At 32.4% G+C, this 72,089-nt stretch overlaps 4 protein-coding genes and 1 non-coding gene across 7 annotated transcripts; 4 read left to right on the plus strand and 1 right to left on the minus strand.

Moving 5' to 3' along the window:
* Nucleotides 1–32,293: 32,293 nt before the first annotated feature.
* LOC107427355 (rop guanine nucleotide exchange factor 1) lies at nucleotides 32,294–35,535 on the plus strand. The gene is made up of 5 exons (XM_016037738.4): nucleotides 32,294–32,808; nucleotides 33,185–33,301; nucleotides 33,402–33,931; nucleotides 34,384–34,737; nucleotides 34,876–35,535. Exons 1-5 carry the CDS (start codon nucleotides 32,535–32,537, stop codon nucleotides 35,305–35,307), a joined length of 1,707 nt encoding a protein of 568 aa, XP_015893224.1. The 5' UTR covers nucleotides 32,294–32,534; the 3' UTR covers nucleotides 35,308–35,535.
* Nucleotides 35,536–36,633: 1,098 nt separating this feature from the next.
* On the minus strand, nucleotides 36,634–40,099 carry LOC107427353 (F-box protein SKIP23). Its single transcript, XM_016037735.4, has 2 exons — nucleotides 38,856–40,099; nucleotides 36,634–37,059 (listed from the first exon to the last, which is right to left on the minus strand). Exons 1-2 carry the CDS (start codon nucleotides 40,026–40,028, stop codon nucleotides 37,027–37,029), a joined length of 1,206 nt encoding a protein of 401 aa, XP_015893221.3. The 5' UTR covers nucleotides 40,029–40,099; the 3' UTR covers nucleotides 36,634–37,026.
* A 166-nt stretch (nucleotides 40,100–40,265) lies between these two features.
* LOC107427350 (transcriptional elongation regulator MINIYO) lies at nucleotides 40,266–49,176 on the plus strand. 3 transcript variants are annotated; one of them, XM_048481622.2, is made up of 11 exons: nucleotides 40,266–40,558; nucleotides 40,739–41,669; nucleotides 42,329–42,423; nucleotides 42,607–42,794; nucleotides 43,523–43,628; nucleotides 43,749–44,006; nucleotides 44,466–44,654; nucleotides 44,773–47,061; nucleotides 47,611–47,820; nucleotides 47,948–48,023; nucleotides 48,756–48,876. In XM_048481622.2, exons 1-10 carry the CDS (start codon nucleotides 40,298–40,300, stop codon nucleotides 47,972–47,974), a joined length of 4,554 nt encoding a protein of 1,517 aa, XP_048337579.2. In that variant the 5' UTR covers nucleotides 40,266–40,297; the 3' UTR covers nucleotides 47,975–48,023; nucleotides 48,756–48,876. The 3 variants fall into 3 exon arrangements, with proteins under 3 accessions (XP_048337579.2, XP_048337578.2, XP_060667609.1); XM_048481621.2 differs by lacking the exon at nucleotides 47,948–48,023 and having other exon boundaries at nucleotides 48,756–49,176; XM_060811626.1 differs by lacking the exons at nucleotides 47,948–48,023; nucleotides 48,756–48,876 and adding an exon at nucleotides 48,353–48,487.
* Nucleotides 49,177–50,166: 990 nt separating this feature from the next.
* On the plus strand, nucleotides 50,167–50,303 carry LOC125418401 (U4 spliceosomal RNA). Its single transcript, XR_007237394.2, has one exon. It is a non-coding gene; the product is annotated as a U4 spliceosomal RNA (small nuclear RNA).
* Nucleotides 50,304–61,769: 11,466 nt separating this feature from the next.
* Nucleotides 61,770–63,421, plus strand: LOC107427352 (acetylserotonin O-methyltransferase). Its single transcript, XM_048481618.2, has 2 exons — nucleotides 61,770–62,585; nucleotides 62,940–63,421. Exons 1-2 carry the CDS (start codon nucleotides 61,806–61,808, stop codon nucleotides 63,240–63,242), a joined length of 1,083 nt encoding a protein of 360 aa, XP_048337575.2. The 5' UTR covers nucleotides 61,770–61,805; the 3' UTR covers nucleotides 63,243–63,421.
* The last annotated feature ends 8,668 nt before the right edge of the window (nucleotides 63,422–72,089 follow it).

Consider the following 72,089-nt stretch of genomic DNA (forward strand, 5'->3'; position numbering starts at 1 on the left):
TGTTCCTTTTTTGTAGCAGCAATACTTTCAATGGCCATATATAACTTTGTTCAACTAGCTATTCCTCACTTTGATGGTAAGTCTAAGGAGTATTGACAAGTCATTTCCGATGGAATTAAAGAACCTGTAGCCGGCACAGCAATGATAGATGTGCAAAAAAGGAGTTAGAAGGGTAGTGACTGAAAGATCTCAAGGTGAAAAATTATCTCTTCCAAGTCACTAACCGTTCAATATTGGAGACAATTCTTTGTAAAGATACATTTAGGACTCCATGAAAAAAAAGTATCAAGGATCAGTAAAAGCAAAGGGGCAACAGCTTCAAGCACTTAGTACAGAGCTCAAAATGCTACGAATGAAAGCAAGGGAATCTATCACAGATTTCTTTTCACTGATGATGGAAATCGTCAAGAAAATGCGGATCCATAGCGACAAGAAAGAGAATGTCACCATAATTGAGAAGATTCTTTAGTCAATGACACTAAAATTTAATTTTGTTATCTATACTATTGATGTAACACCCCGTCCCAAAATACAATGGAAATTTTCAACTTTGACCGAGAGTGACCGTTGACCGTTGACCGTTGACTTTGACTATTGATCGTTGACCGAAGGGGTCAAAAGTTGACTTTTTGACTTGGATGGAATTCTAGGTTGACTGAGGTACCGTTACAAAGTACACATTGGCACGAGTACGTAGACTAGTAGCACGTTGAAAACGGAGCTACGGTTTAAAAGATATAAGCAAAACAAGTTGAGGTCCAAACTGTCCAAGGGATGCCGGAGTTGACTTTTTTATTCATGCAAAGTTGAGCTTTGACTCATGTATGGTTGTGAAGTACTCGTCGATACAAGTCCGTAGACTAGTGGCACGTCCGATTTGGACATGTGGTTTGAAAGTTATGGACCTGTAGTGTTTTTCAAATACTGTATTATTTTAATATTATTTTAAAACATGTAACAATGTGCCACGTGTGACTTAATAAATGTGACCATGTGTCACCATGTCAGGACCCGTCTAAAATTCCTCACCAGAACCCTAGACAAGCCCTGATCCCAGGGAAATACCACCGAACCTTCCAATGGAAAATCCGATAGCACCTCCCCTAAGGGTAGGACTAACCAAAAATTTCATGCACTGAAAACATATTTCTATAATCGTCCCCTTATTTGTAACACCCCGACCCAAATCACATCAGAATCCGTGCACGATGACCGAGGTTGATCGTTGATCTAGTGGGTCAAAAGTTGACTTTTTGCTCTGATTGAAATTTCTAGTTGACCAGGGTACCATGGCGAAGTGCATGATGCCTCGAATTCGTAGACTAGTAGCACGTCAGAAACGGAGCTACGGTTTGAAAGTTATGGGCAAAACAAGTCGAGGTGCAAACTGTCCAAAAGGTGCCGAAAGTTGACTTTTTCTTGTTGTGTAATTTTGTTTTGACTCTTGTATGGTTGTAAAGTACTCGTTGATACGAGATCATAGACTAGCGGCACGCCTAAATTGGACATTTGGTTAAAAAGTTATGGACGTTTGAAGTTCATCGGATACCGTAATATTTTATTATATCTGGCTTAAGTGCACAGTAACGCCATGTGTCATCACCTGATTGGTCCATGTGGATGAACAGTGTCACCAACAGTGGCTTTTATTTGGCAAAAACGCCGGGGAAGAGAGAGAAAGAGAGAGAGGAGAGAGAGAGAGAGAGAGAGAGAAAACGACCGGCAGCCGGAATCGTCCAATTTTCCGGCCGACCCTTGCCACACGCGCCGGCAGACCGAAGCGCCTTCCCATTTCAGGCCGAACCCTAAAATTTCACGACCGTTGGTCGCCGGACGTGCCCGGATCGAGACGGCAAAGCTCGGCGGCGATTTTTCCCTCCACCGCCGTTTGCCCAGTTTTCGGCCATTTTCAGGCCACACGCACCAGCCACCCCTCACCACCTCCTCAATTCCGGCCTACCCACCAAATTTCACGGCCACCGAACCTCCGACGCGCCAGGATCGGAGCGTTTTCCGGTGAGGCACCAAAAATCTTCAAACCCCGATCTCAACCAACGGCCACCGCACGCGCCGCCACCGGCGACGGTTGCCGGTGACCGCGGCGGCTCGTCGGAAGTCACTGTTCTGGCGAGTACCCAGTTGCACCACCGGTCCCTGTCCACTGATTCCGACCCCCCTGAATCCAAATCCGGCATCCTGTTCCGCCAATTCGCGACGATTTGGGAGAATTGAGGAGTCGAATCCCGAAAGCTTTCCGGCGAGATTACGGCCACCTCGGGTCCGATCTCCGGGAAGTAAGACCAAATCCGTGATCCTCATCACTCAAGCTTCGATTCGGTATATTATTCGTAATTTTTTAGTTGTCGTTTTTGTTCGCTCCCCGGGTACCCATTTGGGAGTTACCCAATTAAAATATTAATATATTTGGTTGGTGTACTATGGATGTTTTAGGTGCGCGTTCAAGTAGTGGAGTTGATCCTGCGGAGGATCTTAGCTGATATACGCGCTTAAGGTGAGTGACCCACCTTTAAAAATATTTTGGGCAATTAATTATATTTAATTGGTGTTTAATTGGTATTTGAATTATGCTTATGTGGTGCGATTTAATTATGAATTTTATTGTGATTTAATTTTAATTATTATGCATGAGCAAGGTATTTTCAATATTAAATTGTGCGTGGTTTTAAGTATTATTTTTTGGCATAATTGGGTTAAATATTTTGTGAAAATATTTGTTAAATTGGTGGTTTAAATTTTATAATTATGCCCACGGTATTTTATTTGTTGAACCTCGTATTACGAGAAAAATTATTGTTTTATTGGTTATCGATGTTTTCGTACCGGGTTTGTTAAATGGAAATATGTGAGATGGTAAATGTGAAAATTGGTATATTTCCCACGGTAATTTTGGAAAGATCGGTACGGTTGATTTAATAATTATTTTAGACGCATTCATACAGTATTGGTGTTCTGGTGTATGTGTATATGGTTAGCGCACAAGTACTATGTCTCCCGTGATTGCCATTAGACCGTGGACAGGCAAGTTTGATATTGGCCACAGCCGTCCCCCTTCTTGGCTGGGATGACGGTTTCAGCAGCGGTACTGTCAGGACGCCGAAGTGCCGTTTGCAAGTTTCTCTCTTTAATTTCCCCACCAGTCGGTGCTCAGGACGCTAGGTATCGGAGGGCATCACCGGTATATGGTGTGGTACGTCAAGTGTAATTTTCAGATAAAGTTTCAAACCCCAAAAGTGTTCACAAATTATTTATTATGATTTATTACATTTTAATTATATTTGAGGTATTTATTTATTTATTGTTTATTAAGTGGTTTGATCCCTTAGTTTTCGGGAAATACGAATATCGGGTTTTGTGAAATTGTTTTAAAAAGGGAACATTTCCAACGGAGTGATTAGTGAGAGTTTTGAGAGAAATTATTATTTTCAACTGTTATTATTTGCCGGTATTACTTAATTTCCCTTATTTGTTATATTATTATTGTTAATATTAAAGGTGTTCAGTAGTTAGGGTCACTCATTGAGATGATTAGCATCTCACGTTTTTAAGTTTCGTTCCTTTAGGTGCAAGGGGTGGTAAACGTTCTTCCGGGGCGAACCAATTCTCCGCCGCTATCGTGTTTCGAGAAGTACTTTTGTACTCCTTCATTTCAGTTGTATTATTTCTTTCATCTCTGTTGTATTTTCTTTTGAATAGCACTTCATGAAACTCTGTATACTATTTGGATACCTATGTTTTATTTATGCACTGGGTTGCTATTATTGTTGTGAAGTGCTGTAAATTTGTGGAATCAAATTGTAGTTTTGTGGGAGGTATAAGGGGATGAATATAGAAGTGTGTTTTCAGTGTAGGTAATTTTTGGTAAGTCCTACCCTTAGGGGAGGTGCTGCCAGATTTTCCGTTGGAAGGTTCAGTGGTATTTCCTTGGGATCAAGGCTTGTCTAGGGTTCCGGGGAGGAATTCTAGACAGGTCCTGACATTATTCCTCCCACATTACTACAATTTGATTCCACAAATTTACAGCACTTCAAATAAATAACAGTAACTCAGTGCATAATGAATACATAAATGTCCGATACAGTATACAAATAAATGTGGAATTAATACATCGTCAGATAAAGAAGCAATACAAGATGGAGAGGAAAAAGGGAAGAAATGCTTCTTGAACTTTCGACAATGAACTGAGATGTCGGGCTCACCCCGGACGATCAACGTTTCCCAACCTGGACCTAGGGGAACGGAATTTAAAAATATAAGATGCTAATCATCTCAGTGAGTGACCCTATCTACTGCACAATTATAATACCATGATAATTAAATAGATAAATAATAATTAATTGGAAATAATATTTTCTCTCAAAACCCTTATGATTCTCTCGGTTGGAAAAGTTCCCCTTTTAAAACATTTTTACAAAACCCTTTATTTGTATTCCCCGAAAACCAAGGAATCAATTATTCAACTAAATATCAAATAAAATATAACAAATCAAGCATTCAAAATTTATAATGAAAATAAACCAATTTATTGAATAATTAAGTAAAGGAAAAAATATTAAATCAAATTTAAAACCTCCACTTGAAATAAACAATAAGGACAACATAAAATAAAATCTTAATTTAAATACAATTTCAAAATATTTATTTTGAAATCCAAGTTCTGAAAATCACTTGATGCACCCACTATATACCAGTGGCGCCAACAGTACCAAGCGTCCCGAGGTACCGCCAGACAAGAGGTTATAGAGAGAAACCGGCATACGGTCGCGTGGCGTCCCACCGCGCCGCTGCAAACAGGCATCCCGGCCATGGAGGGGCGGCCTACCCTCATCCGATGGCAAACATAGGACAATCCCATAAATCACCTGCGCGCTACTCACACCCATGTGCACACTAATCACATCCATATATCAGAACACCAGTACGTGTATGGTGCATCTAAAAAGCATAAATTAATACATCTCAAATTTTCCATAAACATACCGGATTTATTCCATCCAATTAAATCCGTAAATTTTTCACAATTTCTTTATAATCATCACCATAAATTCATCACATAAATACCATAATTTTTTTCAAATCCACCAGTTTTCAATTCCACCAATTTAAATATTCAAATTTTCCAATGGCATAAATATTTTTGAAATACAATAAATTAAATCACATAATGTTCCATGGGCATAATTATAAAAATTGAAACCACCAACTTAAGCAAATATTTTCCTTGAAATATTTAAAAATCAAATCATGCCCAAAAATAATATTAAAACCACAAGAATTTCATATATAATCGAATTCCACAATCCTCAATACCATAAGATAATTTCCACATTGCATAAATTTATATAATGCATATTTTCTTTAATCAAAATAAATCCACCAATAATTTCCACAATAAATCAATTAATATCAAAATCACAATGCCTTTATATATCAAATTTCCATAAAATCAAAATTTCCATAATTTGTCAAAAATCAAAATATGATTTAATTTATTCAAATATGGGCATCAAAATTTCCACATATATGTCAGGACCTGTCCAGAATTCCTTCCTGAAACCCTAGACAAGTCCTGATCCCAGGGAAACCCTACCAGACCCTCCAATGGAAAATCCGGCAGAGCCTCCCCTAAGGGATGGACTTACCACAAAAATACCTGCACTGAAAACACACTTCTATAATTGTCCCCTTATTCCTCCCACAGCTACAAATTGTTCCACAAATTTCAGCACTTCTCAAAAACAACAACAGTCCAGTGCATAAATAAAACATAAGTATCCCAATAGTATACAGAGCTTTAAGAAGTGCTAATCAACAGAAATACAACAAGGATGAAATAAATAATACACTAAAATGAAAGAGTACAGAAGTACTTCTCGAAACACAACAGCAGCGGAAAACTTGATTCGCTCCGGAAGAACGTCTATCACCACTTGCACCTAAGGGAACGGAATTTAAGAGTGTGAGATGCTAATCATCTCGGTGAGTGACCCTAACTACTGAACACCTTTAGTGATAATAAAATAATATTAATAGCAATTAAGGAATAGAACAAATACCAACAATTAATAAATAATAATAATAACTGTTGGAAAATAATAATTTCCCTCAAAACTCTCACCAATCGCTCCGTTTGAAATGTTCCCTTTTTAAAACCTTTTCGCAAAACCTAGTGTACATACCTCCCGAAAACCAAGGGATTAAACTATTTGATAAACAATAATTAAATAAATACATACCCCAATATATAATTAAAATGCAATAAATTATAGTAAATAACTTTGAACACCTTTGGGGTTTAAAACATTAATTGCAATTTACACCGACGCACCACACCATATACCGGTGATGCCCTCCGATTCCCAGCGTCCCGAGCACCGACTGGCAGGGGGGTTAAAGAGAGAAACCTGCAACGACACTTCGGCATCCCGACAGTACCGCTGCTAAAACCATCAACCCGGCCAAGGAGGGGGGCGGCTGTGCGCAAACAAACTTGCCTGCCCACAGTCCAATGGCAACTCACGGGTGAAGTAATAACCGCGCGCTAAACCACATAATACTTGCGCGCTACCACGTGTGTATACACCATACACCAGAATACCAATACTGTATGAGTGCATCTAAAAATAAACATCATTAACCAACCGTACCGTTTTCCAAAATTACCGTGGGAAATACATTAAATTCTCACACTTACCATCCCACATATTTTTATTTAATAAACCGGTACGAAACATTGATAACCAACAAACCACAATTTCCTCGAAGTACGAGATACAACCATAAAAATACCGCGGGCATAATTTATAAAATTTAAACAAATATTTTCGTAAAATATTTAACCCAATTATGCCCGAAAAGTTATTACTGAAAACCACATACAATTAATACTGAAACATACTTTGCTCATGCATAATAAATAAATTAAACCACAATAAAACCATAATTAAATCACACCACATGAGCATAATTTAAATACCAATTTAAATACCAATTAAACATAATTAATTGCCCAAAATAATTTTTGAAGGTGGGTCACTCACCTGGAGCGCGTAAATCAACTAAGATCCTCCTCGGGATCAACTCCACTACTCGTACGCGCATCTACACAACCACAGTGCACCAACCAAAAATATTAATATTTTATTCGGGTAATTCCCAAATGGGTACCCGGGGAGCGAACACCAAACGATATCTAAAGGTTACGAGTTATATACCGAATCGAAGCTCGAGTGATGAGGATCACAGATTCGGTCTTACTTTCCGGTGATCGGACCCGACGGGGTCGGAATCTCGCCGGAAAGCTTTTCGGGTTTCGACTCCGCAATTCTCCCAAACCGTCGCGAATTGGCAAAAACAGATGCCGGATTCGGGTTCAGAAGGTCGAACACAGTGAACTGGAGCCGACCGGAAGACTGGGTACTCGCCGGAACAGTAATTTCCGGCGAGCCGCCGCGGTCACCGGCAACCGTTGCCGGCGGCGGCGCGTGCGGTGGCCGTTGGCCGTGATTTTTTGCAGATTTGTAGATCATGGGGAGAGAAATCCAACGGGACCGGCGGTGAGGAAAAAGGAGGCCAGACGGCGGAGAAATCACGGTTTGAAGATTTCCGGCCCCTCGCCGGAAAACGCTCCGATCCCGGCGCGTCGGTGGTCCGATGGCCGTGAAACTTGGTGGGTCGGCCAGACATGAGGAGAGGATAAAGGGTGTCAGGCGTGTGTGGCCGGAAAATGGCCGGAAGTGGGTCGATCGGCGGTGGCCAGCGGTGGAGGGAAAAACTCGCCGCCGATCTTCGAACGTCCGATCCGGGAGCGTCCGGCGGCCGATCGCCGTGAAACTTTGAGGTTTTGCCGGAAATGGGGAGGGGAAACTTTCTGGCCGGTGCATGTACAATAATTCAGCTGGAAAATTTGAAAAATTCTGGCGCCGGTCGAACTCTCTCTCTTTCTTTCTCTCTCCTCCCTCTCTTTCTCTCTCTTCCCCGAGAAATTTATCCAATAAAAGCCACTGTGTGACACTGTTCATGCCACGTGGACCAATCAGAAGATGACACGTGGCATTTCACTGTTCATCGACTCAAAAACATTAAAATATTACGGTATCCGGCAAACTTCAAGCGTCCATAACTTTTTAACCGGATGTCCGTTTTAAGCGTGCCGCTAGTTTGTGAACTCGTATCGACGAGCATTTCACAACCACGCATGAGTCAAAGCTCATTTCCCCATAAATAAAAAGTCAACTCCGGCACCCCTTGGATAGTTTGGACCGCAACTTGTTTTGCTCATAACTTTCAAACCGTAGCTCCGTTTTCGACGTGCTACCAGTCTACGAACTCGGGGCATCGTGCACTTCGCCACGGTACCCTGGTCAACTCGAAATTCCAACTGGAGCAAAAAGTCAACTTTTGATCCGCTCGGTCAACGGTCAACCTCGGTCAACGTGCACGGATTCCGGTGCGATTTGAGACGGGGTGTTACATATAAATCCACTAAATATTTGACACATAGAATATAAATTTCAAATATTCAATTCATACAAAATATTCACAAATTTAATTCCCGAAATTAATTTGAAGGTGGGTCACTCACCTGTTGCATGCAATTAAACCAAGATCCTCCATGGGATCAATTCCACGACGCATCCGTGCTCCTAAAACAACAATATTTCACAACTCAAATAAATTAATATTTTATTTGGGTAAATAATACTCGATACCCGGGGGGTTAAACACAAACGTTAACCAAAATTGACGAGTAATATACCGAATCGAAGCTTGAGTGACGAGGATTACGAATCTGGTCTTACTTCTCGGATATTAGACCCGAGGTGGTCGGAATCTCGTCGGAAAGCTTTTGGGATTCAACTTTTCGATTCTCTCAAACCGTCGCGAATTGGAGGAAAAGGACCCCGGATTTGGATTCAGGGGGAATCAATGGGGAAGGATCGGCGGTGCAACTGGGTACTCACCGGAATAGTGATTTCTTCGACAAGCCGTCGCGGTCATCGGCAACCGTTGCTGACGGCGGCACGTCCAGTGGCCGATGGCCGAGATTTTTGGGAGTTTTGTAGATCAAGGGGAGAGGGTTCCAACGGGACCGGCGTGAGGCAAACGGAGGCCGAACGGCAAAGAAATTTGGTGGGCTGGCCGGAAATGAGGAGGTGGTGAGGGGTGGCTGGCGCGTGTGGCTTGAAAATGACCAGAAATGGGTCAAACGGCGGTGGCTGGTGGTGGAGGGGAAAAATCGCCGTCGCCGGAAAACGCTCCAATCCGGGCACGTCGCCGGTCGGTTGGCCATGAGATTTGGGTGGTCGGTTGGAAATGGAGAGGCGCTCCTGTCTGGTCGGCACGTGTAGCCCTCTGGTGGCCAACTGGCGGTGGCCGGTTGTTTCTCTTTCTAGCTCTCTCTCTCCTCTCTCTCCTTCTCCCCGTTTTGCCATAATAAAAACAACCGTGGGTGACACTGTTTACCCATGTGGACCTCTCAGACATCGACACGTGGCGTTTCACTGTTTACAGATTCAAAAATATTAAAATATTACAATAGTCGGAAAACTTCACACGCCCATAACTTTTTAACCGTATGTCCAAATTAAGCGTGCCACTAGTCTGTGGACTCGTATCGACGAGCACTTTACAACCATACAAAAGTCAAAGCAAAATTCTACAACCATAAAAAGTCAACTCCAGCACTTTTTGGACAGTTTGGACCTCAATCTTGTTTTGCCCATAACTTTCAAACCGTAGCTCCGTTTTCAACGTGCTACTAGTCTACGAACTTGTGCCAATGTGTACTTTGTAACGGTACCTCAGTCAACCTAGAATTCCATCTGAATCAAAAAGTCAACTTTTGACCCCTTCGATCAACGGTCAACGGTCAACCTCGGTCAAAGTTGGAAAATTTCCGTTATACTTTGGGACGAAATGTTGCACACCATGTTGAGATGCCACATGTCAACCATGCTTAATATCATATTATTTTATTATTGTTATTTTATATAATAATATTATTTTTAATATTATTTAATTATTTTATCTTATTTTCTTTTTATTTCTTTTTATTTCTTTTTCTTTCTTTTTCTTTTCTTTTTTTCTTTTTTTTCTTTTCCCCACGTGGTAAAAAAAGGGTCACGGGCCCCTTCTTCTTTCTTTTTCTTCTTCCTCCTTCCTCTTCCTTTCCCTTCCTTTCTCCCTCTCGGATTCTTGCCGTATTTTTTAATTCCGGCCACCACCTTGCTACACACGCCAGCCAGAGAGGAGCGGGGGACGGAGCGAGCTTGGCTGCAAAATTTCACGGCCACCAATCACCGGACGTGCCCAGATCGGGCCGAAGAAGCCGTCGGCTGGAAATTTTCTCTCTCCTCTTTTCTTGTGTTTTTCGGCCAACCCAGCTCGACCCATACCTCTATCCCACCGTTTTCGACCCCTCTGAGTCCATTTCTAGGGTTAGATTGCCCAAAATCCCCACCGTTTGAGAGATCCCTCAAGTTTAAACTCGGCCGAAGCTTTCCGACCAAATTCCGGCCACCGCCGGTTGAATTGAGCTCAATGGAGGTCAGTAATGTGATCCTCAGCTCACAAGCTTTCCATAGACATATAATTTGTTAATTTTGGTTAACGTTTGTGTTAGACCCCCCGGGTACCGAGTATTATTTACCCGAATAAAATATTAATTTATTTGAGATGTGTAATGTTGTTGTTCTAGAAGCACGGGTGAACCGTGGAATTGATCCCATGGAGGATCTTGGATTAATTGCGTGCTCCAGGTGAGTGATCCACCTTTAAAAAATATTTTGAGGTAATTAATTATATTTACTTGGTGTTAAATTGGTATCTGGAATTATGCTCATGTGGTGGAATTTAAATATAATCGGGAAAAAAATATTATTTTATATATATATATATATATATTTACCCATTGATGCTAAACGGAATTTTGGGTTACTGAGAATTTTTCGATTATTATTTTATTGTGATTTAATTGTATTTATTACGCATGAGCAAGGTATTTTCAGTAATAAATCGGGCATAATTGGTTTAAATATTTTAAGGAAATTATTTTTTTAAATTGGTGGTTTCAAATTTGATAATTATGCCCGTGGAATATTATTTGTTGAACCTCGCGTTACGAGAAAAATTATTTGTATATCGTTATCGATGGTTTCGTACCGGAAATGTTAAAGGAAAATGTGGGATGGTGAATTTGAAAATTGGTATATTTTCCACGGTGATTTTTGGAAAATCGGTACGGTAATAAGAAATTTAATAATTATTTTAGACGCATTCATACAGTATTGGCGTTATGGTTGTATATATGGTTAGCGCGCAAGTTATTATGTCTCCCGTGAGTTGCCATTGGACCGAGGGCAGGCAAGTTTTATATAATGCACATAGCCGCCCCCCTCTGTGGCCGGGATGACGGTTTCAGCAGCGGTACTGTCGGGACACCGAAATGCCGTATGCAAGTTTCTCTCTTTAATCTCCCCGCCAGCGGTGCTCGGGACGCTGGGTATCGGAGGGCATCACTGGTATATGGTGTGGTGTGTCAAGTATAAATTTTCGGATGGAAATTTCAAACCCCAAAGTGTTCAAAAATTATTTATTATATTTTATTACATTTTATTTATATTTGGGATATTTATCTATTGTTTAGTTGACTAATTGATCCCTTAGTTTTCGGAAAATACGAATAGCGGGTTTTGTGAAAATGTTTTAAAAAGGAAACATTTCCAATGGAGTGAATAGTGAGGGTTTTAAGTGAAATTATTACTTTCAATTGTTTATTATTTATTTATCTATTTAATTGTCGGTATTAATTAATTTCCTTCGTTTGTTATATTATTAATATTAAAGGTGTTCAGTAGATAGGGTCACTCACTGAGATTATTAGCATCTCACGTTTTTAAATTCCGTTCCCTTAGGTCCAGGTTGGGAGACATTGATCGTCCGGGGCGAGCCCGACGTCTCAGTTCATTGCTGAAAGTCCAGGAAGCATTTCTTCCCTTTTTCCTCTTCATCTTGTATTGCTTCCTTATTTGTCATTGTATTAATTCCATATATATTTGTATAATGCTCTGTATACTGTATTGGACATTTAGTTATTAATTACTCACTGATTTACTGTTATTTATTTTGAAGTGCTGTAATTTGTGGAATCAAATTGTAGTATTGTGGGAGGAATAAGGGGATAAATATAGAAGTGTGTTTTCAGTGCAGGAAAATTGTGGTAAGTCCAACCTTTAGGGGAGGTTCTGCCAGATTTTCCATTGGAGGGTCCAGTAGGGTTTCCCTGGGATCAGGGCCTGTCTGGAGTTCCGATGAGAAATTTTGGACGGGTCCTGACAATTGAGGAAGCCAATGATATTGAAAAACTTTCAATTGACGAATTGCAAAGCTCCTTGCTAATTCATGAATAGAAATTAGTCAGCAAGAGAAAAAGGAGCAAGCATTAAAGGCATTAATTAAAAATCATTCGATACCAAGAGAAGATAGAGGACGAAGCAGAGACAAAGGTAATAATGATTATGGGAACCAACAAATCCATCAACACCAAGAAAATTAGTTTCAAGGAAGAGGATGAGGAGGCCACCATTCAACAATTTATAGACTAAAGTTAGCAGACAAGTCTAATATTGAGTGCTAATGATGTCATAAGTATGGTCATTATAAGTCAGAATATCAAACTATTTTGAATGAACAAAATGTAGAAAGAACTAACTTTGTAGAAAAAGAAGAAGAGGTGTCTATTTTGTTGACATGTCACGTGAATGAAGAAACTCAACCAAACATGTGGTATTTAGATACTAGTTGCAACAACGACATGTATTGAGATAAGAAGGTGTTCTCTGACCTAGATGAATTTTTTCATACCATTGTCAAGTTTGGTGACAACTCCATTGTATTTGTTTTGGGAAGTGGAAAGGTTACTCTCTAAACCAAAGGAAATTCACCCATACTATCTCCAATGCTCTTTTTGTTCCAGATTTAAAGACCAACTTGCTTAATGTGGGTCAGTTGCAGGAGAAGGGATATGAGATTTTTATCAAAGATGGAGTATGTCTAATTCAAGATGCAAAGTTAGGCTTAGGGCCTGTTTGGCCAGCTGTTTTCAGAACAGTTTTCTGTTCTTGAAAACAGAAATTTGTTTCCAAAACAATTTTATACCTGTTTGGCCATTTGTTTCTAAAAACAAGTTCTAAAAACAAGTTAAAAAAAAAACAAAATTGGGAAAACATCAAAAAGATGTTTCCACCTGTTCTCTCACCTTAGCCTCTCTTGTCTCTCACCTTCGTTGCTCGACTACATATATAATATAACTTTTGTATTATTTTATTATATACTATCAACTTCGTTTTATTATATAATAATGGACAAAAAAATTCAATGGAAAAAAAAAGTTATATTAGATTTCAATATATATTTTATATTATATATGTATATAATTCATTAATATGGAAATGAATTAATATTATGTAAATATATATAAATATATTATAGCTACATGTATTATATATAAGGTTCTTTGTATGAAAGAAAAATAAATAAAAACTTTGTATGTAACCCAAAAAAAAATAAATAAATAAAAATAAAAACAAAAAACTGTTTAAAAACATGTAACCAAACATATTTTCTATTTTTTGGTATTGAAAACTGTTTTCAAAAATCAATGGCCAAACGCTCTTTGTTTTCATAAAACAAGAGAAAACAGTTTTCTGTTTTCATTTCTGAAAACAATGTTTCAAAAACAGAAAACAGAAAACATGGCCAAACAGACCCTTGCTCAAGTTAACATAATGGCAAATCGTATGTTCTCACTTTATCTCCACAACACCACTCATTCATGCTTCTCAGCAAAATTGAGGAAAGCGGCATGGCTATGGTATTTTTGCTATGGTCACCTAAAGTTTCGTGGATTGAAGACTCTACAGTAGAAAAAAGTGGTAAATGGTCTTCCTTAAATTACAGTTCCCTCTTAAGTTTGTGAAGAATGTGTTGTTAGCAAACAACACCGTAATTAGTTTCCACAAGGAAAATCATGGAGAGCGAAGAAGCAATTAGAGTTGGTTTATTCTAACCTTTGTGGACCTATAAATCCATCTTCCAATGGAGGTAAAATATACCCAATCACTTTCATTGATGATTTTAGCTGAAAAAGATGGTTGTATTTTTTACAGGAGAAATCTGAAGCTTTTGCATCATATGACTAGAGAGAAGAATATATAATAGAAGTTCAAAGAAATATTGGATATTTGAATATTATAAAACATAGCAATTAACATAACAATTAATATGGCGCTATGTTATTTTTATTTTTTTTATCAACTATATGTTTATCAATAATCAATATCTTGATTAGATAGTAAGATTTTTTTAAAATTAAAAAATAACTTTGTAATTATTTTTGAATATTATAATGTTAATGTTTATAATATAAAAATATTAAGAATATTATAATTATTATAATAAAGAATTAATATTATAAAAAAAAATTCCTTTTCAGTTCTTTTTTTTAGTTATTTATGCTTTCAAAAACTATAAGGTGCTAGTCAAGAAAGTAATTGGTAGCCCAGTTAAAATTCTTTGTGCAGATCATAGAGGAGACTGCATCTCATAAGAATTGGCAAAATTTTGTGAGAATCATGGAATTAGGAGGTAACTTACATGCCTCAACAAAATGGAGTTTGTGAGAGGAAAAAATTGCACCATTTTGAACATGGTGCAAAGTTTTTTGACGAGGAGTGGCATTCTCAAAATTTTTTTGCCTAAAGCAATCAATTGGAGCATTCATATTTTGAACAGAAGTCTCACTCTTGCTGCTCAAAATATGACACCAGAGGAAGCATAGAGTGGATGGAGACCGATTGTAGATTATTTCAGAATTTTTGGGTGTGTTGCCTATGCCTATATTCCAAATAAAAAGAGGACAAAACTAGATGACAAGGGAGAAAAATGTATATTTCTTGGTATTAGTGATCAATCAAAAGCTTATAAGCTTTACAATCTTATCACTTATCATTAGTCGCGATGTTATCTTTGACGAAGAAGGAATTTGGCGATGAGACGAGAGTAAACCTCGACAGCAAATTCCTACAGATTTTGATGGTGATGAAGATAACCAACAACCAACACCAACCACTTAAAATGTTCCTCAAAGTCCGGCTATAAATGAAGACACTGCACAACAAAGATCTCAGTGAAAAGTCTTACTTGGATGATAGATTTTGAGGTAATGGATTCTGATGATTCCTAAGAGGATCCACTCACTTATTTTGCTCTATTTCAAACTGTGATCTTGTAGCTTTCAAGAATGCTGTTAAAGAATCAAAATGGTGAAAGGCTGTGGATGCAAAAATGGCATTTATTGAAAAGAACAACACATGGAGTTGATAGAGCTACCAAAAGGGCAAAAGACCATATGAGTGAAATGGGTGTACAAGACAAAGCTAAAGGAGAATGGAGAAGTTGATAAATACAAGGTACGCTTAGTTGCGAAAGACTATAAGCAAGAGTTTGGAGTGGATTATAGAGAAGTCTATGCTCCTTCACAAGATACAATGCAATTAGATTGGTGAGCACAACATTCATGGCCTCTCTTCCAATTGGACATGAAATTGGCATTCTTGTATGGTGGCTTACAAGAACAGGTATTTGTCGCTCAACCTCCTAGTTATGTTAAGATTGGAGATGAGCATAAGGTGTACAAATTAAAAAAAGGCACTTTATGAACCAAAACAAGCTCCGAGAGCTTGGCATAGTTGTAGAGATGCTTATTTTTCTAATGAGGGTTTTGAAAAATGTCCATATGAGCATACACTTTTTATTGAGATGGGAGATGATGGTAAAATGCTAGTTGTCTACTTATATGCAAATGATTTTATTTATGCTAGAAATGCTTATTTTTCTAATGAGGGTTTTGAAAAATGTCCATATGAGAATACATTTTTTATAGAGATGGGAGATGATGGTAAAATGCTCATTGTCTACTTATATGTAAATGATCTTATTTATACTGGAAATTATAGTGCCTTATTTGACAAATTTAGAAAGTCTATGATGGTTGAATTTGATATGACTAATCTTGGTTGATGCATTATTTTCTTAGTATTGAAGTGACACAATCTGCTGATGGAATTTTTATATCCCAAAAGAAATATGTGGAAGAAATTTTAGACAGAGTTCAAGTGAAAAACTGTAATTTTGTCAGGCGCACCAATCGAAGTGAATTGAAAGCTCATTAAAGATCCTAAAGGAAAGAGGGTTGATAGTACCCTTTACAAGCAAATTGTCGGAAGCTTGATGTATTTAACTGCAACAAAGCCAGATACAATGTATGCTTCATCTTATTAGCAGCTACATGGAATGTCCAAGGGAAATGCATCTTTCAACTGCTAAGAGATTTTTCGATACTTATAAGGTACTATTGACTATGGGTTGTTCTACAAGAAGAGAGAAGAGTCAAATTTAACTTGCTTTATAGATAATAATTATGCTGGAGAAATAAAAGATAGGAAGAGTACGTCTGGATATGTCTTTAAGTTGGGGTCTAGAGTTGTTTCATGGTCATCAAAGAAAGCAAGTAATTGTCATTCTATCAACAATAGATGCAAAATTTGTAGCTACAACAACATGTGCATGCCAAGCTATTTTGTTGAAAAAAATACTTAAGGAGCTGCATTTTAAGCAAGAGGGAGCTACCACAATTTATCATGATAATAGTTTAACAATAAAACTTTCAAAAAATCTTATTTTACATGGTAGAAGCAAGCATATAGATGTGAAATTTCATTTTTTAAGGAACCTGACAAATGAAGGAGTCATTGATCTTATTTACTACAAGAGTGAAGACCATATTGATAATATCATGAACACGCCCTCAAGTTAGCATCATTTTTCAAGCCCAAGAAATTGCTTGAACTCTCCACTTTGGAAGGTCCGATTTGAAGAAGTCAAAATATCTATTAAACTAAAAGATTTTTCAATTTAAAGGAGGGATTGCTAAAATATTAATTAATTTCTTTTGAGTCAACATTTTTCCTAGTCAATTTTATTAAGTTTTGATGTCTAGTATCAGTATCTAGTCTTTAATTTGTACCTAGTTTTTAGTAGTTAATGGTTTGTAAAATATTCAAACGATGTTACAATTACAAACTTAATTTTAAACACATAATTTAATCCATTAAAACACAATAAAAACCCATTAATGTCTATTCATGGCAAATCATTCATATAAATTCAAATAAAAAAAACGTTACAGACAACACATTCTATGAATAAGACATCCTATGAATCTAAATTTGAGTAAGAAATTAAATTTAAAAGATACTTGCCTTCCTTAGTCTCTTTTAAACGAGGATGATAACATATACTTTCCTATAAAGACCACTATTGTAGCACAATTATACGAAAGACTACAGGAAAGACAATAATGGCCACCATTAAAACATAATAAAAATCCATTAATGCCTATTCATGGCAAATCATTCACATAAATTCAAATAAAAAAAGAATTACAGATAACACATCCTATGAATAAATCTAAATGTGAGCAAGAAATTAAATTCAGAAGATACGTGTACTCTCCTATATATACACCATGTATAGAGATAGAAAAACACATCTAAAACAATAATACATAGCAAAAACAAAATATTGGAGAACATGTCTGCAGGTAACTTGAAGGTGGTCGCTTGCCTGGTGGCCATGGTCTTCTTATCAGTTGTGGCCATTGAAGTTGGTAAGTTTTGTTTATATATATATATATATATCATATCATCATCATATTTTTATTATAAATTGAAAGATAGTTTTCAAAAAATATATATAGAGTTCTCACACACACACATATATATATATATATATATATGTATATATATTCAGGTCCAGGAGCAGAGGCTGGGATCGTCTCTTCAAAGGCGACCCTTGCAACTTCGTGCGCGACGAATTCGGACTGCATTGGTAAACTTCGGTGCATTGATCAAAAACTCCTTTGTGACCATGGAACATGCAGATGCATAAACGCAACTCTCTCTTCGCATTCGCAGTTTGGAGTTGAAAAACTTGGTGGTTGATTCATAAGTTTTTGTAACTTCAAATATTCTGTAACTTTGTTGACGGCATGGCATGTTGCAGTTAACAAATACCATCCACATATTTTACATTTGCTTGAGACGTAATAAAGATATGGGTTCAAAATATTCCGTATATATTTATATAACTAATGTATATATATATATATATTAATTTTCTCAAATAATATACTGTAACTATCAACAATCCCCTTTACACATCAAGCAAAAAACTAGGCTTTCGAATTAGTCAAGATTAATTAATTGAATAATCCTCCGGTATATACCATAGTAAGTTGTATATATATATATTGTAATTATATCATGGGATAATTATTCTTTTAATTTATAACTAAACAATTATTATTTCATTAATTAAGTAACCATGCACCCATATGGATGAGATTTTAAAATAAGATTATAAAACAAGAAACCTTGAGGAAGGGAGCCATGGATGAAGTAGACAATACTTTTAGGAAAAAAATAATTAATAACATTACATTAATTTTAAGGGATAATTACATTTCAACTCTCTTATCTATGTTTCCTTTATGATATAAAATAAATAATAATAAACAATGCTTTCTTAATTTTGCACTTTGTCTCACCACATTATAGGATCCATCGTACTGTCTTCTGAATTATTATTTTACTGTTATTTTAGTTCAATTATAAAAATTTTCAAAATAAATTTGACATTTGACAAAATTAATTATGTATATTGCCCAAAATTAAGCTAAAATAGAATAAATAGATAATTGCAGTTTGGATAGTCTCTAGTTTGAAAATTTTACACTTTTGCACTTTTGATCCTCAACTTTAAAGCTCACTATATTAACCTCTTCAAGTTTTGATTTATAGCAAATTGTGCCATGATTAACTTTTGACTAATAAAAAGTGAATGGTCATCCCATATGGTTTCACATGGACATCAAAATGCAATTTTTTCTTTAAAAAAAAAAAAAAAAGAGAGAGTATCAAAATATATAGTATGAGGTAATATTATATATATTATACATATATAATAAAATATAAGAATGGAATAAGCAGCTTCCTCCCGACATCTATGTGTGATTAAGTGATCATTGTATCAAAAGTTGTTACTATTGTAAGTTATTAACGAATTTACACTTGTTTTTAAACCTTTTAGGGGTTGTAGAGCTGCAAACATGATAATTTTTTATTTATTTATTTATTTATTTTTTGGTAATATGGTTGTGTTGCTTGTGCATGAGTTAGCTCAATGGATTTCGGTTTGTCCATTTTGATATTTTAATATATCTAGAGAGATTTTCAATCTGATTTTTTTATTAACCGTTCTTTTGTGACTTATTATATATTGATGTCCGTTTTTTTATTGTTTTTCATTTAAAAAAAAATGAATTGTAAAAATTAACATTAATATTAGCATATATATATTTTTATTAAATAAGATAATAGATTAGATGGTATCTGCCATATTATTTTTACAAATACACGTGGTAATCATAAAAAAAAATGCCACATGAGAATTGAATACATTGCTTATTTGTGTAAGGTTCCTGGGCATAACAATCACTAAAAAATTAAAAGCAAGTGTTATCAAATGTGTTGTGGCGGGGTCCACCAGGATCACTGAATCAGAAGGGTTGGACCTTGGATCACTTTTGACCTGTGGGTCCCACACTCAATCATCAGATCAACCACTTGATATATCATGATGCGTGTGATGCACTCACTCCACCTGAGTAATTGGCATTAGCTCACGGTTTTGGGAGGCGTTTTCCATTTGTTTTGATTGGTTTGGTAATAAAACAAGGATTCCAAAACCTGAAACCATTTGGTGGTGATTGCATTGGCAGCACAACATTCATGGCCTCTCTTCCAATTGGACATGAAATTAGTATTCTTGTATGGTGACTCACTAGAACAGGTATTTATCACTCAACCTCCTAGTTATGTTAAGATTGGAGATGAGCATAAGGTGTACAAATTAAAAAACGGCACTTTATGAACTAAAACAAGCTCTGAGAGCTTGGCATAGTTGTACAGATGCTTATTTTTCTAATGAGGGTTTTGAAAAATGTCCATATGAGCATACATTTTTTATTGAGATGGGAGATGATGGTAAAATGCTAATTGTCTACTTATATGTAAATGATCTTATTTATACTGTAAATGCTTATTTTTCTAATAGGGGTTTTGAAAAATATCCATATGAGAATATATTTTTTATAGAGATGGGAGATGATGGTAAAATGTTCATTGTCTACTTATATGTAAATAATCTTATTATACTGGAAATGATAGTGCTTTATTTGACAAATTTAGAAAGTCTATGATGGTTGAATTTGATATGATTGATCTTGGTTTATGCATTATTTTCTTGGTATTGAAGTAACATAATCTGCTGATGGAATTTTTATATCCCAAAAGAAATATGTGGAAGAAATTTTAGACAGAGTTCAAGTGAAAAACTATAATTTTGTCAGGCACACCAATCGAAGTGGGTTTGAAGCTCATCAAAGATCCTAAAGGAAAGAGGGTTGATAGTACCCTTTACAAGCAAATTATGGGAAGCTTGATGTATTTAACTGCAATAAAGCTAGATACAATGTGTTAGGACCCGTTCAAAATTTTTCACCGGAACCCTAGACAAGCCCTGATCCCAGGGAAACCCTACCGGATCTTCCAATGGAAAATCCGGTAGAACCTCCCCTAAGGGTTGGACTTATCACAATTTTCCTGCACTGAAAACACACTTCTAGAAACATCCCCTTATTCCTCCCATATTACTACAATTTAATCCACAACTTTCAGCACTCCGATAAAATAAACAAGAAATCCATGCAGGATTAATACAATAGGTCCAGTAAATATACAGAGCATCATAAGTTACAGATGAGTGTGAAAGTTATACAACATAAAATAGGAAACAATAATACAATAGAATACAAGGAAGCATAACTCTTTGAAACTCAACAGCAACATATGTCGAGCTTGATTCTGATGTCGTCTAACAGCCCGAACTTAAGGGAACGGAATTTAAAAACGTGAGATGCTAATCATCTCAGTGAGTGATCCTATTTACTGTACAATTATAATATTAATGAAAATTATAGCACATTTGAATAATTAATAATAAATGAGTAAATAAATAATAATTAATTGAAAATAATATTTTCTCTCAAAACCCTTACGGTTCACTTGGTTGGAAAAGTTCCCCTTTTAAAACATTTCACAAAACCCAGCAATTATATTTCCCCAAAATCAAGGTAGCCAATAAATAATTAATTAAATAATAAATAAATGGAATATCAACATTTAAAATACAAAATCATGCAAATAATAATTTAGAGCACCACAATTTATATGAAAATATTTAATCAATAATTACCAATAAAATGAAACAATTTTTGGAATCCAATGCACTCAGAAAAATAATCCAGAGTAAAGTAAATTTTTAATAACAATTAATAAATCATATAAAAAAAATGCCATAAAAATTATTTGTTTGAAATAAACGGTAAAATTTAAATAAATTAACCATTTTAATTGAATAGTATTTCCAAATAATAAGCTTAAAAATTCAAATCGAAAACAGCCTGACGCACCATACTATATACCAGTGATGCCCCACGGTACTCAGCGTCTTGAGCACCCTCAGGCGGGGGTTAAAGAGAGAACCGGCATACGGTCGCTTCGGCGTCCTGACAGCACCGTTGCTAAAACCTGTCATCCCTGTCTAGGAGGAGGGCGGTTATGTGCACTATACTAAACCGGCCTACCCGCAGATCCATAGGTAACTCACGGGAGACTAAAACCTGTGCACTAATCACAATCTCATGTACAGTACAGAACATCAATACTGCATAAGTGCATCTAAAATAATTAAAATAAAATAAATACCAATAACCCATTTTTATTATTACCAAAAATTTCCGAAATTTACCGTGTGAGTTATAAAAATCTCCAATCCCACATTCCTTGCATTTCTCACCATAATATCATCAATATAGAAAAGAAATATGGTTTACTCAACCATGAAATCAACCACATCGCATTATAAATGCATAATTACCTTTTTAAAATATATAGTACCATCATACCAATATTTTTCTTCAAATCCTTTAAATCAATTTTTTCCTCCAAAATAATATATAAGGCTCACAAAAATATTTAAAAATATTTTATCTTCATAAGCCCTTGATTATACATGAAAATTCTCAGTAACAATAATAATAATAACAATCCAGAATTTAAATTATAAATTCTTTGAATTTCTCCAATATTCAATCATGGCATCAAAATATATATATGTATGCATATAACCAATCATCCAAAATTTGACAGTATAATATAAATATCCAATTTTATAAAATTCCAACCACATACATATATTTTCCAAATATTCAAATATCACCGAATAAATATAAATCATCATCCGAAAATAGTTTTTAAGGTGGATCACTCACCTGGAGCACGCAATTAATCCAAGATCCTCCATGGGATCAATTTCACAATGTACACGTGCTCCTAGAACAACAATATTACACAAATCAAATAAATTAATATTTTATTTGGATAAATAATACCCGGTACTCGGGGGGACTAACACAAACGTTAACCAAAATTGACAAGTAATATACCGAATCGAAGCTTGAGTGATGAGGATTATGAATCTGGTCTTACTTCCCGGAGATCGGACCGGTGGTGGCTGGAATCTCGCTAGAAAGCTCTCGGCCTTTAAAGCCTCGATTCTCCCAAACCATCACAAATTGGACGAAAAAGACACCAGATTTGGATTCAGGGGGTCGGAATTAGTGGGAAAAGGTGGGTGGTGCAACCTGGAATTCGCCGGAATAGTGATTTCTTCGGCGAGCCGTCGCGGTCACGAGCAACCGTCCCCTCCGGCGGTGCGTGCGGTGGGCACTGACTGTGATTTTTGGCAGGGAGGTAGGTCTCGAGGTGGGTGTTCCAATGGGACCGGCGATGAGGCAAATGGTGGCCGGAATTGGGAGAAATCTGGGTTTGAAGGTGGCGGCGCCGCAGCTGGAAAAAGCTCCGATCCGGGTGCGTCGCCAGTCGGTTGGTCGTGAAATTTTGGGGGTTGGCCGGAAATGGAGAGGTGCTCCTGCCTGGGCGGTGCATGTGGCAAGATTCGGCCGGAAAAGTTTACAACTCCGGCGGCTGGTGGTTCTCTCTCTCACTTTCTCTCTCCTCTCTCCCTTTCTCTTTCCTCCCCCTCTTTTCACACCGGTTTAAGGCCACCGTGGGTGGCACTGTTTACCCACGTGGACCTCTAAGATGTCGACATGTGGCATCACTGTTCATGCACTGTGCATAATTCGAAAATAGAATAAAATATTGCGGTAATTGGAAATCTTTGCAGACCCATAACTTTTTAACCGTACGTTCAAATTAGGCGTGCCGCTAGTCTGTGGACTCGTATCGATGAGCACTTTACAACCATGTATGAGTCAGAGCTCATTTCCCCATAAATAAAAAGTCAACTTCAGCACCCTTAGATAGTTTGGACCCCAACTTGTTTTGCTCATAACTTTCAAACCGTAGCTTCATTTTCAACGTACTACTAGTCTACGAACTCATGCCAATGTGTATTTCGTAATGGTACCTTAGTCAAACTAGAATTCCATCCGAGTCAAAAAGTCAACTTTGATCCCATTGGTCAACGGTCAACCTCGGTCGAAGTTGGAAATTTTCTGTCGTACTTTGGGACGGGGTGTTACACAATGTACACTTCGTCTTATTAGCAGCTACATGGAATGTCCAAGGGAAATGCATCTTTCAACTACTAAGAGATTTTTCGATACTTATAAGGTACTATTGACTATGGGTTGTTCTACATGAAGAGAGAAGAATCAATTTTAACTGGCTTTACAGATAATAATTATGCTGGAGACACAAAAGATAGGAAGAGTACGTTTGGATATGTCTTTAAGTTGGAGTCTAGAGTTGTTTCATGATCATCAAAGAAGCAAGCAATTGTCATTCTATCAACAATAGATGCAAAATTTGTAGCTGCAACAACATGTGCATGCCAAGCTATTTTGTTGAAAAAAAATACTTACGGAGCTGCATTTTAAGCAAGAGGGAGCCATTGCAATTTATCATGATGATAGTTCAACAACATAACTTTCAAAAAATCTTATTTTACATAGTAGAAGCAAGCATATAGATGTGAAATTTCATTTTTTAAGGAACCTGACAAACGAAGGAGTCATTGATCTTATTTACTACAAGAGTGAAGACCATATTGATAATATAATGAACACGCCCTCAAGTTAGCATCATTTTTCAAGCTTAGGAAATTGCTTGAACTCTCCACTTTGGAAGGTCCGATTAGAAGAAGTCAAAATATGTATTAAACTGAAAGATTTTTCAATTTAAAAGAGGGATTGCTAAAATATTAGTTAATTTCTTTTGAGTCAATATTTGTCCTAGTCAATTTTATTAAGTTTTGATGTCTAGTATAAGTATCTAGTCTTTAGTTTGTACCTAGTTTTTAGTAGTTAATGGTTTGTACCTGGTCTTATGTACGTTAGTGGGTTTACTCTCCTACTTTCATGCATACTAACATTCATCCCTGTACAAAACACGGCATATATAACTATAATAGATGATGTTCAATATAATCTATAATAATTAATTATATTTGAAAATTTATTTAAAAGTTTTATTGCTAATAAGTATATTTGGATTTTTTTTCCAAATCTTTAATATAAAAGTTTGTTAAATTATAAATTTGACTTCTATATATAATACTATTCAATTATGAAATTCAAATTTAAAAATTATCTATATAATTTTTTCCATTTATGGAATTTAAATTTAAATTCAAATGCATTTATATAATTTAATTTAAAATTAAATGTATTTAAACAATATTTTCCATCTACGGTGATTAAAATTAAAATCCAAATATATTTTTGGATTCTTTGTAAATAATTAATTTTCCTATGTTAAATCCTTATATATAATTTGATTATATAAAGAATTCAATTTAAATGAAATAATAGCATCATCCATATTTCTTTCATTCTTTAATATATATATATATATTAATTTAAGGGATCTTTCATTTTATATATATATTTTAAAATGTTTTTAACAAAATAATTATTTTTATTAAATTTTATAACTCACTGTTTCTATTTATAATTATTTATACCATATATAGAATATTTTATCTTATAAATATTAGTCAAAATCTATACAAATATGTATATTTATTATTAATAAAAATCATGCCTTGACATATTCTTGAAAAAATTTCAATTTTGTTTTATAAAGTATTAGATAATTTAATATTAAATATTAAATATTAAAATTATAGATAATTATTAATTTTTCAATTTAATAATTATTATTCTTGTTAATAAAATAAAATCACCATGAGTAAGCAATTAAGATTCGAGATTAAATAAGATCACAAAAATCAATTCTGTCATAATTGCAAACCAAATTAAAGGTCATTAATCTTGTACAATTTTCATTATATTATAAGTATTCAGTTATAGTTTTAAATACGAAATTCACTTTTTATATAAAATTGATTTTATATTAATCCATATTAATTAAATCTTGTTATATGTGTACATATATATATATATATATAAGTACATTTTGAGCATTTTTTTTGAAAAAAATGCATTATCCATTTTAAATTTCTAATAAAGAGATTAAAGAGATCAATTGCATTAGTAATTAGCTTATATTAATCTTATTATTTTATAATAAAATTTTATTATTGCATATTTATGTATAAATATTTATTAATATATAGAGTTTTTGTGTAAAATATCTTTAATAATAAAAATATTTTTTATTATATACATGTTTTTTTTTACCCAATCTTTAAAAAATTCAAAAAGTAACCAAATAAAGAGAGAAAAAATTTTCTCTTGCCAAGTTTTATTCCATCACAAAAAAAAAAAAAAAAAACTTCATACCCACATATTATGGAAATTTTTAAAAATTAAGATCAAGTTTTTTATTGCAAGTTTTACGAAGATTGTATAAATTTTATTTTTGGAAATATTATTTATATAAATTATTTGTAAAAATATTATTTATATAAATTATGCTAAAACTATTGTACATGTTATTACAAAGGTTTATAGCCAAATATTGATGATGCCTATATATTATGGAAATTTTCAAAAAATCAAGATCAAATTATTCCTTTCAAGTTTATTAAAATTGTAAAATTTTTTAAACAATTTTATTTCTGGATTTTAATTATTTATAATACCTTTAGAAGGAAATAAAATTAATATAAAGAAATATATGATAATAATTTTAAGATTGTAGAATTTTTAAAATAATTTTATTTTAAATTTTAATTTTTTAATATTTTTGAAAAGAATATAATGAACATGAGAATGATACCTGGTTAAATTTTTGGTGACTTTTTTACTTTTATATATTATATATTATATAGATTACAATTGGTTCTAGCTCTATAACGGAGCAGTTAATACATATATGGGTGTATGAGTGTTGAAGCAAGCAAAAATTCAATAAAATAGTTTATTGTCTCTTTTTTGTTTTTTTTCATATTTCTATCATGTGTGAAAGATGCAAATATAATTGACAAGTTGTTATTTTTACAATTTCAAAAAAATTGTATAATTCGATTCTTTATACATTACAAATTCACAATACCTTCATTGTCCTTGCTTCATACAGTTCCAATAATTCTTCCAAATCGTGAAACAATAAATATAACTCCACATCCACGACAGCCACCGTAACCATCCGGCTACTGTACTCTATAAATTTAATGACCAACTTCTGCTCCACCCTCCATGAAACTAGAGTTTGCCTCACTCCACCAAGCCAACAACCATTTTTTAACAACTAGCAATATCACGCACTTATTAATCTCCAATGAAACGTTGATTACATCTTAATATTTTCTATTATTTTCGTTTAATTTAGTCATTTTGTAGTTGAGGTTTTATGGCTACTCTAATACATTTGGGATACATTTAAGATGAAAGTTATTATGATTTTGTATTTTGTTATTTTTAAAAAAACCAAAACAAGTGTTCAATATGGTTGTCGGAACAAAACAAAATTCTTCCGAAGACACGAATTAGATGTCTATATAAACGATTGATTGCAGACAACCTAACAAATGTAGGAATTTTCAACCCTTGTTCCAAACAATCTCGTTTTTTATTTTTATTTTTATTTTTATTTTTGGTCATCATCAATGCGAAGACGAACAATTCAAAAAAGAAAAAAGAAAAAAGAATCCTTAATAGCAATTTAATATTAGGATGAAATTATAATCATAGAAAGTCCTAAAATGAGAATGTATATCGTTTTTTGGATGGTACAATAAAAATTTCTCTTTATTAACAATGACGAGTGATAGGCCATAAGTATTGACTTTCATGAAAGACTAGGTCAACCCATTGGACTAAAGAATGTTTTTCTAAGTATTAGCCTTTTTAATGCAATCCCACGATATTCCCCACCCCCCAACCAAAAAAAAAAAAAAAAAAAAGGTAAATAAATAAATAAAAGCAATCCTGAAATGTATGATACGCCACATATACAAGTCCCATTATTATTATTATTATTACTGCTGCTGCTGCTGCTAAATAAACATGTGGTGTATCATAAGGTATATATTATTACCAAAAAATACATAAAATATATCATAATTTATATTGTGTGTATAGTAGATGGTATATTATCATTATTTTATTGTTTTGTAGTAATATAGTATTAAAATGATATGTGACATAAAGTGTATGGTGTATGACGTTGGTAGGATTATAAGAAAGTTGGAAAACAGATAACAACACCAAAGAAAGAAAGGGTATTTGATAATTTTAGGGATAATTTAGAATATTCATAATTTCTTTGAGTTTTTTTCAAAATTTTTATTTTTCAACAGGTGTATAGCAAATATAGGTTTTAAAATAAAACAAATAAAATTTTTATAATTTTCATTGAAATTTTTGATATTTCTCTAAAATTTTCCACTCATATATATCTATATTAATTCTTGCACATTTTGATCAAAATTTCCATAATACACATCAATATTTTCAAAATTTGTGTAAGAATTTCTGTAAAACTTTACAAATGTCTATGAAATTTAACATTTTAATCAAACAAATTAAAAATACTATTGATATTTAGCTAAATTTACAAAATAGAATATTGTATTTTAATCTAAATTAACTATGAAAAATATAGTATTTTGACTATTACTTTTTATATTACACGTCTAGAAATTAAATTGAGGAAGAATTCAATAGTTTTCAGCTATTAATGAACTCTATATAGGGTATTGAGATAATCTTTATAGACCATAATGCAATTAGTAATATTTGTATTATATTTTTTAATTAATAAATAATTTTACCATATATGTATTTATTTTTTGCTTATTTTTTTTTTATCAATAATATTATATTAATATTGTTAGTAAGCTTCCATTAATTAAGGAAATATGATGTACATTCAATATTTTTCAATTTTTATAGTTAAAGATTGTTATTATTGAATTAAATAAGTTAATATTAAAGTTCTAATAAAAATTTCATTTTTGTTTTCTATAAATTTTCACCATTTTTTATTATTTTTTATAATCTTTTATTGATATTAAATAATTTTTAATATTTCCATAAATATTTTTATATCATGAACATTCTACATTTTCATCAATACCAGGTTTTAGAACCATGATTTTAGGTGTTGGAAAGGATGGAGTCTTCATCTTCAAGACCACCGATGATGCAAATCACAAGGTAATTTATTGGTTTCTTATCAGTAAAACATGCTTTATATGCCAACTATACAAATTTATTGATCACAATTGATCATGTGGACATTTTCTCACCAAAAACAAATAAATAATAAAAGAAAAAATTAATTAATTAATAAAACTATTTTTTTTTCAAAATCTTATTAATAAAACTAAAAATAAATAAATTAGTAAAAATATACTTTTCAAAATCTTATTTTGGAAGATATTTTAAGATAAATGTCAAACTTCCTTTTACTGAAGTAACTTAAACTTATACCCGTTGAGGTTATTAGATGGATGGAAAACTATTCTATAAAAGGACTTAATTGAACATATTGCCAAAAAAATAAAAGGATTTAACTGAATGTGTATGGAAAACATGAGCTGTATTACCTAAAAAAAATAAAAATGGAAAACAATAGTTGCACATTGATGCACTCTTACATGAATATTGACAGGTGCTATAAGGCTAATTGACAGCAATCAGAAGTGTATCGTAATTTAGTTGACCTTTCTAATCTTGAATTGAATCAGCAATATCATGACTGGATTTAATTTCCTTAACAATTTTAAGAAAGTATATATTTTAAAAATAATATTATATATTCATAAAATATAATCATATATATTAATATAAATATATTTAAGTATAAAAAAAATATGAAATATAAATATATTACACACACACACAAAGGGTGGGTAGCATAATTCTCATCCTCTACTCGGGGGACAATCTCTTTTTGCTCATCCTCACTTCATCCCAATTCTCCATTTAATTGGGGAATCCTCGCCCGTTAGGGCCAAATTGCTGAGGAGATCGGTGTACTTTGCTTCTTTTTTTTATTGTTATGTTTGTTAATATTTATTCTTTTAACACTAAAAATGTATATTAATACATGATTAATATGAATTTAATTATCTTTTTAGTTTTTTTCTTTTTATATTATAAAATGGTTTTAGATTATCCATTTGATTGATAATCAATGATTTAAATTTTTTTTAAAAAAAGCACCATAAACTATAGTTTAAAAAAAAAAGAAAAAAAGATGATCCTAGATTATGCAAAACTCTCAACTAAGATATAAAATAAATAAATAAATTAGAGACGAAAGTGAGGGTGATCATATTTACCCCTAACTTAATCAATTAATAATTTCGAGAATAACAATTTATTATTTGGTATGAGAGTCATGAGCTTAACATTGTGCCAACCTCACCCATCTTATAGCCTTAGCTTTGAAAATAAACTTATAAAGAAAACCGAAGCAAAATATATATATATATATATATCATGATTCATGACTCCAATAAGAGATAAGAAAATTTTAGGAATGTAATTTGTCCTCTACATTCCGAAAACCATGGTGTACCATCCAGTGTGGTTTTTTTTCGAAAAATTGGAACCACAGAACAGATTTAGAATAAATTTTTAAGGCCCGAATAGAAGACGGATAGGGATCGAAGTCGGCTCATATATATTTATTTTTTTTTTCATATTTTATATATGGATTATTATTTTTTAAAAATATATTTTATTATAATTGTAAATTTAAACTTTGATATATTTTATTATATTTTAATAATTTTATTTATAAAAAAAATTTTTATATAAAATTTTTAAAAAAATTATATCAATTATAAAAAAAATAAATAGGAAAAACCACCTCATCCCATTACTAATTGAGAAATCTTTGTCCTTATTCCATTTTTAAAAAATTAAAAAAACCATAAAAACAAAATGAAAAATTTCCTATAAAAATAGAAATGAAATTTTACAAACCAATTCCGTTCCGTCCCATTAATATCCCTAGAAAATCCCATACGAAGTCAACGTTTCTGATATGTTCAATCACAATTAACAAAAACATACAAAACACAAAACTTTTCCTAGTCTTCCATGATTTTAATTATTTATTTATTTATTTTTCCGCTTGATTCACAGGCTTGCATGTTACCGCCTCGCTAGTCACTACGGTAATCCCGACCAGCCGACCACTTTGTCCCAGGCTCTAAGCCACCTGCTAAGTCACGTGCATAAAAAGGTCTACGGTGGTACTCACCTATATATCCTAAAATTTCTCCTCCCCTATATATATATTATATATTTTCTAATTATAATTACACGCATGTGGGTCCACATTCCCTTCTTAGGGATATTTGGCTAAGATCCCATGTGATTCAATCATAACGGATGGATGAGATTCCAACTTTTTCAACGTGTTGGATCTGAGACCACACATCAACGTGAAAAATGTCCGATTAAAAAAATGTGTATAGCGTAGTACCGGTTGTATAACGTGAAACTCATATCCTAAGGCCTCGAATACTTCTACTACACACAAAGTCAGGCTTTTGTCAGCGGATTATGAAGATTCCTTCCGCCGAGCTATGTGAAAAAAGAAGAAACTCCTGTGGGACCTTGTCTTACTGTATCATGATGAACCGCATCATCAAATGGACAAGCATTTTTTTTTTTTAAAGAAAAAAAAAAAGAGCTGAAAAAACTGATGGGCTAACGCATATACAAATTACATATAAAAATATGTTATATTTTACAACAAACTTTGCTTTTAATTTAGTTTTATCATATAATTCCAAACATTATTAAAATTTTATTATTGTGAAAATATATTTTGTATTTTTGATTTTATTTTGGTATTATATTTCTTTAGAAGTAATAATTTCTTTTGATTATCAAAAAAGTAATAATTAGCAATTCATTTCCGGATAGTTATATATTTAATTCTAGATTATATAAGAAAATGGCGTTAATCAATGAGCATATTTTGCAAATTGCACAATTTGATTGATTTAAATGAATATCTTCCATTCAAACAAAATGGAGTGGATGGTTAAAAAAAGAAAAAGAAAAAGGGTTTGCACGTTAATATGATAACATGAAGAGCTCCCATCTTACTTTCAGCCGTTTCAACTTCTAGACGATTTTTATTTATGATTTTGCAATACACGAGATCTTAATCGCACTGAAATCAATCGCTAATTAAAAAGGTATTCGATGAGCATTTTTCACTGAAAACAATAATCACATTCAAATCAGACGCTTAGGGAAGAACATCCCAAGCTGTCAACTCTGGGAATGGCCGTTTCTAAACCTTTTTCTCTCGCGTGGAGTCAAAACATAACCGCCGTTTCATTTCTTTCCCACGCAAAAACAGAGTTCCCTCCATCCCCATTCCAAAAAATAAACGGCGATCAGCTGGTCAATTCCAAAATGGGTCCCACGTTTCAATATCTAATCCAAAATAAGTTTGCCACGTCATCGAATATAGACAACGGAGATGTAGAGGATTAGGAGAAGTAGAGTGGGACCCAGTGAAAAGGTCCGTGTCGGGTGCTGAGGCCTGGCATTACGGAAAGACGAAGCTCTGTAACGGCGTCACTTTTGCTTTTTGGGGCTTTTTGTTAATGCTCATTATCAGTGTGTACCACCGGCAGTACACCATATTTTCTTTTACAGAAGAGAGAGAGAGAGAGAGAGAGAGAGTGCTTCTTCTTCTGCTTCTTTGTTCCAATCTTATCCTACCAAACACAAGCAACGTCGTCGTTTTTTCATTCCCGGCGGACAGGAATTCGGTGTCCGTAACCAGCTGCATTTGGGCTCATTGTGAAAGAAATGTGCTGTTGAGATCTGTGTGATATTGGATCTTCTTCTTCTTCGTTGATCAATGGGCAGTGTTTCGTCCGAAGATGGCTCTGACCAGCAGAGCGAGCGTTGCGGTAGTTACAGTTTGAGTGCGGATGTGAGTGAGTCAGAGAGTTGCAGTAGTTTCTCTTGCCGGCGTTTCGATGCTGAAGGTGCTTCTAGCTCTATGACGTCATCTCCCCATCCGATTGCCGGAAATTTCTTCTTTCCGGCTCCGATTATGCTTCCAGTTATTGGGGGAAAAGATGTGGTGGCTTGGGATGATAAGCCTGAGAAACGTGAGGCTGATTTATCAGGTATTTTGTTTATTATTATTATTATTATTTTATTAATTTATTAGGCTGATTCTGTGAGGGTTTTTTGTGCTCATTGTTTGGCTTGTGGTGTTGTTTTTCTACGTGCTGGTTTGCGATTAAGATAATGGCGGGCAAGAAGAGACCAAATCTGTACTCTGAGGGTTGTTTGGTGATTTTTGTTTTTTTGTCTGGAAAAATGTTGGATTTTTACTCAAGTTACTTTCCAGGAAAATTACAAAATCTGAGAATCAATAGAAATTTCCTATAGCTTTTCTCCCAAATGGTAGTGAACTATATCCCCAATTGTACCACAAAGAAAAAGGAAAAAAAATGGAGAACATTTTTAACACACATTGTTCTTACTCTGCTTCTGCAGATGTTGAGATGATGAAAGAGAGGTTTGCTAAGCTTCTACTTGGAGAAGATATGTCTGGAGGTGGGAAAGGTGTCTGCACTGCCCTCGCTATTTCGAATGCCATTACCAATCTTTCTGGTAAATTTCAGACATTGGAGTATATGGTTTAATGTGGTTCTGTTTTTATAATTTCAGTCATTTATGTTTTCTGATCTCAACTCGTCGTTTGAAATGACAGCTACTGTGTTTGGTGAACTGTGGAGGTTAGAGCCTCTAGCGCCGCAGAAGAAGGCTATGTGGCGCAGAGAAATGGAGTGGCTCTTATGTGTGAGTGATTCAATTGTTGAGCTTGTACCGTCTATACAACAGTTCCCAGGTGGAGGGACATATGAAGTCATGGCGACAAGGCCGCGCTCTGACCTATACATTAATTTACCCGCCCTAAAGAAGCTTGATGCAATGTTGCTTAGTATGCTTGATGGGTTTTGCAATACCGAATTCTCTTATGTTGATCGAGGTATAATTCTAGATGATTCTAATGATTGTGATGCATACACGTCTGGTGGAAGGCCTTCAATTAGGCAAGAAGAAAAGTGGTGGCTGCCTTGTCCGAAAGTTCCCTCAAATGGGTTGTCTGAGGATTCCCGGAAGAGATTGCAGCAGTGCAGGGACTGTACCAACCAGATATTAAAGGCAGCCATGGCAATTAATAGTAGTGTGCTTTCTGAGATGGAGATACCCAAAGCTTACTTGGAGTCGTTACCCAAGGTATATGATCTCTGTCTCTTGAACTGCTACAGGCAATTACCAGATTTTACTTCCTTTATGAAATATAATTAACAAGGAAATTCATCTGTAGAGAATGATGTGGGTTACAAACAACAGCCCCTTTTTATTTTTATTTTTATCATATTAGCATTCTATTGTACCATCACTAGTAATTACGTTGGGTCACACTTGCATCAAGGGTGTCCAATTATTATGTAATAACTTAGGGAAATTGTTTTGAGGAGCTCAAGCATTTTTATTTGTTGGAAATGGTTATAAATTTTGCTTCAACTAGAAGTGTATCATATGTGAAATGATGTAGGGGAAATCCAATATTCCTTTAGTGTTAGCTCCTTTTACTTGAGAGATTTCAAGTTTTTGACATCTAAATTTAGTTAATTTTTTTGTCAACATATGTGCTGACTCAATTAAATGTTCTATTGAAATCACAGAATGGAAAAGCTTGTCTGGGTGATATCATTTATCGATTCATAACAGCGGACCAGTTCTCACCAGAAGGTCTTCTTGATTGCCTGGACCTATCATCAGAACATCGCACATTGGAGATAGCTAACAGGATCGAGGCAGCTATTCATGTCTGGACGCAGAAAGACAACAGGAAAAAAACTACTAAAAAGAAAGCTAAGCATTCGTCTTGGGGTGGGAAGGTGAAAGGTCTTGTGTCGGACACTGAGAAGAACCATGTGCTGGCCCAGCGGGCAGAGACTGTCTTGCGTATCCTGATGCGTCGTTTTCCTGGCCTCCCTCAGACTGCATTAGATATGAACAAAATTCAATATAATAAGGTACTTTTTCATGGTCTTTCTTTTTTATTCTGTGAATCAGAACATATTTGGTCTTTCTTTTTTATTCTGTGAATCAGAACATATTGTATCTTTTTCACGCTGTAAAAGTTGTTGAAAGGAATTTTGGTTTTTCTTCAGGATGTAGGGCAGTCTATTCTTGAGAGCTACTCAAGGGTGATGGAGAGTTTAGCCTTTAATATCATGGCAAGGATTGATGATGTCCTCTTTGTTGATGATGCTGCCAAGCGATGTGCTGCCGCTGACTCCATGTCTCTTTTCAACAGAGGAGGTCCAGGTGGTTTTCCTATCCAGAAGAGAATGTCTCCCAGTCCCTTCTCCATTCAACACACTCCTTATGCTTCTCCACTGGCAACCCCGACCTTCTGTTCATCCCCACCAGTTGCAGGAAGTCCTGGAAGGACGCCTCTCCCTCTAAGGAGGAGCTTTGTCAAGGATGCATCGGATCAAAAGTCGGAAAAATTGGTTGCTGCTGATTTCGAAAGGGTGTGGTCGTATGCTGGGAACCTGAGTGCAAGAAGAAATACCTGGGATGCTCCTGAGCGAGACTAACTTGCCAACATTACATGATATTTATCAGAAGATATTCACCAATATTACCATCAAAAAGCACAGAGACGGTGGAGCCTCTGTGTTTGTGATGTTGATGAAAATTGGTGGCTTTAGCATTGTATATTCTTTAGCAATAGAAATAGGATGGATTAAAGTTTTGACTATGGATTTTTCATCAGGTTGTAGATGAAGAAAGAATGTTAATGCTATGCTTTTATTATACTCCAATATGCTGCTTCCAAATGCTTACTCTCCTCCTTGTCAAACCCAACTCTGGGTCTAGATAAAGTTTGATTGTTTACTCGGTTCTTGATAAAAGTCGGGGAAATCTCCTAAAAGCATATTTTTAAGATTTGATGAATAACCAAGTTTAAGAAACATCAATAACCATTTGTATTAACAGTCAATTGACAGATATTACATTTGTATTGTTATATGGTGGTCCGTGCTTTGATTTATTTTTGCTGCAACTAAAATGTTGATGGCAATGGATTTAGTTTTGACGAGCCATACAAAAACACAACAGGAAAAGAAAGCAAGAGATTCTGGTTCCTTGGAGCGTTCAAGATTCTTAATTAATATTGACTGTTGTCATTTTTATTTTCGTAGTTATTTGAGGAACTCGATCTTAGAACCGATTTTACACCGCCACTTATAAACACCAGAATAAGCAATATTCACTGGTCCAAAGCTCCCCTCAAGTATAAGTCAGATTGACCAAAATGAGATCCCAAATTTTTTACGCCCATGGTCTTTGCCCACGCCTCAAAAGTTTCCTTGCCAAGCTACATGAAATAGAGTTCCAGAAGTCCGGAGAAAAATTATTGCTAATTGAATTGATGTATATATACATATATTATTATTATTATTATTTTTTATTTCATAAATGATTTTGATTTGTATTTAACTAATAATTTGCAGATCTTCTTCCTTCCACATGATAGGTGTACTTGAGTGATTCAAAAACAGAGGAGCTTTCCTTTCAGGGTTTTCTGTTGTTTTCTTTTTCTTCTTTAACAGTAATTGTTACACACTTGCAGAAAGAAAATAAGTTTACCGCTGAAGAACACATTGTTAATCAGATGAACAACTTCAACTATTTACCAAAACAGCTAAAAAAAAACAGAAAAAGAGAACAACTTCAATTACAGAAGATAATACTTATCATGGACTTCATAGTCAGTCCAGCTAGAAGGGAAGATATAAATGATTAATATTAGTGTTTGGGTACGTTATTGATAGTTTCCATTTCAGAGAGGCTTAGCGAAATTTCACCCAATGTCTATTGAAAATGGGAAGAAAAATAAAAAATTAAAATTAGATGACTTAGAAAAACTGGAGGCTGCTATAAACTTAAAAGAAACATAAAAATCAGGGTATTTGTAGTTCTACCATCCAAATCATTTACATAATCAAAGAGTATTGCCTGATAAAGCAAATCCCATCCCCATGATCAGACCAAAAGAAAACAGAAACCAGATCCCTGCAGGTAAAATTGACTTGGTTCCAAAATATGAACTGCAACTTTTTTGGCCTGCAAGGAAGTTTTTTCTTTTAAGCTGCTTGTTGGACATCCGACAGGGACATTCCTCCTTTGCAATTGACTGTACTGAAAACAACACCTGAATTAGATGGAGGAATGGCTATCAGAAATTGCCATACAAGATTTACCATGAAGGGTCGTTAGAACCAGGCCTGCGAATGACCATTTTCATCCAATTACAAGGTCAGTTCTTCAAGTTGAGTTTGTACCTGTTGCAATCAGTCGTTTAGAACTTCAAGTGTAAATGTAAAATTGTGGAACATGATATCAGAGCAAGAAAGTGCATTACAAATTACAGAGTAAAGTTGGTTTATCCATAACACTTTTCATCATTTATCTACAATTTCTGCAGCCTTACAAGATGACTGCACATTTTAGATAACATAAAAGCTAGATATGCAACTGAAAAACTAATATTACATATCTTGTATGGAACAGCTAGTATGTTTTAAGGGATGTATAAAGTTCCTTGTTTCATAGGAATGCACTCAACAAATTAAACCTGGTTACAAGGATGTTCTCTTGATGCAAGCCAACAAAGTTGACCCTGAAAGCATCTCTAACAAATAAAAGATAATGCATTTCTAACAAATAAAAGATAATGCATTTTGACCTAAAAACATCTCTAACAAAGAACCATTGTGGAAACAAAAACTAAATACAAAAGGCATAAAAATGAAGTTCATCCAAACAATAACAAACAAGCCATTGTATTGAGTGTTTTCCCCATTCACTACGTGTTAATCTCTAGAAAATCTAAAATCAGCATTGTTAAATCCTCATAAGAGCAAGTTTTTATGTTTGAGCCACAAAAAATTCCAGTTAAATTTATTCACTATTGTATACACATGTAAGAGAGAAATTAGATAAATTGCAATAACAGTCCAACAGCTTTAACCAAAAGGACAAGTGGAAAAACCTCTGCTAAGGTGGGAGTCTCTAAAGAGGTTCCAATTATTAAAATTGATCTTCAAATTGCAAATTCTAATCAGGACATAACCATCCTTGAATGGTGCATTGGGTACATAATTATAAGGAAACTATGATGTGGTAAAAACGACAAATTAATTAGTTGACTGTTCTTTAAGCATCATGGTATCTCTTCAGGCGCAGATCATGAGGCAAATTTGTTCCACATTATGAATGTTCGTAAGGATGCTAGGCTACAACATAATGGCTGAGCACTTCGTTCAAGGTATAATAGAGATGGTAAAAAAATCAGAGACAACTAATTTTTTAAGGCCCTTCTTTGGACTAATGCATAAAACCAGAGACAACTAATTTTTTGAGGCCCGTCTTTGGACTAATGCATTCTAAGTTAAAGCATGCTCAATTTTAAGTATTGGCATGAAAATATAATTGACAATATGTACATATGAAACAGCAAAGTTTTATTCTATTTATCATTTATTCTTCTTATTATTTTTTTATGTCATAGTATCCAATTAGCAAACCACCAACACACGGTTTGCTTATGTGTAGAGAATTACTCATACTTTAGACCATACTTTGTACTTGCATGCAATGGTTAATGACGTTTCCTACCTCTCCCAAAAAAAAAAAAAAAACAAAAAAAAAAAAAAAAAAAAAAAAACACTATCTTCACAATAGTTTCACTAGATTTGTTTCTATATGAATTTGCTACCTGGGTGGACAGAGGAGGGCATACCAATCTGAGGGTTAACAGCTTAAATCATCCAAGGGGAAGGCTTAGTGTGACCAAAATGAGCAGATAAAGGACACCCATTCACTTGGTTATACTTCAAATCACATAACCAACCATTTCAGTCCTCTGACCGGACACAAACCTGAGCTACTAGCTAGCATCACAACTGGTTCTTAACTAGAAGTATCTAATGAGAACTGTCCATACAGGGCATAATTTTAGTTATGCATTAAATGTTAGCAGCACAACTTGACAAGATTGATAGAATGAAACTGTAAAGCCATATAGGTGACCAAAATATTTAAAGCATAATTTGAAATTGCAAAGGGTTGTACTTACTTCTGATGTCCTCAATTTTAGCCAATCAGGGGGTGGCCAGAAGAGCTTTGAATATTCAGGGAAATCAGTTAAAGGTGCTATACTACCACTTTCCAAGTCATAGACACCTATAGCACGGCTCTTGAACATTTCATCGTCGTCATCACTGGTATAGAAGAAATTATCCGTGAAAAATATACAATTCTTACAACCAGATAAATCAGAAGCCGAGGCAGAGAATGTGCAATCATCACTCAGAAACAACACCCGATCCCCCAAGTTTTTCACTTCAACCCACTTCTGTTCTTCTCTTACAAGTTTAAAAACTTTAAACTTAACAGTCTTCTCTCCCATAAACACAGGAGGAGAGTACCAGTAATCTTCGCCATCATCCAAATCACTCAGCTCCGGAACCAAACTCAAATACAAATCAACCATCAAAAGCTCACAGTTTGACTCTACCAAAAACTTTTTGTCACCACCAAACTCAGGATTTGCAACCAAACTCACATTTGAAGACAACCCAACAAGCACAGCACGCCCAGTGCAGTCAACAGCATAAAAATTGCCTTGGAACAATATCACATCGTCATAAGGCGAAGGCATATCGTTAATCACAGACCAACGCTTATCACCAGACTTAAACATAACCAATTTCCCCGAAACATGTATGGTAAGCAATACAAAATCATGGCCATCAGAATCCAACGACATGAAGACAATCTTCTCCATATACAGATTACCAGCATTACGACCACCATAAGGCCTAAAATGAACGTAATGAAGAACGTATTCTTGACCCAATTCGATAACCCTATAATTAGATGAATCCAATACCTTCGGAAAATCATTAGGAAGTGGGGAAATTCGAAGCCTCGAAAGAGGGTTCAGCAGGTGCATGCTACCAGGCACGTTTTCTTCGATCTTGATCAACCAGCGATCTGGGTTCATTTCGGCACCAGTTCCAGACAAACCCATGAGAAAGATACTGTGTTTGGAGAGATGGAAACCCCAGGTGTTGTCGGAAATCCCATCGTTTGGGAGAAAAGGAAATCGGCTCGTCAAGGTCCGAGGCTTGACGGCGGACCTCCACGAAGAGCAAACGGATCGGAAACGAAGAAGATAGATAGGGCTATGAAGTCTATTGGCGATTTCCTCTATCAGCTCCTTCGGTAGTTGAGACCAGTCCGCCATTGATGCGCTTCACATGGAAACAGAAAATACGCTGGAAAAAACCAGATTCGTGAGAAATAGATACAGTAAAACGATGGGACAAAAAAAAAAAAACAAATAATAATAATAATAACACGTGGCAAATCCATTCTCCTTTATTGGGCCTGCTCATTTTATTCGCCCACTGATTGAGCCCAGTTACCAAACCCGGACCGAGTCTCTTTTTGGTCCAACAGGTCTTCCGTATAAATAAGCAGAGGCTCTAAGTTTGGTGAAGTTGGGGAAGTACCATGGAGGACGAGAAGAAGAAGAAACAGAGCAGCAGAAGAAGGGACCCGAAAACCTCTTCTTCATCACGTCATGAGAAGAAAAAGGTTTTGGGGACGAATTCGTTTCAGATAAGCGACGGAGAAGCGTCCCGGTTAGTCGGTAGTATCGTCGAGAAAGGCATTTCCGATGAGCCACAAGCCAAGCCTTTCTTCTTCCCAACTCCGCCTCCGAAACCAACTGTTCTTCCTTTCCCTGTTGCTCGCCACCGCTCTCATGGCCCGGTAATCCTTTACTCTTTGACTCCTTTGGTTGTACTGAAATGTTGTTAAAAATAGTTAAGAAATCAAGAGTTTAGTAGAAAGGTTTAATGTTATGTGAATTTGTACAGCTTTTGTTTGTATTTTTGTATTTGATTTTTGGATTGGTTTTTAGAGAATGATATTTGAGTTGGATTTTCACAGCATTGGGGTCCGGTAGGCTGGAAAATGGGCGGTGGTGATGATGATAATGGTGATGGTGGAGATGGTGACGAAGAGGATGAAGTATTCATGGACATTGACCCAGTTGCTACTTTTGCCAAACCCATAGAGAGAAAGAAGAAAAAAAACCTGGACTTTACCCGGTCCAAAGAGCTTTCCCTTGGTGACAAATCTTCCATGGCCGAGAAATTGGAAGGAACTATGTTTTCCTCAAGGAGAAAACAAGAAAAGGATAAAAAAGCAATTGAACCACTGCATCTCCAGGATAATGGTAAAGATACCAGCCCTGTTAGGTTCAAGAATGAAGAACCCATGTTGGTAAACAACCAAATGGACGTGGAGAAGAAGGCTGGTGATGATATGGCTTTGAATCAGTCACTGGAAAGAAGGGAGCAAACATGTTCAACATCAAGTACGGTTTCTTTTATTGGGTCTGACCTTGGAAATGAACAAGGAACCATGTCGCTTGAGAGTGAGATTGACGCTGAGAACCATGCACGGTTGGAGGGAATGTCAAGACATGAGATTGAAGAGGCACAAGCTGAAATAATGGAGAAGTTGAACCCTGCATTACTGAAGCTACTTAAAAGGAGGGGTGAAGAAAAAGTGAAGCAGAAAAAGGTTTCAGCTCCGAATATTTCCGCTAATAGAGAGCCAGAAAATGTACAGAATGAGGATAATAATGATGCAAAAAGTTCTCCTTTCTCTGAGAGTGGTACGACTCGTAGAGTGGCAAAAATAACCTCAGATGATTCTCATGATGGGCTAGATAATAGGGGGACATGGAATTCTAAACCAGCCAATAGCAGTTTGTGGAAGGCATGGAGTGAGAGAGTTGAGGCAATTAGGGATCTAAGGTTTTCCTTGGATGGTACTGTTAGTGGTAGTGATCTTGTTCAGGTACCAGAGACTGGTGAGCCTCAAGGACTTTCTGCATTGTTATTAGTTCTGATTCAGTTTTATTTTTATAATATATATATCTTCCTTAGCTGTGTGCACCGTAGGCTCGCCAAAGTAAGATATTATCAATAATCTATTCAACTTTGTTTCTGCCTCTCTGGGGTTTTGGTTTTCTATTAAATTGGTGACGGAGTTTATACCAATTTTATTTTTTAAACAAAATAAAACAATTGCTTGCTGTCATTACTTACGGACATGGTGATATTACCTTTTCTGTCCATGTTTTTGGTTGAGTTAACATTATTGGCTGCTTGTAAAAGTAATTACTTAACTAATATTTGGAATATGATGTGCTTTAACTTAATACCTAGGCTTGCTTGAGGTAACTTTAGGCAGAATTTTTTATTTGTCTGATATTTGGACTAAAACCAGCCCTATTCATCCTGTTTTGTAGCAGAATACATTTCTTGTTTTGATTATTAAATTTCTCAAAAATTTATGTCATTATACTGGATTGATTATTTTTAGCTGATAATTGTATATGTAATGCTTAGATTTGCACATTTGTGCTTTCTGTTTGTGTATGTTATTAAATGATATATCTATTATTTAACAAATAATACCGCAATGTAGTATTGATTAATACCTTCTACCTTACCTTTTATTTCACAGGTAATATTACCATGCGTGACTTCTTGCGTAGTGAGGGGGATCCAGGAGCAGCAGGTTACACAATCAAAGAAGCAGTGGCACTCACTCGAAGTGTGGTCAGTTCATGCTTTGATCTGTAACTATTGTATGAGTATTGGTTGAATTGATATGATTGAGTCATGTAACACTGACATTGTAAGTTTGAGTCATGTAAGATGTTCATGAATTGATATGCTTATTTATAATTTTTTTGATTCTGTCAGTTCTTTTTTTTATAATCATTTGTTCTCTGGTTTTAGATTCCAGGGCAGCGCACCCTTGCATTGCACATCCTTTTAGCTGTTCTTGACAAGGCACTGCACAATATTCAACAAGGTCAAGTTGGATGTACTGCGAGAAATGTTGATAATGTTTACTATTCTGTCGATTGGGAAGCTGTTTGGGCTTATGCACTTGGCCCAGAACCTGAGCTCGTTTTATCACTAAGGTGAATATTGAAGGCCTACCTTTCTAATTTATTTATAATTTATCAACTTCCACAACTGAAGCTTCTTCCTTCTTCCTTTCCTCTAAACTTATGCTAAAAGTTAGAAGGTGGAGGAGTTAGGTATTGTTCTGCCTGTGTTTTTGGTATGTACTGTTATTGTGTCTCAATAACAGTTTCAGTTATGGTTGATACTCTATTTATTGCATGGATATCCACTGGTTGAGGTAGTGAATTCTGATTCTTTTCAATCCACATATAAGATACTAGTTGTCATGATTATGTTTTGAGTACCAAGGTTTGAAAATCAGCCTTGAAATCTGCCATGTCTAAAGCACTGTGTGATCCCCAGATATATGTGAGTATCATGTTACCATTGGTTCATAATTGATTTTTGTAACATAAATGCCAGAGTTAGATACTACTAATTTTTGAAATCAAATGTAGCACAAATTTTATGTAAGATTTGATAGCTTTTTACTTGATTAAAGTGTACCTACTCATGAAAGTGTGAATTATTCAAGTTAGAGATCACTAATTTTTGAAATCAAATCTAGTATGAATATATGTAAGATTTGATAGCTTTTTACTATATTAAAGTGTAGTTACTCATGAAAGTATGAGTTATCCAAGTTTTTGTTGCCTATAAATATTTTTACCATCTTTTGTTTCACTTCCATATTTTTTTAACAGCTGGTGTTACAATTTTACCGATATTTGTTTACTTGTAGGATTTGTCTTGATGATAATCACAGTTCCGTAGTTCTAGCATGTGCCAAACTTATTCAGTGCGTATTGGGTTGTGATGCAAATGAGAACTTCTTGGAATTCTTGGAGGTAGAGGTTTTTTAAAAATTTTAATTATTTTTGATTGGATATTTGTGTTTTTTCGGTTTATTTTTTTCCATTTAATCTATCAAAATTTCTTATAAGAAGTTTGCTATGTTATGCTTCCAGAAATCGGCAACTATTGAGGGTATCTGTACTGCCCCTGTATTTAGAAGCAAACCCGAGATTGATGTTGGTTTTCTTCGTGGTGGATTTTGGAAGTACAATGCTAAGCCTTCTAATATCCTCACCCTTGTTGAGAATATTATTGATGATGAGACCGAAGGGAACCATACAATTCAGGATGATATTGTGGTTGCTGGACAGGATTTTGCTGCAGGTTTGGTTCGGATGGGGATCCTTATAAGGCTTCGTTATCTTCTGGAGGTTGGCATTATTTTTATTTAGTTGCAAAGGGTTCCTGATTAATTAATGAAACTTTCCTGGTATACATGATTTAGAACCCTATACTTGTATGAATTCACATGCTTATCACCTTTTTCCTCCTTGACCTTTGATTTGTCTGTGTCTTTTCTGTTTTTGAAGATTGTTGGCATTTTAAAGTTGCGTGGCTGAGTGTTGCAAAGGAATTTAATGCAAATATAAATAACTTCTGATTACTGGCCTTAACTTGAAGGAAATCTGAATAACAACTCTATAACCGTTTTCAAATGTAAAATTTAGTTACATCTTCATTATCTTCTTTTTCCCATTTTCTATCGAGCTGGTGATGGTGAACTGAAATATCCTATTTGGATGAGTGTTGAATTATGCTTTTGCAAACTTAGTTCTAATTGTTCTTGATATTATCTTGCTTTTTAAATACATCAATTTGCATGGTTTCAGTCAGACCCCACAGCTGCTCTGGAAGAATGCATAGTTTCTATACTTATTGCCATAGCAAGGCATTCCCCAACATGCTCAAATGCAATTATGAAATGCCAAAGGCTTGTTCAAACAGTTGTCCACAGATTTTCTCCAAAACAAAATATGGAAATTCATCCTTCTAAGATAAAATCGGTTATTCTTTTAAAGGTAACATTTCCTTGTGCTCTTTTTCAGCTGTTTTTCGTATTTTCTGAATTTTAGATTTATTTCCTCTAATTAGGGCTCGGTTAACTAAAAGCATTGCCATTTATTTTGCATCTCTTAGGTATTGGCTCAATCAGATGTGACAAATTGTGGGGATTTTGTGAAGAACGGGTTTTTCCAAATTATGACATGGCATTTGTATCAACATGCTTCCTCTCTTGACCACTGGATGAAATTTGGACAGGAGAAGTGTAAACTTTCATCAGCTTTGATGGTTGAACAATTACGATTTTGGAAGGTCTGCATTCAGCATGGGTATTGCATATCATATTATTCAAGTATTTTCCCTGCCTTGTGCCTCTGGTTGAATCCCCCTACTTTCGAAAAACTTGTAGAGAACAACGTTGTTTGTGAATTTGCTTCCATCTCAAAGGAAGCATACCTTGTTCTAGAGGTTTTGGCTGGAAAGCTTCCTAATTTATTTTCACAGAGGCATTTAAGCAGTCAGACAGCGCAGGGCATTGGTGATGATGTGGAGATCTGGTCTTGGAGTCATGTTGGTCCAATAATTGATCTGGCTGTAAAATGGATAACATTGCAGAGTGATCCACAACTACGTAATTTTTTTGAATGGAAAAAAGAAATCAGGGGTGATCTTTCCCAAGATTTATCTTTGACTTCCTTGCTGTGGATATATTCTGCTGTGTTCCACATGCTTGCGAAAGTGCTGGAAAGAGTGAACCCAGACAACACTGCCAATCTGCAGGGAAGTGGTGGCCTTGTGCCATGGCTTCCAGAGTTTGTTCCTAAAGTTGGACTTGAAATCATAAAAGCTGGACTTCTGGGCTTTTCAGATTCCAGTGCTACAAAATATGGAATAGATCCTTCATGCAGTGGTTCTTTCATTGAAAAGCTATGTTATTTGAGGCAGCAAACTGATTATGGAACATCATTATCTTCTTTATGTTGCCTTCGTGGATTAGTCCAGACTGTTGCTGTTACTGATAACTTGATCCAGTTGGCTGACAAAGGGATAGAAGGTCCTTGCCAAGAATATGTTCTCCTAAGAGAAGATAAAATACTCAAGTATGGGATGCTTAAGCATTCCTCAATTGAATTGAGAAGTGTGCAAAATATTTTTTCGAACTTAGTTACTTCAGTGTTACACTATGTGCATTCCATTGAAACGTTTGGCAGAGGAGGCCCTGCTCCTGGTGTAGGAGTTGGCTGGGGGGCATCTGGTGGGGGATATTGGTCCGCAACCATTTTGCTGGCGCAGAATGATGCAGGATTTCTCATTGATCTGCTTGATGCTTTTCAGGTTGTGGTAGTTCCTCATTTACCTAGAGAAGTAGATATAACCTTCATCATGCAGATCAATTCTGCCTTGGCAGTATCGTTAATTGCTGGGCCAAAAGATAGAAGTATCGTCAAAAAGGCTCTAAAGGTTTTGCTTCATGTCTCTGTTCTGACATATCTTGATCTCTGCATTCGACATTTTCTTGGTACTAAGAGAAATAAGCCATTTGGGTGGACATATGAAGAAGAGGATTACACGGTCTTCAATATAATATTAACTTCTCATTTCAAGAACAGATGGCTGTCAGTAAAGAAGAAGCTGAAACCAATTGATGGCATAAGCGGCACTACCAACAAGACATTTGAGAAGAGTAATCGTTCTCTGGAAACCATATATGAGGACTCAGACACATCATTTAGCAATCAGGATTCTACTCCTTTAGTTGTAGAGTGGGCTCACCAGAGACTCCCCCTACCCATGTATTGGTTTTTGAGTCCAATCTCAACGCTTTGTGATGGCAGGGATGCTGGTCTTCGAAAAGCTTCCAAATTAGAAGATCTGATCCAAGACCCCAGTAACGTGCTTGAAGTTGCCAAAGCTGGTCTTTTCTTCCTTCTAGGTATTGAAGCAATGTCCAGCTTCCTACCTCCTGATGTTCCCTCCCCTGTTCAGGGTGTACCATTGGTTTGGAAATTGCATTCCTTATCTGTGATCTTACTTGTTGGAATGGGCGTGATTGAAGAGGACAAGAGTAGGGATGTATATGAAGCTTTGCAAGATTTCTATGGTGATATTCTTGACAAGGCAAGGCTTAGAAGTGCTGAAATAGCTTGGGACATTAATGTGAACAGCCAAGAATTTTTGGGGTTTCAATCAGAGATTCATGATAGTTATTCAACATTTATTGAAACTCTTGTGGACCAGTTTTCTGCTATATCTTATGGCGATCTTGTTTATGGCCGTCAAGTTGCAGTTTATCTACACCGTTGTGTAGAAGCACCTGTTCGACTTACTGCCTGGAATGCACTAACTAATGCTCGTGTTCTTGAACTTTTGCCACCGCTAGAGACTTGCATTGGAGAAGCTGAAGGGTATCTTCAACCTGTTGAGGTACTGTACTGCTAACTAAAAATTTTACCTGTTTATATTATTGTATTAGAAAATATACTGTATTCTTCTCCAGTTCCAGTTTGCATGTGAGAACTATATTTGTTCATTGCAAAACGAATTCTGTTCTGGCTGTATTATATATTTTATAAGTGAACATTCAGAATTTATATTGGGCTATTAAATGCTTGATGTCAAGGGAGATAGAAGAAGAAACTGGGGAACCAGGGAGCAATTGATTTAACATTTTGCTTGCTTGTATTTGTTTAATGCGAGTTAAACCAGTTAATTCCTTTCCATTCTCTCTTTAAACTGAAGTATTTTAGGAAGGTTCTGTTAGAATGAAGATTAATATTTTGGTATCTCCTGTGAATATGAGCTTCAGGAGTTTGCAAAATAATGTAATTTTTAATTTGTTTGTTGAGAATGTATCTGTAGAACTTTTAAGTTGTTAGATGAGAATGTGTATAGTATTGTCTGATGAAAGAACAAAATATCTGTCATTGTTTGTTGTAAAGGTTATGAAACAAACTAAGTTTGGTACCTCTACAGGATAACTCTGATATATTGGAGGCTTACGTAAAATCGTGGACGTCTGGTGCCCTTGATAGGGCTGTAAGTCGAAGCTCAGTTGCATATGAGCTGGCTCTCCACCACCTTTCGTCTTTTCTTTTTCACTTCTACAAGGATGATAAGTTATTGCTGCGAAACAAGCTTGCAAGGTCTCTTCTGCGGGACTCCTCCCTAAAGCAGCACCATGAGGTATGCAAACATTATTGCTCGGATTTTGAAATAGAGCATCTCTACATGCTATCAACACCTTTTATTTCATGTCAAAATATTTAAAACCATTTTTTTGGGGTTAAAATGTCGTATACAATGGATACAGTGTGCGGAAGGGAATTCATCATGCTAGCCAGGTCCAGTATTCTGTTGTAGCAGTAAGAGCCTTTTTAATGTGCAAGGTTGGATCCAATGGTAGCCTAGGGTTGCATATGCCCTGGTAGAGTTTAGGGTGTTTTTACTTATTTATTTATTTTTTTAATGTTATTTTTTCATAATTATGGTCATCTTTGCTCTAATGCATATGGAGAAGATAGTTATGGTAGCAATAATGATGTGACATTATGCAACCATTATAAAACATGAAAACTTATCGAGACCTGTTGTAGTTAGTAATGAATAGAAGGATTAGGAGGTCACTGTTCACTATGTTTCTAGGAAGTTACTGACTATTTTGCTAATGTTAGTAAAATGTCTAACATAGGAGGTTATTTACTTGATAAATCTCCAGGAGGGGTTAGAGACTTGTTCGCTGATTCTGCACAGGGGCTTTGCACGCCAAGAGTTGTTTCCCCATGGGTTGTTTTGCTTGGGGTTTTGACCCTGAATTTACCCAAAGAAGACTTAGATCCATATATAAGTATTTCTGTATCCAAAGTCATCTTATTGTTATCACCATCTGGAAAGTGCTTTTCCTTTTCTTAAAATTTCTTCACCTGCCACTACTGGGTGAACTTTTGGTTCTAAAAGGACCGTCATATGACTAATGACCCCATATCTGTATCACTAAACTAAACTGGCATTCTTTCTTCTCCCTTATAAGATCTTATTCTAGCAATTTTCAATTTCTTCGTTTTGCTAAAAGCAACATTAAGAAAGAGATTTTTGACATCTACTATTTTCTGTAATTGCAGGTAATTATGTTGAATCTTATTCGTTATGACAAGGTAACTATGGATAGAGATGGTTCCCCTCTGGAAATGAGTATAGACAAAAGATTTGAGGTATTAATTGAAGCTTGTGAAAGAAATTCTTCTCTTATAAATGAAGTGGAGAGGCTGAAAACCCTCGTCAACAACAGCCATTCCTGACTGACGTTATCTAAATAAATGTGAGATATAATCTTCTACAATGTCTTGTACATATGAGCTCTTTTTTAATGGATTCTGGTTAGTTGAGTGGAGCTGAAGCTGAATTACACTTATAATTTTGTCCTCGAATTGTAAGTAATTATTGGAAAAGAAAATCCAGACAGATTTCTAATGTTTCAAACACAATTTGCGTATGCGTCAGGGGTACACAATTTATTTGGTTTTTGGGGTAATTCACAAATTATATTGTTTTTGATAAAGAAGGTTGGATAGATTGGAAGAATAAAAAGGTTGTACGAATAAAGTTATTTTTTTTTTATTCAAATTTAAAAAGAAAATGAAATATTGGAAGTGAAAATGAAATGAAAGAGAAGTCTTTTAGAATATCGTTTAGCTGGTTTAGATAAAATAAATAATGATAATAAAATAATTGTTGAGTAAGCTTAGATTTTATCCTTTGTTTTTATGCTTTTGGAAGGATTGGTTGTTTCTTCCTAATTTTCTAATCAAATAATAAAATTTAGTTCATATTTTTTTAGCGACAAAGTTTTGATATGGTATTAACTCCTTGAATAATTTGTAGAGTTGACTTGAAAAAAGGTGTTTAACAGACTCTTTACCGATTTCTTCTTCAATAAATTTCTTGTCTGTCATCGGTTTTTATCCAATTAAACATGATTTTGAAGGTAACTAAACACAACCAACTATTACACAGGTAGTTAAGTCAAATTCATTGGTACCAAGAAAAATAAAATCCAAAGAACCTTTGAATGCAAGAATCAATATGTTTAGAAAATGCAAAATTCTTATCTTTTATTTTTTTAGTCAAAAAATTGCACATTTCCTATTGTTTTTTCCTTGTTTGCTTTTTGGGATAGTGGTTTGAGGCTGATTATAAGAAAGTCATTTTTTATTCAATATCGAAGAACATGTAAAAGCCCCAAGACCACTTCCATTCGAGGAAGAGTATTGTATTGAGCTTTAAGCAAAATTCAAAATTAGAATCTCATAATTTTGAAATAGATGTCCCACAGAAAACAGAATGGCATAATTTTTGGAAAAGGAAATTACTTTATCTGCAAAAAAGTTGTCCTCCATATTCACATAAAAATAATGTAAAGGAGTTGGGTTATTTATATTTTGTTATAAAAATCAAGTTCGCACATCAAAAACATAGGAAGCTTATAGTTAGTATAACTATATATAAAACAGAAGCTGGAATGTTGTTAAAGATATCATCGCTCGTGGGCCAATGACTCATCCAATGAGGTTCTAACCGAGGCGCGTCTATTGCTGGTTGAAAATAATTTCCAAATCCCATCTTCGGACTTGGTTTACTCCAGGCCTTTGAGAATTTCTGTAAGGGGTCCCTCTTGGGCAAAGCGTTACAATACAATTCTTAGATATATGATCTTTTCATGGTTAGTGACGTGGATTGCTACATAGGATGCAAAAACAACTTTTCCACATAGGTTGTAAAAGTAATTTGTAAAGAAAATAAATCGATCTTGAACAAAACATAAAGCTCTGGACCGATCTTGAGCAATAAATCAAGTTTATGAGTGATTCATGAGTAGCTTGCTATTTATATGCATCTATAAAAAAACTATAGTACAAATTTAATCAAATTGAATATTCAATATTTATAGTGCATAAACAATATATAAACTTTTTAAAATAAATTAATTTTATAATAAAAATTAATAAAATAAATATTAAAATTATTATTTTAAAAAAATAAATGTTGAAGCTTTTAAATTTTTATATTGTAACGAGTTAATTCAAACTAAATTCAAGCTTTTTATGAATAACCTAAACTAGATTTAAAATTTTTGCATTTAATATTTTTATGTTCAAAATTTAATACAATTTAATATCAATCATATACAATAATGGTTAAGTCTTGTAAATAAAAAGTCAAAAAGACCAATTGCAACAAACTAAAAAATCGATGACCTAAATTGTTAAATGGAAAAAGTTAAAGACCTAAATTAGTAAAGCTCTAAGAGTCCAAAGTAACAAAACATAACTAACCCTTTCAACTTTTGTCTTAAAACATATATTAAGAAGTTGATGTGTCTATGAGAAACCTAAACGGGCAAAAGTTATGTTATTTTTATCATAGGATCATGAACTTGATTCACAACTTGTAAACTTATAAAATGTAAAAAACGCACCTAACAATATATATATATATATATATATATATGTGTGTGTGTGTGTGTGTATGTGTGTGTGCGCGCATGCGCTAAGAAAAGCCAAGACTACAAATCAACTCGTTCTTCAGACATTCATCATTTTGAGTATAAATTGAAATAAAAATTTCGCAATTTGTATAATTTCCCTTTCTAGCAATAGTACCTTCGCAAAACATGTATTGCATAAAATTAGGATGCATGCCGATCTACAAGTGGTTAAAATTATATATATTATAATGCTCCTCAAACTAATTTATATATATATATATATATATATATATTAAAAAAAAAAAAATCTGTCCCAGATGAGGAAGACTTTAGTGATGTATGAGGATACTATATTTTAGGAAAAAAATAAAAAATAAAAAAGAAGTTTCTATTAATTCATTTAATTAATGAATTAGCGAAGGATGGAAAAACAATTTTTTTCATCATTTTCGGGGATGATGTTGTCATGGTTAGAGACGTAGATTGGTACATAGGATTTAAAAACAACTTTGGCACATAGGTCCAAGGTATGGTGATGCTTTTACTGTATGTATACAACAACCTTTTTTAGGCTTAAATACACTCTGGCAGCTTAAACCCTCAATTTTTTAGTATTTCTAATTTGTTATAATTTAAATTTTGTTGGATTTTTGACTATAGGATGGAATTGCTATTTCATGTGATTATATTAAATTATATCAATTTTTAAATTAGAAAATATTAAACTGCAAAATATCAATTTTAATATTTTATATTTTGGTATATGTATATTTTTTAAAAGTTGATATAAATCACTAACCAGTATTAAACTGTATCAGAGTCTAAATTAGAACATACTAAAAATGTAGATTTTTAAAAATAATTTTAAAATTTTGCACTTTAATATTTTCTAGTTCAAAATTTGTTATGTTTTAATATTATTCATATGGAATGATTGTCAAGCTCAGTTAGTTAAAAGTTAAAAAATCATAAATTGCAACAAATTGAAAAATCAAAGGCTTAAATTGCAAAGTTTAAAAGTGAAAAATCTAAATTGCAAAATTTTAAAAATCAATTGTATAAAAAAATACAATTAAGCCACATCTACATGAATTGTAGAATCCATTACTTAATTAGAATTAAATATTATTTCAAAATGAAGATGTTTTTATTTTTTATTTTTATTTTATATTTCCATTTCAACATTGAATTTTAAATAGTGAAATTGACTCTATTAATGGAATTTATTATTATTATTTATTTTTTGTTTAGGTTTGTTCTCTTTGGTTCATTGCTGTAGCTTCAATTATTATATAATTTATCAAAAGAAAGTTTATCTGCTATAGACAGAGACATATTTTGATAACGACTTAGAATTTGGAAGAACATAGGTCATATTTGAAGCCGAGGATAGTACAAATTGATTTTTAGATGATTCGGTCATTTTTCGACCTATCCAACATAAACCATACCTCTATCCCTTTATTTTAATTCCTCTGATTTCGAATATAGCTTTTGTTCTTCCAAATTCTAAATCATTTGAGAGATACAATGATTTGAAGTTTTGCTAAAAATTTTTGACCCTTTTTCGAACATTTTTCTAGCCATCGGCTGTAAGTTTTGTTATTTTGGACTGAATATTCTTAATTTTTGTCTTACAAGCTTTCATTTGGTATATAATTTGCTAATTATGGATGAGTACTTAAAATATCATCAATTTTAGCTAATTTTAGTAATCACTATAAACATTGGTCTGTGTTGAAAGTTTTTCCTAGGAATTCTTATCACATTTAGGTTCTTAGGGATTAATAGAGATTAATGAAATAGTCAATTTCATGAAATTGAGCATGAACAAGAAAACCCCAATTTTGGACAATAGGCCGTTTGGGATCAATGTATAGCTAGACTCCCCCAGAGTCCTATTTTGAAAATCCGAAGTAATAAAAGTAATTTTAGAATATTTGGAGCACTCCAATATCTTTGGATAACGTTTTTGTTATCCAAATAATATTCATAGTATATATTAGGCACCTAGACTGAACTTGTGGCTAATCTTGTGGTAAAGTAAGGATGAGCAAAATAAGTATTATGAATGGTATATTTTCTAAATTATGTTTTGGGATATAATATATATATATATATATATATATATATATGTTAATATATTTGGATTTAATATGTCATTTAACAAATTTTTAATAATTGGTTATTTTATAAATGTCTAGAAGATTTAGATGCTTATGTTTAATTAAAATAATTTCATTCATTGATATATTTGTTTTAAATGCCAATCCATATTTTTATGATATTTAAATTATTGGTTTACGCTTATTTAAATTTATTCAAGTATTTGTTTATATATGGATTTATAGACTTGAGAGAGATTTACACTGTAAAAGGAGCATTTTAATATTTTATGGCTTTCTTTGCTCGATTTATTAAAATGCATTGATGGAAACTAGTGATCATGTTAATAGAATGTGTAAATGTATTTTCATATATTCTTATAAGTATATTTATTATGTATAATAGTGATTATTTTATGAGATTGGATTGATAGTCATTTGATTTTCTTCCTAAAGTAAATTGGGCATAATTAAGTATTAAATTATTTTTTTGGGTTGATTGTAGAACTAAAAAGGCTTTATTTTTACGGTTTGTTTCTAAATGCTTTAGTGCTTTGATTATAAAATATTTGTATGTGTGTATATGTGAAAGTCATATAAATACGAGTAGTATGCAATTTTCTAAATTCTATTTGAGTTGTAAAAATGTTTATCATTAATTTCAAATTTTGTAATGTAATCATATTATTGAAACATGTTCCTTTATATGTGTGTGTGTGTGTGTGTGTGTGTGTGTAAATAAATATGTGCATATGATTTTGGAAGTTTCTTTGTTTATTATTTATTTATTTGCTTATTTATTCATTTATTTTATTTATGTTGATTTAAAATAATTGAGAATATTATGAAAATATTTAATATTAACATGATTTTAACGTGGTATATTTTGTTAAAATAATATTTTGTATTTCAAAATTTTATTATTGATTATTAATTTTTGGTGATACTTAAATGGATGGAGTTAGGTTTGATCTCATGGATTATGTAAGATTATTTGTTATGTTTAATTCTTATTAATTTTTGTTTTTATTTGTTTTTTATTTATTTATTTAAAATATTTATTTACGGTTTCAAAATGTAATTATGAAAAATCAATGCTTTCATATTTGTATGTTTATATGTGACTAATTGGTTTATAAATGCACAATATGGTGCTGGTGTTTTTAATAAATATGTGATTGATTTTCGGACACAGATATATATATATATATATATATATATATATTGTCATTCTTTGTGTGTTGTGATAAGTGATGATAGGCATGTATTCTACCGTAATGGCATTAGCCACCCTCCCCATAGGCAAATGATGATAGATACATTTAGCCATCCCATGGGAGTTAAGGTGAGCAATGATAGATAGGTATTCTGTAATGATGGCATTAGCCACCCCTTTAGCTATGGAATGGTAGTTAGCACTGACACCTGTGGGATGCTAAAAGACTCACGTGGAGGTTCTCTTTCTCCCCCTTCTATCAAGTGGTGTTAGGATACCAAGCATTGCTTGGCAGTACTAGTATATCGTGATGTGCATCAGATGTCTTGTCGATATATTATATGTTAAATATACCATACAGTACTATGGCAGTGACACGGTTAGGCCTATGAGCATATTAGTATCATATTTTTGCTGCTTATGAGATCAACATATTAGATGGCCATTGTAGACAACTACCCCTGATCGTATTGGTAGTAGGATACCTATAGGCGACTAATATTATGGGATTACGTACCGATATATCTTATGGTACATCAAGTGACTTTTAGTTTTATTGTATAGATTTTTACACGTGTTTTATATGGTCTCAATGTTTTGTATTTATGGATTCATTCACATTTTTAGATAATTTTGAAACATCAGAGTTCAATTATTTTATTATATTATCATAACTATTTTATTACCTTATTATTATCATTATTATTATTATTATTATTATTATTATTATATGCATGGCTGTTGTTTTTATTTTAATTGATAATTTTCTAGATTTCGGAGTGCATGTATATCCTAGTTAAGAAGTGAAAAATTTCATATAGTACTGGTGATAGAGATCTGGGACAACTTTCGAATAGGTTATTCAGCCTTCAGATAGGTATTGAAACCTATGGGTAGGTTATTTAATGTTTGGACCGGTATCACAACCTATGGGTAGGTTATTCAGCCTTTGGATATCTATTACAGCCTTCTGGTAGATATCTTAACCTTAAGGCAGATATTTTAACCAACTAGCAGATTATTTATAACTTTCAAAGGCGTGCATACATATTCATATATGTATAAAAATATGTTTTTATGTTGTTTTTGGATAGTAATGATGTTATTAGAATTACTTTTATTATTGTTATCATTATTATTAAGGTTGTATTCATTATTGCTACTAATATTATGGATTTTAAAATGATATATATTGTATTTATATTTATATTTATGTGCTGGTAAATAATTATGGAGCACTGTAAATCTGTGGAATTATAGCAAGTGGGAGATGTGAGTGGCTACAAACATATATAGAAGTGCGTTTTCTATGTAAGGTAAAATCTGAGGAAATTCACTTTACATGGAAAATGATACTGGATTTACTATAGAAGGGGAATTCCCTATCAAAATCCTACGATGACCCCGACTAGGAGAAATTCTACTGGAAATCCTATAGAAAATTCAGCAGCATCTCCCATATAAAATGGACTTCCCAAAGTTTTAACTCAACACAGAAAACACACTCCTATATTTCATAATTGCCCGTACGTCCCACTTGCTACAATTCTTCATAAATATTTACAATACTTCATAAATATTTACGTAACATAGAGATGTAAATATAAATATAAATATAATACGTATCATCCTAGGTAAATGATACCAGTGCGATAATGATACAACCATAATAATGAAGATAACAATAGAAACAATAATTACACTAACATCTTCATTATCCAAAACCAATGTAAATACATATCATTATATATATTTATGTATACAGTCTCTCGAAGGTCATGAATAGCCTGCCTATAAATTGAACTATATGCTCGAAGGCTGAGATATTTATCTGAAGGCTGCAATACCTACCAAGGCTAAGATACATTTTCAAAGGCTGCAATACCTATTTGAAGGATCATATTTTCCCAAAGGCTAACTTGGATCTCTATTACTAGTACTGTACAAACTTCCTCACTACTTAACTTAGTTGCACATGCACTTTTAAATTTAGAAAACACTAATTATACTACTTAACTTAGTTGCACATGCACTTTTAAATTTAGAAAACACTAATTATACTACTTAACTTAGTTGCACATGCACTTTTAAATTTAGAAAACACTAATTAGAATAAACAACACTCATGCAAATAATAATAATAATAATAATAATAATAATAATAATATATAATAATTATGATCATAGAGTAAAATAATTAAATTCTGATATTTAAGATTATTAAAATAAAAACATTAAATAAAAGTATGAATAAGTCTATAAATATAAAACATTGAAACTATTTATAATTCGTATAAAAAATATATCAATCAAAACTTAAAAATCACTTGATATAGTATATGATATATCAGTGCACAATTTCATAATATTAATTGTTTGTAGGTGAAATTCTCTAAATATTTTAAAATTACTTTTACTAGTTCAGATTCATCCAGCTATACAGTGACCCCAAATGGCCTATTGTCTAGAATTGAGGTTTCCCTAATTTATACCCAATTTCATGAAATTGAATATTTTATTAATCTCTATTAATCATTGGGAACCTAAATGCAATAATAATTTCTAAGAAACAACTTCCAACACAAACAAACTTTTACAGTAATTGCTAAAATTAGTTCAAATATTGTAATATTTTAAATACTCATCTATAATTGGTAAATTATATACCAAATGAAAGCTTATAAAACAAGGATTAAGAATACTTAGATCAAATTAACAAAACTTGCCTTCGATGGCGCGACAGTTTCAACCAAAATTTAAATCATTGTATCTTTCAAATGACTTGGAATTTAAAAAAATGGAGACCATATTTGAAATCAATGGGGTCCAAAATAGGGGGATAAAAATATTGGTAGAGCTGGATTAGGAAATGACCAAATTGTTAGAAAATCAGTTTGTGTCATTGCCGGCGTTGAATGTTTGATCTGGGCATGTCCTACCATGGCTTGCCATAATTTTTCGGTTGCTAGCCTGAAATTCCATGGGATTTGTCCTTGTCTAGTCCATGTGATGTACGGATGGTCGGAAAATGGCCAATCTGACTGGAATTGAGATAGAGAGAGAGAGAAAGAGAGAGCGAGGCTGTTGAAGAAGAGGAAAGAGAGATAGAGAAAGAGAAAAAGAAAAAAAGAGGTTGATCACATGGCACTTGTATATTGGTAACATGTGTCACCCATCAAGAATATTTCCAAACATCCCTTTATATGCCTTTCGATAAAAACTACATGGTGGTCAATACTAGTAAAATGATTATAAAATTTTATAAAGCTATAACTTTCTAATTATAGCTCCAAATTAAGCATATACTAGTCTATAGATTTGTATTAATGAGTACTAAATAATGGTATACTGGTCAACAACGAATCTTGATCGAATAAAAAGTCAACCTTAGATGCCATTTATTCAATTCGAATAAAATCTTATTTTAACTAAAACTCCTAGCTCAGAATTAGGCATGCCACTAGTCTATGTACTCGGCATGTTCATCCCAATGACGCCTTGGTCAAAATGAACCTTTTGTTGTACCAAAAGCCAATTATGGATCCCCTTCAATCAATCCCCCGTCAACTTTAGTTAAATTAGTCAAAAATTCAAATTTAAAGTATTTTTTTCAGGCCAGAATGTTACAGGTATAGCTTATTTTTCAATAAAAAATATTTATTGATTGTTATGAGTTCTTTTGTTTTAAACAATGAGTGTTTGACTACAAGTCAATAAGTGCTTGTTGATCAAAAAACAATTTTGTTTTTTTAAGTCAAAATGGAGAAGCCAAAAAATTTTAGACTTGGTCAAAAAGGTTTACTTTGAGCTTATGCAGGAAGTTCAAAAAACATTAAATGAATTGTAATAAGTAATTTTTTAAACTAATAATCATACATTAATTAGTTTTTTAATAAAAATTCTTCTTATCTAAATTCTACTGGAAAAAACTCTATCATCAAAAGATCTTATTATATAAAGATCTTATTATATAAACTATACAAACAGATCATGAATAATGAGCTTGCTTTGCAAAAACATCTAAAATGCTCCTGAGAACACTATTCCTTTCTGTCATAAACAATCATACCCCGCATATTTGGATCCTACATAGATCGTAGTATAATATAATTTTTCATAAAAAAATTAGTTTTATTAAAATAAAATGATTTTATTGTTCATATAATTTTGTATAAATAATTACATTATCCAAAATAGACAAAATTAATTTTTTTATTATTATTCATATAATTTTTTTAATAAATTTCAAACGTATATATTGATTTTTTTTTATTATTCATATAATTTTAAGATATTAATTACATTGTTCATAATATATTTAATAAAGTTTTGATTATTATTCACTATCAAAAGCCATATATATCAAAAGAATTAAGAAAATGTTTTAACATCAAAAAATAAAAAAAATTGATAACATTGAATTTTCTAATATAATTAATAAGAAATAAGTTGTTATTATTTTTTAATATTATAATCAATTTTCTTTAATAATTAAATTATCTTTAATTTATCAATTTTAGTTTTAATAATAATAATAATAATAATAATAATAAAATTAAGAAAATCGTGCATGTTCTTGTTTTTTTTCTTTCTTTTTCATGAAGAAGTGTATTACAGCATTAATTTAGAAGAATAAATTTTTTACTTTTTAAAATTATTTTAATTATTTTAATTATTAAGGAGAATAATTTTTTTATTTTAATTATTGTATAAACCAAACCCCGCGGGTTTATCTAATACTGGCCGACAGTATTAAGTGGTGGGATCTACTTACTTTTACGCGTCTAGATAAGCGTACCCTCATAGTTTCCTCCTGCGTTGCAGGTTTCACCAAAAAATTTAAAAATTAAAAAGAGCCCACTAAGCAACTTTTTGCTACTTCAAAAACACCCCAAAAAAAAAAAAAATAAAATAAAAAAATAATAATAATAATAATAATAAAGTAAAATATAAAAAAAGCAAAAACAAATAATCTTCATTAAATCTTAATGAGGTAAGCCACTATCTCAAAAATAATAAAATAAAGATAAAATAAAAAAATAAATTAGCGACAATCAAGGGTAATTACGTGGGCAAAATCTACATGAACAATTTTCACGTGAACCACGTCTACATAAACAAGTTTGACTTACTTCATCCAAGAGCATCTTCTTCTCCAATAGGAGATAATATATGAAGGATGGATCTATCATACCACTAAAGATATGTTCAATTATATTATATCATTTTATTAAGGCATTTCATTAATGTTATTTTTAAAAATCAATAAAATTAAACTTTTAATTGATAATTTTTTGTTTTAAATTGATAAGTAGTTTTTTATCAAATCAATTCTCTTATTTAATGTATATTTAGTTTCCTTCTAAAAAATAATTACATTATCAATTTTTTTAGCACTATAATTAAATCTACTAATATATAATTTCATATTTCATTTTTTAAATACTAGGAAAAGAATCATAATCATTTAAGGAGAAATGCAAAATAAATAATTAATTATAGAGAAAGCTATTTTAATTAGATAAAAAATCACATTCTTTATTTTTTAAAATTCTTTGAGATGCTTTTTATTTAAAAAAATTATGCTTTTTAAAATAAAGAACTGTTGAAGATACTCTAAAACTATAAGTTAAGCAAAAATTAAACCAAGTAGGCAATCACATAACTTTTTTTGTTTTTTTTTTTTTTCAAAATTTTCATTTCCCAAAATGATTGAATCATGGCCAAGAACGTGAAAAAAAAATGCATTTATAATATTTATGCTTTTTATTTTTAAATTAATTATACTTTGGCACCTTTAATTTTTATGGTTTTGCAATTTAGACTTTCAACTTTTTTATTAAACAATTTGAGCCCTCAATTTTTTTTTTTTAAATTTTGTTATAATTTGGATTTCATTTTGACTTTTTATCTCCAAGATTGAATGATTGTAAGATAATTAGTATTAAATTATATCAGTTTTCAAACTGATAGATACTAATAAACATATATTAAAATTATTTTTAGAATTTCGCACTTAGTTTTTTATTTATTTATTTATTTATAAAAATTTGTATAAATCATCTAACTGGTATTAAATTGTATTAAGATTCACATTAAAAGATACTGAAAATGTAAATTTTTAAAATTAATTTAAAAATTTGGTACTTAATATCTTTTTGTTCAATATTTGTTGCAGTTTTATATTAGTCATTAGTTTAGTTTATTAGTCAATAGTTAAAAAAAAAAATCCAAATTGAAATAGATTGAAAAATCAAAAAATTAAATACCTAAACTTCAATGCCTTAAAAGTAGAAAGTATCAAAATATAATTAAGGTCTGTTTGGATAATGGTAAAATTAATGATAATATAATTTTCTTGGGAAACTAATAATTTTTTTTTTGTTTAGATATCTATTGTAAGGTGAAAAAGTGTGAGTCGGGAAATTAAATTCTACAAATGTAGAAAAATATATGGGAAAATTATTCCTATCTATAAATGTTTCATTTTAAAAATATCGAAAAAAATAGATTTGGAATTTTTTTAAGAATACATATTTATCCTTAATTTATTATACAATATTAAATTTAATTATTTAGAAATCTCAACTTTTTTATTACTCACCAAACATAATAAGAGAAAAAATAATTTTTAGGTAACTAAATTTCGAAAATTAATTTTCCTCATAACTTGATACTTTCCAAATAGAATCTTATTTCTTTCTAACTTCTATTTTACAACATGTATTAAAAAGCTGATGTGTCTATGAGACACATAAATGGGCAAAAATTATGTTTTTTTTTTATCATAAGGTCATGAATTTGATTCATAACTTGTGAACTTACTTAAAAAATAAAAAAAAGGCACCTAACATTATATATATATATATATATATATATATATTAAGATTAAGAAGCCAACAGAGAACATATGGGACTACAAATCGACTCATTCTTCAGACATTAATCATGTTGAGTATAAATTGAAATAAAAATTTCGCAACTTGTATGATTTCCCTTTCTACCAATTATACAATTGTAAAACATGTACATGCATAAGATCAGGATGCACGCCTATCTACAAGTGGTTAAAATTATATATATTATAATGCTCCTCGAAATAATATATATACAAAATCTTTCCCAGAGGGGGAAGATTTAGTGTATGCAGGAGGATAATATAATTTAGTAAAAAAAAAAAAAAAAAAGGTTTCTATTAAATAATTTAATTAATCTAGCGTGAATTTTAAGAATCCAATGTTCCTCGTGTCAATTTGATTAGTAATTATAGTTCCTTTCCTTATTTACACACACACACACACATATATATATATAGATACATATACTGTAAACTCAAACACAAACTGCAAACACTCAGAAGAGAAATATGGCAGAAATACACAGGGAATTGAAAAGGGTAGAGGAAGAAGTGTTAGATCATGAGCAAGCCAAAGTAGAAATCTGGAAATACGTATTCGGGTATGTCGAAATGGCGGTAGTGAAATCAGCCATTGAGCTCGGCATAGCCGAAACCATAGAAACACATGGAAACTCCATCACACTCTCTGAGTTAGCGTCCACACTTGGCTGCTCTCCTTCCCACCTTCACCGCATCATGAGGTTCTTAATCCACCGCGGCATATTCAAACAGACAAACACATCCCAATCAGCCTCTCCAGCTTACTCTCAAACGCCTCTTTCCCGGCTCCTCATGAGGTCCGGTCAAGTACACAGCATGGCTGCTTTCCTCCTTCTGGAAAGCAGCCCCCCAATGCTCGCACCCTGGCATGGCCTGAGCGCCCGAATAAGGAGCGCTGGCTCCTCACCGTTTGAAGCCGCTAACGGCGAGGACGTGTGGAGCTATGCTTCCGCAAATCCTGCTCACAGCCGGCTTATCAATGAAGCCATGGCTTGCAATGCGAGGGTGGCAGTGTCTGCCATAGTTGAGAGAGGTAAGGATGTATTCAACGGGATTAGAACGGTGGTGGATGTTGGCGGTGGAACTGGGACGGCCTTGGGTATGTTGGTGAAGGCTTTTCCGTGGATTCGAGGCATAAATTTTGATCTTCCCCATGTTGTTTGTGATGCCACGGAGTCTGAGGGTGTTGAGAATTTTGGAGGTGACATGTTTGATTCTGTTCCCAAGGCAGATGCTGTTTTCATCATGGTTAGTATGTACTTTCTTTTTTGTTTTTTTGGCCTGAAAATGTACTTTCTTTTTTGTTTTTTGGCCTGAAAATGATGTACAATTATAATCAATTTTACAAAACATTTATGCAAAATTTTGGATCTTTGTGATTTAACTCAAAACATAAGTGGTCATTATCATTTGAATTGTTTCAAAACAAATAATAATAATACTAACATTTTAGCTAGTTAATTATATATTGTAGAAACCTTCGGTCACATGTTACCATAGAAATCTTAACAAGTTTGATCTTATATTATTGTATATATATATATATATATAGCTTTTGCGTTTTTCTTTCACTAATTTAATTTGTTTTTGTAAATGGTATAGTGGGTTCTTCATGACTGGGGAGATGAAGAGTGTATCCAAATACTAAAGAAGTGCAAGGAAGCAATTCCAAAGGACAAAGGGAAAGTGATAATAGTAGAAGCAGTGATTGAGGAAGAGGATGAGAAAAAAGACAAGCTAAGTGATGTGCGGCTCATGCTAGATATGGTGATGATGGCACATACAAGCACAGGCAAAGAGAGGACATTGAAGGAATGGGAATATGTTCTTGGCCAGGTTGGGTTTAGTCGGCGCACCATAAGGCCCATTGATGCAGTGCAATCTATTATTGAGGCTTTTCCTTGATCTATTAAAACAAATTTAGGGCCGGTGTCCAAATTATTAATTTATTTCTATTAAATAATCAATAAGTTTCTGATTTCATGTATGTTCAGGTTATCCTCTAGTGGTACTATATATATATATATATGTCAGTGCTGCCATAGTATGTAATTTCTGATTGTTAAGTTCCAAACCTAGTTTCTTGGATTTGACTAAATATTTTTTTGTCCTCCAAACAATCTATTATTTATAATTACCACGTGACAATCTATTAGGTTGTCGTTTGCACCCATATTAAGCCATAATAATTGAAGTCACGATATCCTTAGCGCTTACCATATGAGCATGGTTTTCAACATAAAATGACAACATGTTCCAATGAATCATAACATCAATTGTCATCCTTAGCATTTTGGACATGATGATAAATTGGTAATTAATTGGTTAAAACAAGACTGGGGTCTGATGGCAGTTATAGTTACAATATAATAAAGTTGGTGGAAGGGTGTGACGGTTCATATTTGGTTACAATAAAGTTGTTTCTATGATATACTTTTGTTCTTTTGCTGCAAATAATAATCTAGAGAGAGAGAGAGAGAGAGAGAGAGAGAGAGGAGAGAGAGAGAGAGAGAGAGAGAGAGAGAGAGAGAGAGAGAGAGAGAAGAGGAGAGAGGAGAGAGAGAAGAGAGAGAGAGAGAGAGAGAGAGAGAGAGAGAGAGAGAGAGAGAGAGAGAGAGAGAGGAGAGAGAGAGAGAGAGAGAGAGAGAGAGAGAGAGAGAGAGAGAGAGAGAGAGAGAGAGAGAGAGGTTTAACCAAAAAGCATTGGCTATTTCTATACATTAGCGATGTTTTTCAAAAGAACATCGGTTGCTCATATAAATATTAAAAAGAGTCAGTTATTCATGTAAACATTTAGCTACACTTTTTAAAAAGTGTCGGTTATTCTCATTGCATATAGCGATGCTTTTTAAAAAGGCATCATTATTCATATATAGCGATATTTTTTTTCAAAAAGCATCGGCTATTTCCATATATAGCAACGACTTTGTAAAAAAAGGTTAGCTATTCTTTTATATATAGCGATGTTTTGCATAAAAGCGTTGTCTTTCCTTTTTTGTTTTTGAAATTTAGAATGATGCTTTAGATTTTTATCAAATTAGAATTGGTTAATAGATAGCTTCATGCAAAATAATTAATAGACAACAAAATTCAAATAAATATTTACATGACAAAATAATATTTCAAATAAGTTAAATATTAACTCATATAATAATTTTACAATCCGATCAACTATTTATATAGTTATGTACAAACAAAAGCAATTAAAGTAATATACTTATTGAGATGAAATGTATGAGATCATAATTGATGCCCATTCAGCTCTAAACTAGTTGACATCATTTTGTGACCAAATTACACTCTCGTATTGCACATGAAAAAAATTATATACTAGTGGACATCGTCTTGTGACCAAGTTACACTCTTGTATTGCACATGAAAAAAATTATGTTAAAAATTTATTAAAACATATATAAAATAAATAAATATTAATTAGTATAAAGTAATTAATTATATTAAAATGTTAAAATTATCACTGTTCGTAAGTTTTTCCAAGGTATATTTTTCCTAATAATATCCTTTATTATCATCATAATATAATAGCCACATTCGATGTTCCCAAGTGCTTAGAAGTCTAAATTTGCAAATATTAATTTAAATATAAAATTGGATAAGAAGTTCATGTGTAAGATAACAAGTATGTAAATTAACAATTAATGATGTTCATTTTAAATATAACAATTACCTTTGTGTTGTTTTGCCATCGAAGCCTTTTTTTTCCAAGTGTCTTCCCCTGGTTCCATTCAACGAATTCACTATGCATATATAAATATTGTATAATAATTTTAATATTATAAAAAGTTATTATACAATTAATTAAATAAAAATTAGTTAATTAATTTACTCATCGAACAAAGATATATGACTATGATTCTTCATTGAATCGTAAAACCATATTACTGGTTCATGGAGATCAATAACACCTAACATCCAATAATTGCTAAAAACACCCATAAATTATTAGTTAATACGTAATTTAATTATATTAGTTATGTAACAAAATATATTATCACTTAACACAGCATACCTTACATAGTATGGAAAGAATCATAGATGACATTACCTTGTATATGGCCATCTACTTAATATATTTATCATTCTTTCATGAGGATTTGCATGGCCAATTGGTGCAATGTTAGCGAACAAAAAAATAATTCCCTTCAACTTGTATGCCTATCAATACATTATATAAGTGCCTGTATAATCAAATTACAAGAAAATATAATTTTTTTATAGTCACATTTATAATTAATTGAATTGAAAAATTAGAAATAAACAGATTTAAATTTAAGTTACCTTATATAGATCAAGATGCACTTGGAAAAATAATTCATGCATATAACAAAACTCAATTTATGTTGTTCTTCGATATGCACAAATCTTGTTCATATTCTACTGTTCTTTCAAATCATATGAAATATCCATAAATGATCCCTTTCGACATCCTCGATCCAATGTAACAACTTGCGGATTGGTGGAGTAACTATTAAGGCATCACCATCACTACATTCATCATCCATAGCATGTTTTTTCTTTGAACTTCCCTTTAAATATTCATAAACAACATATTAGCATAACAAAAACAAAATTACAGTTACATCAAATGTACCTCATATAATGGTAAAATAACAAGATGTCTAAGTCATGCAATAAATGCCCCTTCATAATCACCAGCACATCTGATATCAAATGATAGAATAGTAAATTACAAATTCATCAATCACCTCATCAACAATGATTTTCAAATTTTGATCACTTAGCATAACACCATGGCACACATCCGTTGGAATAGAAGGAGCCAAATTACCATATACGACTGCATTTTCAACCTTGCCTTGTGCAGGATTGCATTTGATTCCCTGCATTACAAATAAAGTTAGAACAACTAATTAATATAGAATATATATATATATATATATATATATATATATATAACTATATATTTATATACTTCTCATGGTTATAATGATAACAAAATTAAACATAAATAATAACAAAATGAATAAAAATATTATTATTTAAACATATATATTAATGCTAAATATACATTTCAATTTTCTTTTTTGTTTTTGTTTTTTTGTTACAATACTTCTAAAGATGTCATAGGTGATCGTTAAGTAGGAGGAGTATGAAGCCTAGCAATAGATGTGGTCCCTAGATCAGCAACATCATCATCGTGTACTCCACGATCTCCATGTGATAATTGACTATGAAAACGAGAATACCATGACTTTCCATGCGAAGCCTACTGTCCAGGTGTATGAGGGTAAGATTGTAGCTTAATACCATATGCAGATACTAACTTACTAATTTTTTCAACGTTGCTTTTCTTTTAAATGATCTCGAAAAGACCACTAAAAACAAGTTCTAGCTTGGTAATTCTCTTATTCTCCTCAGACTTATCTTTCTTTTGTGAACTTTGCCTAGGTGTGTTGAAAAAATTAGTTACCGTATGACCTTTGTCTCTACTCCTAAGCCGACTTCTATATTCATAGATCCCCAAAACTTGTGCAAGTATATCATCAGGAGGTGGAGACTCAATTTTTTCTTCCTTTGCCTTCTACCTTACGACATTCTACAATATATGTTAAATGATTAAATTATTAGAAAATTTACAATATTTAACTAAAAATTAATATATTGTGCATTGGCAACAATAATAATAAATTAAAGTATAATTAAGTGAATGAATAAAAATATAAAATTAAAAACTAAAAAATATATTTGTATTTCAATCATAATAATATATAGTGGTAAAAACTAATTAATTATGCTTACAATATATATTAAATGATTGATTGAATATTTAATTACAATATTAATTAAAAATTAATATATTTTGTGTCACAATAATAATAATAATAAAATTCATAGCATAATTAAGTGAATGAACAAAAGTATAAAATTGGAAAGTAAACAAAAATATCTATATTTCAATCCATAACAATATGTAGTGGTAAAAAATTATTAATTATGCTTACAATATATATTAAATTATTGAATGAATATTTAATTACAATATTAATTAAAAATTAATATATTTTGCATGGCAACAATAATAATAAAATTCATAGAATAATTAAGTGAATGAAAAAAAATATAAATTTAAAAACTAAACAAAAATATCCATATTCCAATCATAAAAATATATAAATTATAAAATTAATCATATATAAATATTCCATATTTCAATTATAAATAAAAACTCACAATTTTTTCCACAAAAATTTCAATTTCTTCACTTGGATATTTTTTATTTTCCCCCATCTATGCATGTATTCATAGATCCTCACGTTCTATGTATATTTAGGTGCCTCTTTTAATTTGCTGCAAAAGTTACAAATAAATATTAATAATACCATGTGATTAAAATAAAAAAAAATACATATATAATTAAATGCAAGTAAAAATAAAACACATATCATGACTTTTTCCAATCTCGCATATCTCAACGCACTCATTCTATGAGAATACTTATTCAATATTCTTATTTGAGATTATTGCTTACTTAATTCTTGCAAAATTATAAACACATATACATATTAGAAAATTAAATAATTAATTTTTAAGTAATTAATTAAGTTTATTTTTAAGTAATTAATGACAGCACAATTATATAAGTAACTTAAAGTTTATTTTTAAGTAATTAATGACAGCACAATTATATAAGTAACTTAAAGTTTATTTTTAAGTAATTAACGACAGCACAATTATATAAGTAACTTAACTTTTGTGCATTTGATAAATACTTAAAAATATACATTGACCTCTTCCGTCAATTTCTGTTTTAGAAATTCATTCCCCATGTCTTGGATTATAAATTGATACATTTCAGATGAATGTTTAAATATTTCAGGTGTGTCAAAATACAGTCGAACATATTTGGTATACAAGAAACTTTTAAATTTCCTCCACTTCACACCACAATGTTTAAGAGTTCCTTCTTAAATCCATCATCTTTATTGAAATATTATTGCAAATTTAAAACATATTTAATAACATCGATTAACAAATGAAATATGATCAATTATATATAAAAAAATGCATACAAAGAAATTAATATAAATTAAACCATATATTGACGTATGTAGAAAAAAAAAGTTACTCATAAATTTAATTATAAGTTAAATTAAAAAAGAAGTAATAAAAATTCATAACTAAATATGCAATAAACAAATAATGTATTACTTTTATTGAATCCCATATGTTATTTTTTAATTGTTTTGTAGTAACTTTCCAATTAGATAAACTAATTGGTACTGTACTACGAACTAATGAGCCCTCCAAACTATTCATTTGCACGGCTGCACGGTTGAGAGAAGCTTCAACCTCATTAAATTGAAGTTCCAAATTATTTCTTCCCCCAACACCCTTCCTAAGACCTTGCATCATTGTATGTTCTCTTCTTTTATGTGTTTTAGCCAAAATACTCAGTTTGGCCTCATCACTTGATCATGATCTATCATTATTATTATCTAGGAGAGCATTTTGATCAAACGTGTCCATAAATTTACATTAAAAGAATGGGAACAAAAAAATAATTAAAACAATAAAAACAAATATAATAAATTAAAGAAATATAATAAATTAATAAATTAAATAAGCACAACTTATTTAAGCATAAATTAATTGACAACAATAACAAAAAAAAAAAAATAAATAAATAAGCATTTGTGAATGTACACATAATTAACAAAAAAATTTAAAAGATAAGCTAATAGGCAACACTTTTATGTTAAAAGTGTCACCTAAAGCTTTGAAATTAAAAAAAAAAAATATTTGTCAAACTTATATTAATTTAACAAATAATTAAGTTAAAATTCAAATGCAAATAAATTAAATGAACGGATTAATTATTTTGCTTTATATTTCTAGTTAATATATTTAATATTTATATACATATGAATCAAACAAAATATTAACTAAAATTGCAGAAAAAAATAAAAAAACTGATAAGCGATGCTTTTGATGCTAAAAGTATTGTCCATTAGTATTCAAAATACCAAAAATATATATATATATATATATATATATATATATATATATATATATATATATATATATAATAATAATAATAATGACTTTGTCAATCTTTTGCTTCGCATTGCTAATTAATATATTTAACTGTATTACCAAGATCTTCACATACTATATTTAGCATTTTAAATATAGTCATTGAATCAACATAAAATTTTTTAATCTGCAAAATAGATTACAAAGTGACAGGAGTAGTACTACCTAACGAAGACATTGCTCTCCAACCATTTTCCCTCAGGTTTTCATAAAACAGATATCCAAATATATCTCAAACCTTAATTTCTGCTAATTCACTAATCACTTATTCCTCAATTTATATATATATATATATATATATATATATATATATATATTTATGCATATAAATAAAATATAACATTAAATATAATTTTAAATAATAAGTTAATATGACACCAAAAGCATTGCCTAATTAAGTGAAAACTAAAATACAAATAAATTAAACTAACAGATTAATTATTTTGTTTCATATTGCTAATTAATATATTTAATATTCATACATATATGAATGAAATATAATATTAATTAATTTTAAAAAATAAGATAATAGGCGATGCTTTTATCATTAAAAGATAAAAGCGTCGCCTAATGCCTTCAAATTATTAAAAAAAAAAAAACTACTTTGTCAATCTTTTGCTTCATGTTACTAACTAATATATTTAATATTTATATACATACGAATAAAATATAATATTAAATAAAATTTTTTAAAAATAAGCTAATAGGTGACACTTTTGTTGTTAAAAACATCACTTAATACCTTTAAATTATTAAAAAAAATTCATCAAACTTATATTAATTTAAAAATAATTAAGTTAAAATTTAAACATGAATAGATTGAATGAGTAGATTATTTATTTTGATTCATATTGCTAATTAATATATTTAATATTTATATACATATGAATAAAAAATAAAAAATGCATTTAAGGCTTGGAGTTTCAAACAAAGCTTACACTTTTTATCTTAAGAGCATCGCCTATACATTATCGCACCTATAATAAATTAAAAATAATTAATTAAAAATTTAAACACAAATAAATTAAATTAAATGACTAGCTTAATTATTTTGCTTTATATTGCTAATTAGTATATTCAATATTAAGATACATATAAATAAAATATAAAACATATGAAAATTTCAAATTTACATACAAAAGTTGACGCTTTTGTTTAAAAAAACATTGCCTAACACTTTTTCTGCATAAATAAAATAAAATAAATAGTATATATTTTTTTAATATGGTTACTTTTCTTCATACTGCCAAAATTAAATAAAATTAGAATAAATTATGAAAAAAATTATAATAGCCGACACTTTTAACGCAAAAGCATCATCCAATATCAATTATTTTTACTAACGCTTTGTTTATAAAAGCATCGATTGATGTTTTTATTCATAGAACAAATGACACCCAAAAAAAGTATCACTTATTGTTGTTATTAAGCGATGCTTGTATTAGGAAAGCGTTGTATAATTTAAGCATTTTAGTCGATACTTTATCTTTAGCATCACAACTTTCTTTTTACAGATGCAGTTTTTGTGTAGCGTCTCATAATTAGTATCATTAATTTACTATTTTGGTGTAGTGGTTAGCCATAATACCAAAGGTCAATCTTTAGTACTGCTTTAGCGCAACTATAAGAACTAGTTGGAAACTTTTGGGCACCAAAGAGGTGCAAAGGGTCCCACTTATTGTCAAATACATATATATATATATATATATATACAATCCAACAATACATATACATATATATATATATATATACAATCAATTTCTTATCAGAATGTTTTAATGGAAAAATCTATTAGGACCTCAATTATCTACTTTGGATCTCTTCAAAGGCTAAGATTTAAATATGTATTTGAGAATTTATTTAAATCTACTGAAATACTAAAATCCTAAAAAGGCAAAGTGAACCCAATTAAGATTCATATAAATGCCATATGCATATTTAAATCTTAACCCTTGAAGAGATCAAAAGGATGGATGATAAGTGAGGTCCTGATGAAAAATCCATCGGGACATCTTGATGAGAAACTAGCTATATATATATATATATATATATATATATATATATTTATATATCCATAACTCTTTTAGTTTCCAAAATCACCCAACCCGATTTTTAAAGTACAAAAAAAAAAAAAAAAGAAAAAAAGAAAAAGTTGGTGATAATTTCATAGTGCAACAAAATTGGTAGCTGTCTTACTATTAAAATGGATGTGTATTCTCTCCTTTACTTCAGCTACACATATAAAGAGGTTCCACTAAGGATGTTTTTAACTTTTTAAATTAAGTATAAGAATTATCACTTTATAAATATACATAATCCTATATGTAGTTATCATTTTTCAAAAAAGTTCTATGAGTTACCAACTTATGAAAACTGTATCAAGAGGTAGGGCAAAATGTCCAGATTAGGAAAGGATCAAGCATACTAGTGTTGTCCAATCAAAATAAGTCTTTTTGTTGAGTCCCCCTTTCCTTTTTCTGCATTTATTCCCAACTATCAACAAATCCAAGTTTACTATACAGTTTATTTGTATTGTTGATTTCATCTTGTTTGGCTGCCCTTTCTATCTTTCTTTCTTCCTTTTTTTTTTCCTCTTTTTTTTTTTTTTCTTTTTCTCTTAATCTTCTTATTCAATCATCCCACTCCACAATCACAGCACCACATATGGTGCTTGGTCAA

Source organism: Ziziphus jujuba, chromosome 9 (assembly GCF_031755915.1).
Source record: "Ziziphus jujuba cultivar Dongzao chromosome 9, ASM3175591v1".
In the NCBI taxonomy this organism is placed as follows: domain Eukaryota; kingdom Viridiplantae; phylum Streptophyta; class Magnoliopsida; order Rosales; family Rhamnaceae; genus Ziziphus; species Ziziphus jujuba.

Excerpts from the sequence above, each read along its gene's own strand:
- LOC107427352 (XM_048481618.2), top strand. The coding sequence starts at position 61,806 with ATGGCAGAAATACACAGGGAATTGAAAAGGGTAGAGGAAGAAGTGTTA. Across the intron at positions 62,586-62,939 it reads CAGATGCTGTTTTCATCATG|TGGGTTCTTCATGACTGGGG; the intron begins GTTAGTATGTAC and ends TAAATGGTATAG.
- LOC107427355 (XM_016037738.4), top strand. The coding sequence starts at position 32,535 with ATGGGCAGTGTTTCGTCCGAAGATGGCTCTGACCAGCAGAGCGAGCGT. Across the intron at positions 32,809-33,184 it reads ACGTGAGGCTGATTTATCAG|ATGTTGAGATGATGAAAGAG; the intron begins GTATTTTGTTTA and ends CTGCTTCTGCAG. Across the intron at positions 33,932-34,383 it reads ACTTGGAGTCGTTACCCAAG|AATGGAAAAGCTTGTCTGGG; the intron begins GTATATGATCTC and ends TTGAAATCACAG.
- LOC107427353 (XM_016037735.4), bottom strand. The coding sequence starts at position 40,028 with ATGGCGGACTGGTCTCAACTACCGAAGGAGCTGATAGAGGAAATCGCC. Across the intron at positions 37,060-38,855 it reads TAAAATTGAGGACATCAGAA|GTACAAACTCAACTTGAAGA; the intron begins GTAAGTACAACC and ends TGATTGCAACAG.
- LOC107427350 (XM_048481621.2), top strand. The coding sequence starts at position 40,298 with ATGGAGGACGAGAAGAAGAAGAAACAGAGCAGCAGAAGAAGGGACCCG. Across the intron at positions 40,559-40,738 it reads GCCACCGCTCTCATGGCCCG|CATTGGGGTCCGGTAGGCTG; the intron begins GTAATCCTTTAC and ends GGATTTTCACAG. Across the intron at positions 47,821-48,755 it reads CCCTAAAGCAGCACCATGAG|GTAATTATGTTGAATCTTAT; the intron begins GTATGCAAACAT and ends CTGTAATTGCAG.